Source organism: Solanum lycopersicum, chromosome 8, assembly GCF_036512215.1.
Source record: "Solanum lycopersicum chromosome 8, SLM_r2.1".
NCBI classification, from domain to species: Eukaryota; Viridiplantae; Streptophyta; class Magnoliopsida; order Solanales; family Solanaceae; genus Solanum; species Solanum lycopersicum.
Window position 1 is genome coordinate 58,923,466 of NC_090807.1, and position 72,089 is coordinate 58,995,554.

At 32.5% G+C, this 72,089-nt stretch overlaps 4 protein-coding genes and 1 pseudogene across 11 annotated transcripts in view; 3 read left to right on the forward strand and 2 right to left on the reverse strand.

Annotated features, from left to right (window-relative positions):
- Nucleotides 1-6,882: 6,882 nt before the first annotated feature.
- LOC101261255 (peroxisomal fatty acid beta-oxidation multifunctional protein AIM1-like) lies at nt 6,883-12,297 on the forward strand (annotated as a pseudogene).
- Nucleotides 12,298-12,686: 389 nt separating this feature from the next.
- Nucleotides 12,687-17,666, reverse strand: LOC101261541 (uncharacterized). The gene is made up of 13 exons (XM_004245223.4): nt 17,299-17,666; nt 16,385-16,461; nt 16,222-16,302; nt 15,914-16,042; nt 15,755-15,841; nt 15,332-15,385; nt 15,111-15,201; nt 14,939-15,009; nt 14,786-14,855; nt 14,579-14,631; nt 13,879-13,972; nt 13,654-13,751; nt 12,687-12,964 (listed from the first exon to the last, which is right to left on the reverse strand). The coding sequence occupies exons 1-13, from the start codon at nt 17,381-17,383 to the stop codon at nt 12,875-12,877; spliced, it is 1,080 nt and encodes a 359-aa protein (XP_004245271.1). The 5' UTR covers nt 17,384-17,666; the 3' UTR covers nt 12,687-12,874.
- Nucleotides 17,667-21,252: 3,586 nt separating this feature from the next.
- LOC104648859 (uncharacterized) lies at nt 21,253-30,672 on the forward strand. Its single transcript, XM_010326869.3, has 4 exons — nt 21,253-27,191; nt 28,131-28,243; nt 28,708-30,020; nt 30,103-30,672. The coding sequence occupies exons 2-4, from the start codon at nt 28,131-28,133 to the stop codon at nt 30,453-30,455; spliced, it is 1,779 nt and encodes a 592-aa protein (XP_010325171.2). The 5' UTR covers nt 21,253-27,191; the 3' UTR covers nt 30,456-30,672.
- A 27,943-nt stretch (nt 30,673-58,615) lies between these two features.
- On the reverse strand, nt 58,616-62,045 carry LOC101261840 (L-gulonolactone oxidase 3). The gene is made up of 3 exons (XM_004245224.5): nt 61,261-62,045; nt 60,131-60,386; nt 58,616-59,502 (listed from the first exon to the last, which is right to left on the reverse strand). The coding sequence occupies exons 1-3, from the start codon at nt 61,936-61,938 to the stop codon at nt 58,679-58,681; spliced, it is 1,758 nt and encodes a 585-aa protein (XP_004245272.1). The 5' UTR covers nt 61,939-62,045; the 3' UTR covers nt 58,616-58,678.
- Nucleotides 62,046-68,513: 6,468 nt separating this feature from the next.
- Nucleotides 68,514-72,089, forward strand: part of LOC101262137 (probable beta-1,4-xylosyltransferase IRX9H) — an 8,485-nt gene continuing 4,909 nt past the window's right edge. For 4 of the 8 annotated variants that reach the window (XR_011211233.1, XR_011211231.1, XR_011211234.1 and 1 more), the window contains exons 1-4: nt 68,895-70,292; nt 70,690-70,939; nt 71,185-71,391; nt 71,943-72,089. The exon at nt 71,943-72,089 is cut by the window's right edge. Coding sequence is in view for 2 of the 8 variants with exons in the window: in XM_010326870.4 (XP_010325172.1) it covers nt 69,388-70,292; nt 70,690-70,939; nt 71,185-71,352 (1,323 nt within the window). In the remaining 6 variants the exon portion in view is untranslated. Of the gene's footprint in view, nt 70,293-70,689; nt 70,940-71,184; nt 71,392-71,942 lie in introns of all 8 variants that reach the window. The other 4 variants (XR_742850.4, XR_742849.4, XM_010326870.4 and 1 more) reach the window with 3 other exon arrangements.

Sequence of the window (72,089 nt, forward strand, 5' to 3'; positions counted from 1 at the left end):
AGAGCCATACTCATTTGCTCTTGATTTTTTGAAAGTTGGATTCTCATATTATATATTGTTTGGACTCTAATTATTCAGATCTCTGAACACACGATCCGTGTTAAGATTTTACATCGATCGAAAGAATGAGTGACATGTCATTTATTTATACAGTCTTAGATAATCATGATCATATAATGAGTTGGATTTTGTGGTGTAGTTAAATTCGAGGCCCATTCTCTTAAACGGTACTGAAACAAACTAAAATTAATGATCGAAAAAGTTAGATATGTATTATTGTGAGTTTTTGGTCAAAATCATTTTTAAATTATATCCAAATTTAAACTACATTCTTAAAGCATCATTTTTTTTTTTGCAGAAAACATCCTTCAAGAATTTAAAAGTGAACAATTTTCATCCTTCTACTTAAATTTATTGAAAAGCTAACAGATCCCCCAAAAATTCAAGCTATCCCTTCGTAATTATTATTTTTAAATATGCCAAAAATACTATTGTGAACTTTTTTGGTGATTGAATTTAGCATTATGCGAAAATTTTCAATTTGACAGTTTTTTTTCTTCATGTAATTCAATATTAAAAATATTATTAGTTGAATTATACTTCTTTTCAATCGAATATGCTAGAAGCGGAAGTCTCCAACAATATTTTGATCACTTCAATATAAGATTGACTCAAAAATTATTGATCTAACTACAGTTTGGCTTTGAAAAAGATAAAGATAATTAAACTTCAATTTTTTTCGTTAATAAATGAGAAAAATAGCAAATCATATATTCTAACACCTTCCAAACTTTTTTGTTTCAGTAAGCAATGATGTCTAAGATTATTAATATTTTTTCCAGGAACTTATAGCAGATAATGAAATTATGCAGAAAAAATTCTGTTGGTAATCACGTGAACTGCACATGTTTTTGTAGGATCCCTCAGTTTTTAGAAGATATCTATGAGAATGATGGAAATTGTTTACTTTCAAATACTTAGAGGATGTTTTTGACAAAAAAGACATTGTAAGAATATAGTTTAATTTTGGGATATAGTTTAAAAATGTTTTTGACCAAACACTCTATTATAATCTCTCTTTTTTTTTACCAATCCCTAGCCCAGAGCTTCCACCTTTTTGCTCCCTTAATGACTCGAATGAGGAGTGCTTACCATTCGAGCAACTCCGTCCGATCTCACCTAAGCATATATTTCCAGTGTTTGACCCAAAGAAAAATAAATTAAAGTTCACACACAAGGGAGTGTTTTGAGACATAAATCTAATTAGTAAGAAGTAGTTAGAAGTGTATTGTTGTCTCAAAAAACGCTTAAATTTTAGATTATCATCATGGTTCACACCATACCCACCAACATCTCATTAATTAATTACCTTAATTATATTCTCTTATATATTATTTGTGTCCCAAGTGTGTGTTATAGAATAAGTTCCATTAATGGAATTTGTCTCAAAATATAAGGTCAAAAGACTATACGTGATGAGCAATACAACTGTTATTCATGTTATATTTTTTTTATAAAGAGCAATTTGAGAGGAGGGAATCAAGGTAGAACAATATTATATTATATTATATACAAATAAAAGGAAAAAAAATGAAAAGATACATCGATCTTTCCACGTATATCATATAATAAGATTACCAAGTATACAATTCGTAGTAAGTATACATTCATCTAAAAGGTAAAGTTCTAATTTGATCTTCGTTTTTTTTTTACAGAGAGAATAAAGAGAACCTAAATAGTTTTTAAAAATTTAATTAAAGAATGTGTTGTTTTTTATTTGTTCATAATGTGAAAATCATCGGAAAAAAGTACTAACAATATAATGTGAAAATCATTGAAATATTCATGATATATATGAACGATTTCTCGTTATTCAAGAACGAATTGAATAAAAGAAAAAATTGAAAAGCTTAATTGTTGACAAATAAAAGTATTTATAGTTGAATCAATAAAATATAATATATTTAGTCCTAATTATTAACTAAGTCAATTTGAACTATTACCTAAATAAAAAATTTAACTATTTGTTTTTTTAATAAACAAATTAAAAATAAGAATCTATATATGGTATCCAAAGGGTAGAATTATAACTCCGTCAATTTTCCTCTATACACCTGATACAGACAAGACTCACAATAGTTGGCAATTGGCACCAATAATTCATAAATTATAAAGAAGAGTCCCAAAAATAAAATAAAAAAGTCAAAAGGAGCATATTTTATTTTTTAATGAACTATATATAACTTTTTAAATTAAATTTTGCATAGAGAAAGTAGGACCAAGCTTATTAATCTGAAACTTCCTATTTGTTATTAGCTTGACTTTGCTATAATGATGGCAATATACTCTCTCTCATAATTTATTTGACATTATTATTATAATTAAAACAATAATTGTTATAAATATAAAATAATGAAATTATTTAGTGTCTAGTGGATACATTTTTTAGATGTTTTTTCTTCATCAAGTGACGCTTTGTTTATTGAACTGAAAATGAGGGATACGAGAATATACATTTGGTTTAAATTAGATATTAAACTGAGATATACCTTTTTATTTTAAATTAATTAAGTTTAACCTTTAACCTATTAAAGAACTTTGGAGGAGGACAAATGTATCATTTTGCTATTTGATCCTGGGATATCAATTTTGAAAATTTTATTCCGTATAAAATGATGGGATAAAAATAATATTACAATTATGATATAATTAGTTTCAAAATTGTTTATCTTAAAATAAGAAATTCTATCAAACGTTACATAAGTTAATTTTGAAGAACCAAAATTTCAGATTAAATATGGGCTGATTAAATATTCTTGAATTCATTTCCATTTAATTTCAATGTTGTAATCCCTTATTTCTCAAACCAAATAATACATAAAAAGTGACCTATTGATTGAAAGACTTTCATCGGTATATATGACAAAATCATAGTTGTTGTCAATGTTTTAAAAGACTTTAGACTCACCTTGGGGTGGAACTTTAGCAAAACATATCGAGACTTAAGTATGAAATTTAGTTTTGTAACTTACGCTCAAAACGCTTGATTCTACACCTAAACATGCTTGACGCCCAACGCTCGGGGCTTCTAATAAATCTTACATATTATGTGTTAAATTCTTTAGTTAACATCGTTGACCCTCATAATTTTTTTAATAAATGAATGATACTTAATAAATTTTAATCATCAATTGAAATAAGAATATTGAGAGTAACTCAAATAATAATACGTTTTGATATCACATATTTACTATTTGATAACATTATGAAGGTGATTTATATATTTTGTAACATTTCGTTTAAAAATACAGTGTAAGACTTTGCTTTTTCACTTATCATTGGGTCTTCGTATTTTTATCATATGCCTCAATATTTTCATATTGTACTAAACTATTTAAAAGTATTCTTATTTATGTTCATAATAAAATGATTTTTTTAATTAAATAATAATACATTTATAATTTTATTTTCTTTCGGGGGTAAATCTTATAATGTGAAAATAATAATAATAATATCTTTTTAGAAAGAATGATTCAATTTATTATTAAAAAGTTAAGATATTAGATTATTTCATATTTGTATGATAATATTAAAAGTTTTATTTTTTCTATGAATTTAATATAATACATCCAAAATTTAATTAAAATACTAATATATAAAAACTTAAATCATAAATCTAATGAATATAAAAAGGAAATAATAAGTTATAAACTAAAATCAGTACTACCTGTATCCTCTGAAAACATAGCAACACGTATTCATCTTTACCAATTTTTATTAATGATTGCCTTAATTCTTGACCAATAAAAATTAGTCCTCGTAAACCCAAAAATCACTAGTCCAATCTAATATAATATAAAAAAAAAAATCTAATATAATATAATGATAACAACTACCTTTACTTTCAAATCCAACATTATTATAACATCACTTTTATATAAAGTTTCTTAATTAAGACTAAATACGTATATTTAACGGTAATTAATATTTTTTATATATATTTTTAAAGTTTTTAGTAATATTAATTGTAATGGCACTTAATTAATGCTGATATAAATTTTATTGCTTTTTATTAATATTAATATTTAAAGCTGTTAAAATTTATTTTTATTGTGATAATGTATGTCACGAAAGAATTAGAGATTGGTCAAAATGTTTACCTGAAACCTTTCGTTTCTTTTCGTTCAACCCGCAAAAGGCAAGGTTAGATTCTTCCTTTACTTTATTTTATTTTTTAAATTAATTATATACGACAAATTCTATTAACTTATTTTTATTAAATATAAGTCAAATAATATAGAATATTAAATAAATTATGAGTTTGATTTATAAATTAATTACTAAAGTTAAATATTTAAAATTTACCCACTAATTAAATAGTCGTAACTGAAAGAGTAACTCAAAATTCTTATTAGCAATTTACGTAATACGAAAGAGAGGGAAGAGAACTAATTCTTAAAATAACCTAATGAATCATTATACCCTCGATTTATAAAACACCGACAATTGTTGCTATTATTATTTTTCATGTGGAGCAGCTCATAAGACAATTATATTAATTTTAAATATATGTGTATTTTACATTTAAAAATTAAGAAGCAAACTTTTAATATGCTTTAATAAAGTCTATGTCGAAAAAACGAGGATAAATATAACAATATATGTGGTAAAAATAATGGAAATAAAACGTGAAAATAATGATACAAAGAATTTTACATGAAAACTCAAGGGAAAAATTACGGATCAAGAGGAGCAACTGATATCACTATAGTAAGGAATTTTACACTGCGTAGTCACTAATACAATATTCAAAGTGACTACTTCACACTCTTTTGATTTCCACCTTACTAAAATATAGCTCACACTCTATTTTTCTTCACTGACTATTTTTCTTGCATAATATGTGAAATGATTTTTCTCTCTAACTTGTGTGTTTTACAAATGAACAATGATGCTCTATTTATAGAAGAAATTTATAACTAATGACGTCATCAATGACATCATGAAAATACTTAAATTTCAAACTTTGCAACTTAAATAGTTATTTTGGTAAGATTTAATTGATATATTGTTGTATCAAATTAAGACTTTGAAAAAGTTACGAGGCTAGAATCCCACAGTCTAGACTCTAGATAAATGAAGATGTCAAATTGTAGATGAGGGGCAGATATATACTTGTTTTAAAACTTGTATAAACCACATGCGTACATCTAGAGGAAGAAGTGTAATTAATTGAAAATTTTACATGAAAACAATTACTCTATTAATTTAATAAAGTAGTCGAATGAATCTTGTATTCCCCAACTACTTCTATCATAATGTATTAACTAATAATTAATACTCCTAACTATTTTGAAGTACGTCATTCATTCATTCATATTTTTGAACTTTTAGTGGTTAGGGACAAAAAGTTAACACAACATTATATGCATGTAATAGTTTTAATCAAACACTGTTAAATTATAACATAAGTGGTGCTGATGCAGTATATAAAAATCGTTTACTATTCTTCGCACACATGGGAAATTATTAAACAAATAGGAGAATATAGCCCTTTTAATATGTGTTCATTAGGTTTAAATTCTAGATCGGTGTGCTGGGCTTCACGGCATGTTAACTAATATTTTTTATAATCAAAATTTTAAAAGGGAAGTATTGAAAACATTTTCAATTTTGGTACAAATTATTAGTTTAATTCAGAACTATTGACACCTTTAAGAATAGACATAATACATGTATTGGACTCTAAATTTAATTTCAAATTTTAACTTTAACCTTCAACTTTCATAATGCACAAACAAGCACTTTAACTATCCAACTTTTAAATAAATAAATAATGAATCCTACTTGGAACAATACACGTAGGACACCATGTAGGACAAAAAACGACATGTAGGATGACATGTGGGTCTATTTGTTTAACTTTATACAAGTTTAAGAGCCTGTTTGGCTCAGCTTAAAAGCTGATCAAACTGACTTAAAAGCTGATCAAACTGACTTAAAAGCTGGTTTTTGATTTATTTAGTTGTTTGGCAATACTCAAAATAACTTATTTTAAGCTAAAAAAAACTTATTTTAAGCCAAAAGTTAAAAGCTGGAGTAGGAGTGCTTTTTTTTTTAGCTTATAACTGTTTTAAGTTGACCACATTTTTATCTTTTTGCCTTTAATATTTTTATACAATCTCCAAATTACCCACATAACCCTAACATCTCTTTCTTCCATTTTTCCCTTTTCACGTTTGGCATAACAACTTCAGCACTTTTATCCAAACGCATAACTGCTTATTTTAAAAATAAGTTTCAGCACTTTCAAAAGTACTTTTTTAAAGCTGCTTTTATTAAGCATAAGCCCATCCAAACGGGTCTATTTGTGCATATCCAAAGTTGAAGGGCATAAATGTAATTTAAAGCCAAGTTAAATGACAAATTTATGTATTATGCCTTAAAAATACTTCTCTATTTGACTAACTAAACTTAGATTATACCATCGATTTATCACATGACATAGCAAGTGGTTTCACACTTTGTAGGAGTATGAAACTCTTAAAAAAGGCCAAGAGAAGTGTTGAAAATTGCACTTCTAAATTTGACGAGAATTTAGGGGTGTATTCACTCATGTTGCACAATTGAGGGTGTATTTAAGTTCAACTAATCAAGTTATTTTTTCGAGACTATTAATATTCGACGATAAAACTAATTATTCACGCTGAGTTTTTAGGTGTTTTCAATATTTTTCTCAATTAATTTTATATATATAATATTTATTTTTAAAAATTTTTTATTCATTAATAAAATTTCTGATTCGGCTTCTCCGACGAGGCAAGTCAAGGCTGAGTCTATATTGGTAGCTCTGCAAATAGATTGATTTGGCTTCTTCTTCTTTTTTTTTTTTTTTCAATTTGAGTGGCCCTTTATTTTATTGTTTTGCATATAAATAGACCACTCACTCGACATAACAAACTCGTCCTTCATCAAATCACAGCTTCCACAAAAAATTAGAAGGCACAGGTCTACTTTCTATTCTTCATTCATTTCAAAAACACTTGTAATTTTGGTCTGCAAACTATATATAGCCTTGCTTAATTACTCTCTTTTTCTTCATTTTGTAAAAAGTAATAACATATGCTCTCGTAGTTCGTTTTTATTTGTTCAATTTTAAATTTTGCACATTCGGTAAGAAATAATAGTAAATGATATTCATATTAGTTGGTGCATATAGTCTTTTAATGGACTTGTGAAATAATTTGATATGAGTCCAAAGTACTGGACAAGTAAAAGCGAATGGAACGAGTAATTTGTATGTTGTAAAGCTTTTCTAATGAGATAAAGAGCTTACCAAATTTGTGTTTTTGAATTATATATAGGAAAAATTACTTTACTATATATAGAAGAAATGGCAAACAAGGGTTCTATCAATATGGAAATTGGGAATGATGGTGTGGCTGTTATCACTATGATTAATCCACCCGTTAATGCCTTGACTCTCTCAGGTTCTTTCTTTTTTCTTTCTTACTCTAAATAATAAACTCTGTTCAGATTGATTTTTGACTTATGACTTATAAATTAAAATTTACAAAGTTAAAAGTTTTAACTTTTAATTTTTGATTTATTTTCCTTATTTTAATTTTACTTATAAGCATTTTTCAAAAATATTTATTTATTCAAACGCTCTAAAATTGCTTAATAACTATTTTGACTTTAGAATATTTAAAATAAGATAATTCAAACACGATATTTATCTTTTATTTTTTTCAATCAGAAAAGTACATTATTTTTTATTTGTTTTTTTTTATCCTTGTGTTAATGTTATTAAGTGTGATTATGAATATATCATAGCAATTGAGGAGTTGAAGAGATGCTATCAAGAGGCTATTGATTGCGATAACGTGAAGGCCATTGTTCTTACTGGTAAGTTTTGCTCTCACAAAGAAATACACACTAGTGTATATTTTAGGTAAATTATACAATAATACACAAAAGAAATAAAAAATATGTTTGTTGGCTATTATTTTGTTGGACGGCTATATAGCGTAGTTTCCAAAAGAAAAGAAAAATAAGAAATGCCATGTTTGAGCTACGATAGAATAGAATAGCATTGACGCTTGCTTCAAAATACTCTTTCCATTTCAATTTATTTGACCTACTTTTTTTTAAGTCGTTTAAAAAAAGAATGACCCAGTTAACGACTTGTAAATTTTAACCTATGGAATGAAAATTACAATAGAGTAATCATATTTCCTAATAATCAATCAAATTTGTTCTATCATTGTTATGATATTTATGACCTGTTTATGTATTTGTGCTAGATTAATACTTCCATTTTAATTTGTTTGTCGTCTTCGATTCGTATATTTATAGGTGCTGATGGTAGATTTTGTGGAGGTTTGGATATCAGTGTTATGGAGAATGTTCATAAGCATGGTAAATTTTACCACACTTTGATCAACTAGTGTATTTACCACCTAGTGTTGGCTAACCAGTTTTTTTCCTTTTGAAATTCCAGGAGATATATCACTTTTACCCGACGCGTCGATTGGTCTAGTGGTCAATAAAATTGAAAGTACGTTCATAATCTAAAGTAGTTGGTAATTTAATGTATAGTAGTAATTTGATTGTGTAACTAAAACTTTGGTGATCATATGATATATGTATAGATGGGAAGAAGCCTTCTGTTGCTGCAATTCAAGGATTCGCTCTTGGTGGTGGTTTGGAGTTGGCTATGGTTTGTTCTATTTTTTTTTTCTTATTATAATTCAATGTTTCTCAACATTTTAATATAATTGTTTTCCTTGTTTATAAATTGTGTAGGGATGTAATGCTCGAATTTCCACGCCAAAATGTGATCTTGGTTTACCTGAGCTGAAGCTTGGAGTTATTCCAGGATGTGGAGGTACATTTATTTTATATATGTTAACGATTCGATGTACCTCTCTGTTTTAAGTTTGGAGAACTAATTGGACATGTGTTTTTAGGTACTCAAAGGCTTCCGAGGCTCGTTGGGACCTCAAAGGCTGTTGATATGTTGATGGTAAGTATAGCATACGCTATGTAATCAGTCGTTGTACGTAGTTTAGATGGTAATGTAAGGATTGCTGAAGCTGAAGCTTTGTGTAAATATGAACAGTCATCCAAGACTATAACTTCTGAAGAAGGGAAGGAGTTGGGTCTTATTGATGCCATTGTCTCTTCGGATGAGCTCTTGACAGTTGCTCGGTGTTGGGCACTTGACATTGTTGAAGGCCGCCAACCAAATTGTAATTCTCTTGAAAAGACGGACAAACTTGGACCTAAGGATGAGTCACTCCAGATACTGAAAAGTGCTAGACAAAGCTATGCAGTGTCTCGTTATAGAGACTGTCTTGATGTGATCGAAGAAGGCATTGTAGCTGGAGGATATTCTGGTCTTCTTAAGGTGAACAATCTTATGACACAAAAGTCCATTATGTATATATTTTTCTTCGATATATATATATATATATATATAGATTCCCCTGGTTAGAGATTGGTGATTTGTAGGATGTCTTCCCAAAAACTCCTCTGTTTGGTTTGTGCTTATTATAATCTATGTTGTTAACTTATTGCAGGAAGAAAAGGTATTTAAAGAGCTAGTGCTCTCAAATACTGCAAAAGGTCTTCTTCATGTATTTCTGGCTGAACGTGCATCGTCAAAGGTTAGCATGCTTGTGTATTATGGCATAGATTCTGCTTTTCATTGTCTAATTAAGAATGAACAAAAAAAATTGGAACTGTTTCTAGGTCCTTACAAAGTGGTAATACAATTTACAGGTACCAAGTGTTACTGATACTGGGCTTAAGCCTCGGAGAATAGAAAAAGTTGCAGTTGTTGGTTGCAGTTGTTGGTGGTGGAGTAATGGGATCTGGCATTGCTACAGCTCTCATTATCAGCAACATCAGTGTTGTAGTTAAAGAAATTAATCATGAATATTTATCGAAAGCTTTGAAATCAGTAGAAGGTTAGTATAACATGTTGAATATCTTCTTTGTGTATGTAATAATTATGTAATGTTCCATTAAGTCAAGTCTGAAATCATTGTTATGCTATTTGTGTTGCAGCAAATCTGCAAGGCTTTGTAACAAGAGGAAAGCTGAATCAGGATAAGATGAAAAGGACTTTGTCTCTTCTTAAAGGAACTTTAGACTATGAGGACTTAAAAGACGTCGACATGGTTATTGAGGTAATACATTTACCACCTCTTCCTCTTAGTTACCATGCTCAATCATTATTTTTATTTTCATACTGGATGTCTTTCGCGTATCCTTGTAGCTGATGCATATCAAACGTATTTCTGATGAAATATACGACTCTCTCTTTCAGGCTGTTAACGAGAATGTATCTCTGAAACAATCAATTTTTGAGGATATAGAGAAAGTTTGTACTTCAGAGTGCATTTTTGCATCAAACACATCTACAATTAGTCTTGATGTGATTGGGAAAAGAACAACTAGCCAAGATCGCATTTTGGGGATACATTTATTCAGGTGAGGTTCAAAGTTTATAGAGACTTTTTGCCTTCTGAGATTATATACTATTACTGACTTATTTCTGTTGCTTAATTCTTGTTCTCATTTTCATGGATGAAGTCCTGCACATTTGATGCCTCTGGTAGAAATCGTGAGGACGGAAAATACTTCTCCACAAGTAATTGTTGATGTGATAAAATTCACTAAGATTTTGAGGAAAGTCCCCATTGTAGTGAAAAATTGTACTGGTTTTGCTGTCAACCGAAGCTTCTTCCCTTATATGCAAGGACCAGACCTGTTGGCAAATTTAGGCGTTGATATCTTCAGAATTGACCGCGTTATCACTGAGTTTGGCATGAGACTTGGTCCTTTTCAGTAAGTTTTTCCCTAGACTGGAACGTGTTGATCTTGACATGAGCATACACAATATATCTGCACCTGTGTGTATTTATACCAAGTTTGTTCATATTAACATTTTAGTATATTATGTTATGCAGGCTTCAGGATCTTTCCGGCTATGGCATATTTTTGGCTGGTGTAGAAGAGTTTGTTGCTGCTTACCCAGACCGTGCTTTTCAGTCTCCGTTGGTTCAACTAATGGTAGAAAATGGACGGGAAGGTACTGACCGAACACATTTATGTTTTCCTCTCAACTCTTGGCTTGAAAGCATTTCTCAAATTCATATTTAAGGAAACAAAATTTTGAAGGAAATGGAAGTTTCAATTGCAGAAGTTAAATGACTCTAGTTTTCTAAATGTATATGTACTTATGTCGTAGGTAAGAAGAATGGTAAAGGATATTACACGTATAATAAAAGAAGCAAACCAGAAGCTGATCACTCTGTGCTACAAATTGTTGAAGAGTCTATGAGACTTACCAATATTGCTCCTGCTGGAAAGGTTTGTAACTTACAGTTGATTAAACATTCACGCGTAACAACAAACAATGCTATAATCTTCATGTTGGAGTGATATAAGGCTTAGCATGATTTTGTTGTGTGATTCTGCAGCCAATATCTGTGACAGATGAAGAAATTCTAGAAATGATATTCTTTCCAGTGGTGAATGAGGCTTGTCGAGTTATTGAGGAAGGAATAGTTGTCCGAGCATCTGATATTGACATTGCATCTGTCCATGGATTCAAATTTCCAACAGAAACGTAAGTAGAAAGCTGAAAATAGGCCATCTCTATGTAGATAATTCATCGTCTGTTCTGTTTGTACTAGCTATTGATCATATTGTAATGACTGTAAGACTATATTCTGTGCAGTGGAGGCGTCATGTTTTGGGCTGATACGATTGGATCTGAGTACATATACTCGAAACTAAAAGGTTGGTATGAGGCCTATGGTGATTTCTTTAAGCCATCAACATTCTTGGAACAGAAAGCTGCAAAAGGTCTACCTTTGGTAAGGATAGTCTAACCATTCTTGTACATCTTCATCTATATATCATAGCTTATTTGTTCAATCATTGATGTCCTTCGACCTTCATGGTGCATCGTAGGGGGGATCGTGTTGACCTAACTCCAGATACTATCATATAGAATCAAATGCAGAAGCAGAAGGAACGCGATCATGCTGAATTATTTGCTTGGAAATAAGGAGTGGAATTTAGTTTCACTGGGATTAGATAGGAGTTTCATTATGTAAAATCATTAGTCAATTAGGTTTGATTTCTTTAACTTTTTGAAATTCCTTTCCCTCAAGTTAGTTGATGGTAGATGTAAAAGAAGCCAAACTGTATGGTTCCAATGTTGGCTCTATAATGTAATCATATGAGAAAAGGTGAATGAAGCGAAGTATTCCCTTCTAATGTAGGCTGAACTTTTCCTAATGGACGAGTAGACGGACCAAAATTTTCACTAAGGGATTCAAAATTCGAAAGAAGCAAACACGAAAACTAGCCCAAGGGGTTCAACATTTGAGTAAAAATATAAAAAGTAATTTTAACCATGTAAATCAACTATTCATTCAACCAAAACTAGTACTCCCTGTGTCCTAATTTACATAGCACATTCTTTTTTAGTCGACTTCAAAGAGAATATTATCAATCTATAACTAGAAAAAATTTAACATTAATTTTTTCTTATTACCCTTAACAAGACAATTTATAACCACACAGACATTTGTTTTGGACCACAATTTTTTTTTTTAAAGAAGTGTTTCTTTCTTAAGCTTTGTAGCTAGTTAAACAGTGTCACGTAAATTAGAATGTTCGGACTAGACATCCATTTTCCTTAAATCCTCAAACTTCTCAGGAGAATTATTCTTCTGTCAAAAAATAAACACCTCGCCATAACATAAAAAGAAATGGAAGTCCAAATACAAGCAAATAATACAAATTGCAATCTTTAACAGCTATCCTTCATGATTTTGTAATACACTGGTGATTATACTTTAAGAAATCTGTCAAACCAGTCACTTGCTTCTTTTACCATCAATGGTGTCATTTGATGACCAATTCCAGGTTGCGCTATCAGCTGAAAATTATTAAAACAAGCCTTTCAGAACCTAAGAAGATTGATTACCCGAAAAAGAAGGTAGTAAATTAAAGGACTAGTTCTTTAGCAAAGCTAGTTTCAAGAAATAGATATATACTTGAAAGTTGCAACAGAGAAGTAAAATCCAAGAACTAAAAGACCAGTTGGTATTAGGAAAGCCATTATTCTGGAGATTTGTTTAACTAATTCGGTTAGATTTTTATAAAGTGACAGTGTGAAGAACATCTGAGTGGATTGAAGTAAAGAGTCTGAAAAGTCCGAAAGAACAAGTTGGAGACAAAGTTATCCCAAATGAAGTGAATGGAAAAGGGAAAACAATTAAAAGGTCCTCAAAAGTAATTGAAACAGGTCAACCACTAAGGCTTATAGTTTAATGATATCTGCACGAGTCTCCCCACACAACAGTTCGGCACTACTCCTTCGAGTCTTACCCTTCTTCGACTCCCTAGTATCATGGAAATAACTTAATTTTTTTTTTTAAACATGTTATTCATAGACTCAATTATTGAATTGCAGCAGTATCCACTTCATAATCAGTTATTTGTGAGTTCATACCATAATATGTTCATTTGATTCCTTTAAGGTCCTCAAAACTCATACTTAATGATAGCTAAGTAAGGAAAAAAGTTTATGTTTCTTTTCACAGAAAAGTAGGCTGGAGGAAGTACCTTGAAATTCTGAGTACAGTTAGCCTTTTCATAAGCTTCGAGAGTTCTTGATTCTGGAATTTCAAGGCCACCTAGTGGGCAACGAGGATCATCTGCCCCTACAATATTTGGAAAAGTAGATTTATCCTTTAGACAGCAAGAGAAGGAAAGGAGCACATGATGATTGATGGGTAATTAACTTGACGAATTCTTTTGTCATTATATAAGATATGTAGATTCTTATACCATTTAAAATCAGTAATGGCCGTGGTGCAATAGTTGGTACTGTGTATGGTGCATCAAATTGAGATGCCAAACCCGGGGCAATCCTATCCCAGACCTGGTGAGATATGCTATTAAGTAAACATCAGATAGATCCATTACTACAGATTTTAACAATGTATGAGATTCAACTTATAAAGAAAATCGTAAGAAGCATCACAGGTATGATATTTAAGACTATGAACTCAAATCTATTCCAACTCTAAGATCAATCAGTTCTCATAACTCCTAACACTCTAACGCGAACTTGTACTACCAAAATAGTCATGAATGTTTATAATGCTGTCAGACAGACAATACCTGGAGGAACGAACTTTTCTATTTCAGGTTTTTGACAGAGGTGATTAAAATTACAAGGCTGCAACCACTGCATATACCTCAGGTTCGCTCTAATAAAACTTCCTTTAGCCTACCTAGAAGGTAATAATATAAGGCCACATATTGCCACCCCTTCCCCCAAACTTAATGAGTTATGAGTAAGGTACATATCCCATCCTATACCTAATTTTGGTGTATTAATATATAGCTCGGAGTCTGCCGAATCTCACATCACATGAATGTCTCTCAAATATTTTTGAAAAGGATCGGGAAGACTACAGTATTTGAATTTCTCATAATGCATGAATGAAAAAAAGAAGTTAAACACGGAAGTCATCAGCCTGACCTTCTGAACTACTTCTTTATCAATAGCACTCTTGTCTAAATCAGCACTTGCTTCTGAAAACAAAACAAGTAAAACAGTTGAGTAAAGAACTGTATAAGCAGCACTTAAGTAGCTGGTAACAAACAAGTGAGTCAGATGTGATGGGAAACATCTAGACAACAGTAAAGTAGCTGATCCAACTAATAAGGTTCTTGGACTTGTGTTCACCTTCAAAGATAGCCTTGATACTGTTCACTCTTGCTTGCCACTTATCATGCTCAATTGCCCATCCAAAACCCTACAACATGTTTCAATATTCTCATCATAATATTCTATCAATTAAGATCTATCACTGATCCTATTATACTTAACACAAGGTACCTGAACACCAATTATGGGGACAACCACAGAATAGCGAGTGTCAACAAATGCGGCAAACCAAGCATGCATACCTACAAGGCAGAATGTATTTCAACTTGATGTTTAAAAATGGATTTGGACTTGATGTTCTTTGAGATACTGTTATGTAAATCAACTAATTCACTTGTCAAACCTCCAAGAGACTCGCCAGTGATTCCTATCTTTGACGGGTCAACATCTTCCCTCTCAGTAAGATAATCTACCAGTTTTATCAAGTCCCAAACCTTCAAAGCTCAGCAAAAGATATGCTCAGAGCTCCATATATCAATTATTAATCATGGCAGTTCAAGATAATAATAAAATTTCACCAAGCTTCTCAAATGGTAGAATCAGGTTAGTTTTTTTAATATTTACCGAATCAAATATGAACGGCATTGTATCTCCATTTTTCCATGATGACACTAGGGACTGTACTACAGAAAAGAAGAAGTTAGCAAGATCAAGTCAACCAGGTACAGTAGTATTCAAGCATAATTGGTTGGACTACCATTACTTATTCTCATTATAAGAACTACTCATAAGAGAGTATCCTCATTGTGAAGCCAATTGTGAGAGAGTATTTCCAGCATTTAGGTTACTCCCAATCATCTATATTTAGGCCTTTCATGGGCTAGTGTTCAAACAAGAAACTCCATCAAACAACCAAACGCTAACATGATTTACAACCACATAACACAAATTTTGGATAGCCCACTGTTGCATAAGCATCCAGAGAGAAAAACTCTTTTCTATATAAGCTAATTGAATATACACATAAGCAAAAATCAAAATAGTAACCTCTCGATAGGTTGTGATGCTGGTTGCACGTTCTCCGTGGTATCGAGAATCAATTGCAACAGCAATATATCCCCTTGAAGCATATCCCTAAAAGAAAAAGTTGTCCTTACTCCACTGTCGTGATAACTCAAGAATATTGAAGAAAACAACAGATGTCACCTCAAGCAATGGCCTCAACCACTCTTTGCATTTGTTTGTACTATGCAGGAAAACAATAGTGGGCCTCCTTTTCTTTTCACTTTCTTTCATGCTCAATACCAATACAGGCAAGATCCCTTGCCCTCCTTCCTGCAAACAGTAAGAGAATTACAGCTACCTAATTTAGTCACATCTCAAATAGATTATTACAAAAGTAACCACATCTCAGAAGTCAGAAGATCATCATCTAAATGCTTATTCGACTACTCAGGAGGTACATCGCTTAAAAAACAGAATCTGACAAATTTATACTTCTAAAATCATATCACCTCAGTAGTCAGGTAGAAATTTTCCTCTTGAAGCAGTTCATTAGAATTGGGTATATCTTCCTTCGGGCATGATGCCATTGCCTGTATTTTCAGATAAAAATGTTAAAATGAAGTCTCCGCAGTATAGAATTGGCAGTACAAAGAAATCATAATAGTTTTGTACCTCACTGAAGGTTGGCTTTGGAGATTCCTGAAAGAACGGATCCTTCACAGGTTTTCCAGGTATTACAGATAGTGGAACTGGAAAGTATTAGACCAAGCAAATACAAGCTTGTTAATTAACATGCAAAATATAAGTTGGCAACAGGGAGGAGCTAGACCAGACAATTTGTTAATTATCACCCAAGAGATAAAGTAAGTAAAAGACACAATTTTGACAGTAATTTATTGAATCTACCAAGAGATAGAACTAATGATCTAAAGAAAAAGGGCGATTACAGAACCGTTATTGTACTAGATTTCAGCTTCATTCATCCTGCTAAGTAAACTACTAATGTCATCCTCCCATCTCTTCTAATCCTTGACAGTCATTTCTACTTCCTCTATCCTCTCATTCCATGAAACAAGATTAGAACAAAACTCTCCACCACTCACAACTTCAGTCTCCAATGAACCCAACCTTAATTATCTTACAGAATTGCAACCATCTAATTAGATTTGGATCACTCATGCTGCTACGCTTTTCTTTTCCATTCTAGTCTTCACTTTCTAAATACTCCCTTCTATCAATTACTCAGTTCCAAAATCAGACCACACACACAAAAAAAAATTAAAACTGGAAGTTGCCACCCACCCCCAACCCAGAGAATGGGTGGAAATAGTTAATTTGTGCAGCAATTATACTAAGAATGAATAAAATGCGGGAATAATAAAAGGCAACTAATTTTGACGGGTTATTGCAGAAAAAGGTAAATACAAATGCTAGAATCGATTGACAATGACAGCACGAAATTGACTAAGAACTATGATTCGAAAAGTTAAAAGCTTGACATCCATTATATCAGTAAAGTTCAAATTCAATTTATTCCCCAAAACTTCAATCGATTTTCATTTAAAAAAAAAAGAAAAAGAGAAGACCTTCAGAAGGACGACGGCTCCGAAGGACTTGGAGGAACTGAGATCGGAGCTCAGAAGCAGCGTCGTTTGTCTCCACCGTCGCCATGGATTCCGATCAGTTGAGGTGAAAAACAAGTCAAGATTTTGGACTAATAAATAGAGTAATCACTTGCTTTTTTCTTTTTTTTTAATTTGCATTTATGTACTGCAAGTGAAGAACAAAATTGGAACTTTCCAACAAAATGCATCTCTCCGAATCTTACTACTATATCATTATTAAAATTATTATACTACGTACCATGTTGAAGCCATATGTCAAAACTGATTAGATTATTTTGGAAGAAACTATTTTTTTTAAACCCTAAATATTAAAAGATTTTTCTAAAAACACACATTGAAATGAATAGTTTGTTCATTTATGAGGAAATTATAATTATCATTATTTACATTATAATCCTCCTTTAACTCTAAACTCATCTAAAATAATATTACACTAATTTAAATTGCTCATAAATATAATTCTTTTTATTAGTTTGTCACGTGAATATATATAAAATTATGACTTCTATCATAATAAAAATATTAAAAACTTGAAAAAAAATTCATAAAATAAATTTTACTATTTACTTACTTAGATCACTTGTAAAAATTAAAAAACTACTGATGTCGACAAGGACAACAATTCCTCTTATGTCTGTTCAATAATAATAATGATTATTATATCTAGATCAATAAACATCACTACTAAGTACTAATTTAACTAAATAAATTACAATCGTGAGTTTCAATTGAGTCTTCTTATTTTTGAAAATTTTAAATTTATTTATATGAATTTTTCTTTATATCTAAGAGGATCTCTATATATAAAAAATAATAAAGATGTCATGTTTTTAAAAAAAATATAAATTAGGATTGTTCAATTGGGGATGAATTTATTTCTTTTTTTAAAAAAGGGAAAATGATATTTTAAGTCCCTGTGTTAAGATTATATTCTTATTTTAGTCCTCGTGTTATCTAACTTAGCATTATTAACCTTCAATTATATCAAGTAAGTGATTTTAGTCCTTCAACTTACATATTCAAAAAAAATTAACAGAGAGTTCACTGCTTAAAAGAATAGTTTGGGTATTTCCTTTTTCAATTCTCTTTCTTTGAAGAACAAGCTAAGTCTTCTTTATTCTATCTAGAAAAACAAGCCAATCGATTTGAGCTACAATTTCAAAAATCAACTTGATAGGCATTAACCCTCTCTCTCACACCGATGAATGATAAATTATGCAACGAATGATTTTTTTTAAAAAAGTTTTATGTTTTCTCAAGCAATTACTTTAAAATATCCAAATTACCCCATTTAGCAGCGAATTCTCTATTAATTTTTTTGGGTATGTTAGTTGAAGGATTAAAATTACTCACTTGATATAATTAAAGGTTAATAGTGCTAAGTTAAATAGCACAAAAATTAAAATAAGAAATTAGCTTTAACATAGGAACTAAAAGTGCCATTTACCCTAAAAAAATATATAAATTCATTAACTAAAACAGAGTTTTTTTAATAATTTTTTTTTTAGGATTCTTTCGTGTGGCGAATTCCGATTTTCTATTTATTCCAAGCAAACTCTAATATATTTTTTAAAAACAAAATTGAACCAACTAAGACAAGTTAGAACTTACGTTTCGATCTTATTTTTATGAAAAACATATAGAGTTCGTTCATAATTGGGCAAATTGTAAAAAAAAATTTAAAAAAAGATTTGTTGAACTTTTTTGTCTATGCTTTCAAATATGGATATTAACATTTTCAATTGTGTGATATTATTTTAGATGGATTTTGAGTTGAAGGGAATAACGTTACTAAAAGATAATAGTTATAGTTAACTCATAAATGAGCGAATTGTCCGTTTTGGTGTGTATATTTAGAGAGTGTCCCTTTTAATGTTTAGGATTAAAAAGTTTTTATTTTAATGTTGGACTCAAATGTGTTATATTGTGTAACCTCCTTATGGTAGCTTTTAATTTGAAATTTCATAATTGTTATAATGATATATTGTTATATACTTTTTTGTTCCATCTAACTTGATCTCTGCATTTAAAATAGAGATTTGATTTTAGTTGTTCATTTTAGAAAATAAAAGGTTATATATTGATATTTGACGTTTAAATCTCATTTAGTTTATTTTATATAGGCAACACTATAAAAAGAAGTTAGTTTAATAAATTTGTGTACCCAAAAAAAAAATATATATTGTTTAGAAAATAAAACATGCAGGAAGGTTAATGTTGGGAAAGACAAGGCACTAACAAAGAATGCGATAACACGGGAAGAATACCCAAGTCTATACTTTCCCTTCTCGATTTGAACCAAGTAATTCAACCAAATAAATATAACAAGACAATAATAAACCAATCACACAAGACACTAAGATTTACGTGGAAAACCCTTCGATGTGAAGTGTAAAAAATCACGGGATCAAAAGCTCCACTATAATCACCAAGAGTTACAATATTGTTCTCCAAAATTGGCCACAAAACAAGTGCCAAACAACGAGCAACAACAAAATAAGATTGCACCAAATCTAGAGAATTAAAGGAGCAAAATCACCAATTTCGCAGCTACTATTCACGACAGCAAAACTGAAGCTGCAGGCCACCAAATCTAACTCTGTCAGTTCCTAATCAAAGATTGAGATGAAGATAATATGTTGTCCAAAAATCAGCTCAATCGGACAAGAAACGAAGCAGAAATCGCAATTTAAAGTTGGCTGTTAGGTCTGAATTTTGACTGCGAAAAACTGCTCTTTTTCTCTCTTTTTGGCTGCTGAAAAAACTCTCTGTGTATATGAAAATAAGACCTAAATGGGCTTATATTTGCCTAATAAGAATGGGCCTATGGGCAAAAATAAATTGATCCAAATTGGGCTTTTATTTATCCACATAGGAAGAGAAAAAAGACCCATAACCGAACAGTTAAGTGGTGCTTGGAATTGTTGAATATCTCTTAACTAGATTAACAAAGATTTGATTCTTTCTGGGGTAACTTTTTTTCTGGTGAATACTAAGTCAGATGGGTTATGAATTTACTTAATTTAAATGTTTTTCACATCTAAGTTTTTATTATTATTTTATGTTGTTTGGGAAGATAAAATTGTTTCTGAGCATTTAAATTTAGATCCAAAATGTAGAAAAATAAACTAAAAATCAAAAGTTCAAATTTGGAGTGAATGAGTTATTTTGAAATGTCAAGGTTCGAATGTATGTTGTGAAATAAGAGCTTTCGGAAAGGTTTCTGAGTCTCTGATTTCATGCTAGCCGCTATATATAGAGGGAAACATATCGCTATAGCGGGACAATTTTGCAGGTGCTATAGCTAGTTGGACCAATATGACGACCCTATATCGGGATTAGTCAGAATTTAATGTAAAAAAGTCTAAATAACCTCTTATTTTCTAAAAATTTGTATGTGGATTCCATGAGAAGACCAATTATGTGCATTTGTGATCATGTATAATGGATTGTGACATTTGCTGCTGGTGTTACTCCTCCTGGCAGATGGAACTGTTAATGTCCCTTTTAGTGTTATCCCATTCAAAGAGAATGAACAATGATGAAAGTAATAGTGTCAAAATCACACAAAGTAATGTAGAATATTTCAACATTATTTATGTCATCAGCTGCAATATGGTCAATATTGCCACAAGAAAAAGGGGATCATTGGGTGCTAAATGAAGTAGGAGGAGGGTGCACTAATATGACTGTGTTTCTAAGTTTGAGGATTTTGTTAGTGAGAAAATGGAAAAAGGAAGAGTGAATGGCGAAAACAAAGAGATCGATCGAGGATTGAGTATCTCTGTTTACTATTGCTTATATTTTTCAAAATTTTCGGTGTTTGATATATTGTTTTATTTATTTGTTTAGTCTATGGATAAAAATAGATAGTCAGCTATGGAATAACTTAAAATAGTGTTGAGATAAGTTTTTTTTTTTATTGTATGAAATTACTTATCCTATCATTTAGTTGATATATACACATTGTGGGATAAGTTTTCGATAGCTAATCTGTAGATAACATGTTTCTAATCAATAACGACTTACTTCTTTATTTATCCTTTCTCTTTCATTTAAATCAAAATCTGGATGATTTTCGCAATGCGTGTTGTATATGTACAAAAAGGTTCAAACTTTGTTAGTGTGAGTTGTGTATTTCTTTATGCATGTTAGACTGTAATGTTTATTGTATGTGATTGGATCTTTTGTCTTGTGTAAATGTAATTGTGTCGTGTCCAGATTGCTGTGATCGATTTGTAGCCTTTGGACATCGATTGAGACTTAAGAGTATATGTGGTTGGGTTGGTTCGGATTTTTCAAATATCAAATCAAATTATTTGTGTAGGATCTTTTTTATAACTATAAATCGAACCAATAAAACTCAGGTTTTTCAACCTCAAGTTTTTTTGGATTTTTCCTCTAAAGTATTCATACAATCATTAATTTACTTGTACTTCAAATACTTCTTCAGTCCGATCAAAATACAATTATAACTACCTAAGGTGTTTCTTAAGAATATAACACAAACAATGATATGATTAATGACACTAAAATACCCAATATATATATATACAAGTCATAATGAAAATGATTATTAAATCATGCTAAAGTAAGTTAAATAAATATTAGTTACATGACTAAATATTAAAGAAAATTAAAATTAGATTACGTAGTTTAATTGTCGAAACCAATGTAAAAACAAAGAACAAATTAAGTATTCAATATTATTGTCATTTTTAGGATTAAATTGATTTTCTTTTTGCATTAGTATTAATTTAATTTTGATTTAAGTTTTATTATAGTTACCAACATTTGTGAAATATAATCTTTATGGAACCATTCAAAATTTCATGTTTCAAACTTGAAATAATATATTAAAAGATTAAAAACTATAAAAAGTAAAGAAATATTTAAAAATTATATCAAAATAAATATTTTTATATATAAAATAAAATATTAAATTATATATATAATGTCAGGTTAGTTTGGTCTCGAGTTGATTTTTTTGAGTTAAAACCAACCCAACCCAAATATAGTCAGATTTTTTTTTTCAACACCAAACCAACTACTAATCGGATTCTTTTTCTCAATTTGTGATTTGATTTGATTTTCTGTTCAGTTTTGTACGCCCCTAAATTGAGTAAGCCTCATTCGCTTATATTTGTGGTTACAGTAGATTAAAATTTGGATTGAGATTTGAGGGTTCAATGTCTTGGAACCTTTTTGTTTTTACTGGTTCTGGTGATTTTGGATAGTTTGTGCTTTTTTTGTGTGTTTAGTTAGTTTTCAAAGACCTAATGTCATTCGATGAAATTATTTAGACTTCGAAAGAAGTATCATAGATTCGCATCACTAATAAGATCTTTTATGAAAGAGACGAGAAATGTATGAGAAAAGAAGCATGGTCTTAAATTATACAAATATTTTCCAACAATCTCTAATTTCCACACATGAAATCAAAGTAAAAATGGGAGTAAATTATTTCTGTTTAGATAGACGGTTCGAGTGGTGATCCTGAAATTCTTCGATAGAGAGGAATTAAAACTTTTTTTCACACACATGATTAGGTGTTACTAGGTAGAACTTTGTTGATTTAAGCAAACTTCTAGGAAAAAAGAAGGGGATCTTACAATTAGAGCAATCATGGTATCATCGAGTACTTTTAATTTCTATCGAATATTTAGTAAAACATTTTTGGAAAATTGATGGTATAGTGGGCAGGGAGGGAAGATAAGTTTCTCATTACATGAGCCTAATGTTACGTAGGAAACTAGACACGGGCCAAAATCAATCTAGTATGGTAACTACAAAACAGTATAGGACATATGTAAGCGGTTGTTGAGACCTTAGTTGAGAGACACGTGAATTCGAATTCAAGAGTGAGATATTTTTTCCAGACTGTTATAGATTCCTTCTTATCTAGTTTTCCATCTTTTCGGACACAAATATTTAGATGTTAGACTTATGTTTTCTTAGTTGGGGTTGCATCCTCTGTATTTTAGATACTTAGAATTTGGGTATTGTGATTTTTTAGATTTAGGGGTCTAATTTCACATATATTTTGATAAATGATTTATTTTATGGGAATTGAATTCGTTTTTATTTTAAATTATTTATGTTTGACGGATATACTTTTGGGTTGGATAAGTGATGTGTTCTCCCACGGAAAGATGAGTGTAGGTGTCACTTACTACTAGTGAAGATTGTGACAAAGAACAAGCTAAAGTTTCGTAACAAGAACCAGTATAGCATTCGAGTTTGATTCGAGGTAGAAGTATTTCTAAATTTATATTAACGATTCTTTTAGTGATTCTTGTACAACACAGGGTTAGGGAATAAAAAAGGGACGAATGTGAAATAATATCTTATTGTCAATTTCATGAAATGAATTTATATTAATTGTTTATAGTCTTTAAAGTGTGGTTGTATTCATTTTTATTGTGATTATGTGATGTCTATGATTTTCGATTGACTCGAATATTACACTTGATATAGATTATCGATTAGTTTGAATACCATGCCTGATATGGAATATCTATTGATTGACTTGGGTACCTAATTGACCACAATTTTACAGTACTTATAATGCTTTACACTTACAATTTTGTAAGTTTCTTGAACATTTGTTAGTAGAGAAGATCGTATTTTTTCTTTGATTTGCATAAAATAGGTTTTGGCTGCTTAAGTAGAGAAGACAGTGTTAGCACATGTATTTTTATTTTCTACGAGTCTCCATGAAGGCAAATGATAGGCTATAGAAGCTTTTACAAATCGTAAATGAATGGCCATACATTAGAGTTAGAGTTGAAGATTCAGGGCTCAAACCACGATTGACCATGACGAACCGTACACTAATTTATGGATTGTAGGTCTCTTTCGAATAATAATAGGTTTGGCTGATTTTATTTTCTGCAAGCTATTGTCTAGACCACAAAACCGTAGAATGAGAACTATGAAAAGTGAAGTCTAGTCTGAGATCATAAAGGCAAATGACAGGCCATAGAAGCTTCTACAAACTGTAGATTAGAGATCGTACATAAAAGTTAGAGTTAAAGATTTAGGGATCAGACCAATTGACCAGGATGAACCATACACTGGTCTATGTATCGTAGAGTTGTGTATCGGTCAGTTCGGTTTGGTTTTGAAGTTTATTGGGTTGGCTTATTAGTTATCGGTTTGTAGAGATGCTAAATCGTTATAGAACCATTAAAATATTGATTAATCGATTTAACCGTTAAGATTTGACACAAAGGAAAAAACATTGAAAATCACTTAGAAACAAGGTGACTAACCAAATAAACCATGCACTTGAGTTCACAAGTTACATCTTGCTCAAAAACAAACACTTTTACATTGTAGAATAATCAAGTATTTGAGACAACCAAAAATAAAAATAAGAAATTAAACTCTAAGTCGAAAATTTTATATACAAAATGGTATAAATATTATTATTTAATTTACTATCGGGTTATCGGTTAACCCATTCAGAAAAAACTTTAAACCGATAACCCGATAACAAAGAAAATGAAAACCGTCATCAAAATCACTAAACCAATAATCCAATAATTTAAAACAATAACTTTTTTATCAGTTCGGCTTATCGGTTTCGATTCGATTTTGAACAGCCCTAATATACTGTAGGTCCCATCCGAATAAGAGCATCTGACGATTGATTGATTATTGTTTTCACAAACAGATTCCATGAACCGTATATGAAACTACGGTCCGTACATCATGAGTCGTAGAAAATGTTGAATACTACTTTTCCTAGATTTGCTTAGTTTAAGATTAGATGTCTATAAATACTCTACCTAGGTTATATTTATGTTATTATATTCATTTTGGAATTTGAGAATTATTAGTGAACTACTTTTGCAATAATTCTTGAATTTGTGATTTAAATTACATCTTTGATATTTGATTATTGCTTTGAAGCTCCATTCAATATTTTGAAATAAGTTCATGGCTTATTTTAACTCAATAATCATTATTTGTGTGATCAAATAACTATGAGTAGCTAATTTCACAATTAGATTGTGGGAAGTTATTTTGTTAGGATTTTTTTAAAATGTCAATAACTACGTGTTGAATTTGTCAATCGTCCAGGTAACTCTAATCCTGACAGACCTGGATGGTTCGGCTACCTGCCCTAAACGGACTGTTCAGGTTCTTTGAAGGGTCCATGCTCTATTTTAGGTTCATGGACTTGCCCCTTAGCCTTCTTTAGCCTTTTTCTAAGTCTGAGGTGTTACACGAAAGATTCAAATTTTAAGAGAATAATTATGAGGTGTTATAAATTAATTTCGATCTTAATTTTAAAAACTTTCGGAGTGTTACATCTTACTTGAAAATATTCCAATTAATTATTGTTCTACAACCCCCACCCCGCCGCACCCCACCCATGGAAATACTTGATTAAGAGCACAAGTAACAATTAACCTAAGTTTGAATCGTACTCCTCATGGGATCGATCCTAACTTTTGTTAGGTTCTTTATTTGGGCAACAATATAATCGCTTTATACTTCTTTTAAAGGTGTAATTTGAGTGTATTAAATATATAATTGATATTGATTGGTTCGTGTATCGCACCTAATTTATGTTGATTGAGAGTGATGAATTATTTGTTCATATTTCATATATTTGGAGTTGGTTTATGATCCTATTGATACTTTTTTTTAGACGATATTGCACTTATTTTTGTTAAGTACATGATATATTTTCGGTTATTATCGTGTGACCTCAATTGTGATTTTCATGTTTCCTGAACCTAAAGGTGATTTGCTTCTTTTGGACTGCCCATAGATTATATTTTTTTCTCAAATTCATTGTTCGGACTTGGATTTTTTCTATTTTGGGATTGCATCTCTATATTCTAGGCTACATTAGATGTTTTTCTAGAAAAATTATTTCTTCACATTTTCCATCAACACTTGTGAATATTGACTTTAATTAATGAGACTACTATTTTAATTGTTTGTTTGTTAACTATTTGCTGGAATAATTGATTCTCGTATTAAAATTTAGAGTGAGACCTCTCACGATCATTGAGATCGTAACAAGTATATATATGTTATAAACCCCTCTTATTTTATATAAAAAAAAAATGTACATAAATCTGGGGAAGATATTATTAGAAAAAAAATAAACAAGTTGCTATAATTATATAATATAATTTAAGGAGAAACCATAATTACACAAATATTGGATTCTTATTATCATAAATAATTTATCGTTATTATTATTATTGTTATTATTGTTTTGTTCTATATTTTAAAGAGTGCGCCACTTATATCTTCTACTATTCTTTTTATAAAATCAGTAATTATTTTTTTCCTTTTCTGTTTATTGATTTTCATTTACCTTCTCATTATTAAATATTAGGGTTATTTTTTCAGAATTATTATTTTTTTCTTTTTCATTTTGCTTACAACGGCCGCATATATTTAGGAGTTTTATTCCTTATTTTCTTATTAAAAAAAAAAACTTTTGCACGTGTCACATACCACTATACTATTTTTTGACTAGGGTTTTGGCAGTTAGTGAGTGACGTGGCTTCTCCTGATTGGATGAGGATTGTTTTGGTCAAATTCTTGAAATTTTTTGTAAAGAATTAAATGCAAGCAATTTTACATATAAAAAGGAATAAAATATTTAATGTCTTAACACTTCATTTTTTCTATATAAATATCTTCTTTGTGCCTTTTAATTTCATATTATATTTATCCTTAAAAGTATTTATCTCTCTCTCTCTCTAGAATTTGAGTTCTTCTTAAAATTAGGGTTTCTCTTTAATCTAATCTTAAATTCCGTTTGATTTAATCCAAGATCCATTTTTGGGTGTTCTAATCTCAGATTTTGATTTGGGTGAAAGGTATGATCCTTTTCTCTTCATCTCTGATTGTTTGTGTGTTTTTTTGTTTCATTTTACTGTGGTTTTAGTTAAAATATTTTTTAATTTTTTCAACTTGTGAAATTATTCTTTGAATTTATTAAAATCATCGGAGCCATGGAAAATCCCAATTCGACATTTGAATTTTTGTGGATGGATTTTTTAATTTTTTATATGAATTTAGTGGTGCGTGATTTAGTTATAATGTTTTTTTATGTGAATTTTAATTTATTTATTTTTTTGCAAAGCTTTTTCCATTTTTACCTATTCAAGTTAAGTTAATTTGCTTTTAAAAACACTTAATTAGCTTGAAAATAATTGTCACAAGTCATGTGGTTGGTTTATGAATTATTTTTTGTATACTTCCTTTTTTAGGTTTTGTTATACCTATGAAATTTAATTTAATTTTTGTTCAAGCTTTGATTTTATCGTCTATGGGGTTTATCATAAATAACTTTTGCTTAGATCCGATATGAATTTTTGTGCGATGATGATTTTTATGTGAATTTTGAAAAAAAAAATTATGATTTTTTTTTAACTTATCAATTTTAATGAATTTACTTAGAAAACTCTAAACTAGCTTGAAATTAACTGACATATGTTTATATTGTTCATTTTAAAGGTTCATTGATCTTGTTCAGGCATTTGTTTGGTTGTAACGCTTGTTGATTGAATGAGAATTAAGATTCATTAAAGACTTTCAAACTCAATTCACTAAAATGAAATGTGTACTAATCATATCATTACTATTGCATTAAATTTGTATCATATAATTTTTGAATTTAGAAAAGCTTAAAATGAAACACATGCTAATCTATATATATCATTAATGATATGTTTGAATTATGATACAAACATCATTTATTGTACATATTAAAGTATGATTATAATTGGATTTTATGCATTTGTTCTTTGAGTTAGATGGAGACATCAAGTGAAGGAGGTACTCATGATGCAAGTGATTCACCTATTGATCTTAATCTTCCATTGCCAGTAAGAATGAATGGTAGGGAAACTCAGCATCTTTCGATACGGTTAGTCTCTTTTGTTATTTTTTTATACTAAATTAGTTCTTTTACCCTTTCTATTCGCATAATTAAGTCATCGAAAATCTTTCTTGTGACATACTACTCTCTTCATGATACTAGTGAGCACATTATCATCTTCCTTTATCCCTACATTGATATTCATGTCTAGATAATAAATTGTGAAAAAAAAAATTAATTTTCTCTTCAGGGTTGATTTCTCATATAATTACTTCACTATACTAATAATTACTACTTCAGAATATCATTTTCCTTTTTCTTTTCAATAAAAAGTGACTTATTTTGGAGAAAAAACTAATGGTTGAGTGATTACTGGAGAAATTAACTCCTCTTTAGATTGGAAAGGAAATAAATCAATATATTTATTAGTTAATTTCTTTGCAATACTATCAATATGTTGCTGAGATGTAAAAGAAAGACATTACTATATATTCACCTTTTGGATTAAGCAGTAACCCCTCAAAGCAACTTCCTTCCCAAGATGGAGTCGATGGAAGTGCAGGAGCCAAAATTGGATCACCTTCTCTTAGATTGAGAAAGGGAATTGATCAAACATCAAAAGGAGGTGATGCAAATCTAAGAAAACACAGTAGGTGGGATTTGCAGGAAGATGTTGCAAATGTTGCAAAGTGTCATAAAACTCAAAAAGTGCGATTGATGACCGAATTGTTGAGTGGAAAATTCAATGAGGGAAGAAGTTCTATGAACGCTAAACTAATTTCAGTGAATAATATGCCCATGGAGCTAAATAGAGGTGCATCACCTATGGATAAGGGTAAGAGGATGGCGGTTTCTCCCTCAGAAAATGGATATCAAGACAAGTTACGTCAAACTCTAAGAAGCTTCACAAATGCTCAAAAACATGTTAATAATGACCCAACTCAAAGAAATAACATTCCATACTGGCCGACTATACTGAAGGACAATAAAAGTTGTGAGCCTCTCAAGGTCAATGGGGTTGGATCAAGTGGATCTTTACTGAAAGAAGTAATTTCGACTGGAAGACAATCAAATTTGGTTCAATTAGATCAATCCAGGAAAAATAGTTTCATCAACATCAACTCAATCATTGGCCTGAATTATAACTCAATACTACAAATAAATCAACAACCTTTAAAAGTTTCAGGAAAAAAAGCATCAACTTATATGTCACCACCAACTAATACGAGGATATTCAGTAATTGGCATAAAGTGAATTATCCCCAAACCCAAAATAGAGTATTTCCATGGGGAAATTTAGGATCAACCAATTTGAATACATCTTATGCTAGTGATGGATTGCTCAGAAGTAATACTTCAACCATACAAGTGAAGGATCAAACAACACAACTTTCAAATTCAGTGCAAGTTTCTTCTCCTGTTACCCCCAGATGGGGGTCACACAATGTTGAAATATCAAGTCCTATGAAATTTCCTATTGCGCAGGACACAACTTTTCAACCTTACCATCTAGCTGAAAATCATAAATTTGGAAAAGTTGTTATTAGCCCAGTTCAAAAAGGAAAGACTATAAGTGACCTTAAAAGTACGAATTCAATGAGAGATAAGGACAAGAGCATCAAAGGTTTGAGGTCTTCGAATATTTTCTCCAATGAGGGAATGTTAGCAACACAAAAAAGACCTTTTACCCCTTGCAACATCCACCCACCGTTTCTCTACGATGGATCATTCTTGCCTCATCATCGGTTGAAGGAATCCTCTGGTTTTCATACGAGTAATGTTCCTGAAATTCAAAGCTCTCGACAACATGTTTCTTGCTCTAAGGGTAAATTTGAATTCTTCACATTTTCATATAATTTGTGCATTTGCTATTGTCTCAGACAAATAAAAGATGGTTAATTTTACAGATCAAAGCATAACTCTTGGACCCCAACAGAAGAAAAGAAAGGCTCATGCACTTGAAAAACTTGACATAAAAGAATTACAACAGTCTACATCTTCAAGTGGCATTCTGCACACTACTAGAAGTTCTGGTTCAAAAATTAATATGATGCAGAATGATAATATTTCCAAAACATTAGACATGAGGAGCTCTTACACCCCTGCAACTATATTGCCTGTCATTAGAATTTCTAAAGAGAATCGTCCTTGTCTTTTTAATCAAAGTCCTGGTGATATTGCGGATGCTGATGATGAAAGGTATTTCAGAACTACTGAGGATCAAACAATTCGCAACAAGAGTGCTTTGCGAGAAAACTAGGATTGAAGTAAAGTCGGATGAATGAGAGAAGCAAAGAAGAAAGGATAGGCAGGGGAGAGTGCCAATTGGGAGGAGTGTCAGTTGTTCATTTGAAATATTAATTCTTCTAGAGATAATAGTTATCAATTCAACTATTGTCATCAAAACATATATATTTGCATATTTCGAATTTAACCTTATATAACGGTTTAATGAGACAAATCAACTTTAATGATTATCTTTTGTGTTTTTTTGGTTATGCATAATGCATTGATTCTTTTCTGTTAGAAATGTTTTAGGTGACTCTTTAAATTCTTTGGTTAGTGAAAAATACTTGTTGAATTTTGCTTGCAACTATTTTAGTTCAGGCTACTATTTTAGTGCAAAGTGTCATGTCTCACCACTTTGCTTCTCAAATTCGGCAACAAAATAGGGGAGAACAATCTAAAATTACAGAGAGACTTATGGAGAACTCTAGAACCCCTTAGATCTTTCAAAAAAACTTGGGAATTTCCTAGAATTGTAGAAAATTCTAGAATGTGAACTAAAGTGTAAATATTGTAGGTACTTGTAAAGTAATTGTTATTTACACTAATACCTTAGGAAATAGTATAAATAGAGAGCTTTCCATTTGCAAAATCATCCAAAAAAGTGTAAGTAATCTTCCACAAAGCAATACAAGAGAAATAGTTTTATCACATCTCACTATCACAAAGAAATAAATGACGTCTAAAGGTTACAGAAAAAAGTATTAACTTATATCTCATCAACATGTAATATTAGGATCAACTTATATTTCACTAACATGTAATATGAGAATCAACTTATATTTCACCAACATCTAATATGAGGATTAACTTATATTTCACCAACATGTAATATATATGAGGATGTTCAAAAATTGACATGAAAGGAATTATTCAAAATCCAATTTCATCAACATCAACCCAATCATAGCTCAATACTACAAAAAAATCAATGGCCTTTAAAGGTTACAGAAAAAATAGCATCAAATTATATGCCACCAACATGTAATATTAGGATGTTCACAAATTGGCATGAAAGAATTATTCTTAAACCCAAGGAGTATTTCCATCAAGAAATTCAGGATCAACCAATTTTAATCAATCTTATGTTAATTATGGATTGCTTAGAAGTAATATTGTAACAACACAAGTTAAGGACCGAACAACCAAACTTTAAAATTCACTGGAAGTGTCATTTCCTATCCCCACGAGATGGGGTCCTACAATGTTGAAATATCAAGTCATGATAAATTTTCTATTATGCAGAACACAAATTTTCAACATAAAAATCATAAAATTGAAAAAGTTGTTATCGGCTTAGTTCAAAAAGGAAATACTATAAGTGATCTTAAAAGTACGAAATCAATGGGAGTTGAGGATGAGACCATCAAAGGTATGAAGTCTTTCAATCTTTTTTATAATGAGGGCATGTTAGCAACACAATTGTCTAGATATCAAGAAAGACCTTTTAACCTTTACAACATCCACCAATCGCATGAAAATCTTTGTATCTACAATGGATCATTCTTGTTTCATCATCAATTGAAGGAATCCTCTGATATTTATATGAGAGGTTTTACTAAAATTTCAAAGCTCCGGACAACATATTTGTAAACTTGAATTCTCCGTATTTTCATAATATTTGTGCATTTACTTTTTCTTACATAAATAAAAGACGATTGATTTTACAAATCTAAGTGTATCTCTTGAACCCCAATAGAAGAATTGAAAATCTTGGTTGAAGAAAATTGCAGCACTCTACATTATCAAGTGGCATTCTACACACTACTAGAAATTCTGATATGATCCACGATGATAATATTTCCAAAACATTAGACATAGAGAACTATTATACCCCTGCAACTATATTGTCTGTCATCAGATTTTCTAAAGAAAATTCTTCTAGTCTTTTTAATCAAGATCCAGATGATGTTATGGATATTGATAATGAAATGTACTTCAGAACTATTAAGCATCAAATAATTAGGCATAAGAGTTCTTTGCGAGAAAACTGGAGTTGAAGTAAAGTCAGATGGATGGCAAAGGCAAAAGACAGAACAAATGTAAGAAGAATGCAGTTGTTCGTTATTCTTCTAGGGATATAATTGTTGTTAATTCAACTATTGTCACCAAAACATATATCTTTATTTGTTTCAAACTTAATCTTATACAAACGGTTTAATGAGATAAATCAACTTTGATGTTCATCTTTTGTTTTTCTGGTATGTGCATATCGTATTGATTCTTTTCTGTTAGAAATGTTTTAGGTAACTCTTTAAACTTCTTCGATTAGTGAAAAACACTTGTTGAATTTTGTCGGCTACTATTTTAGTGCAGGCTACTATTTTAGTGCAACGTGTCATGTTCAGCCACTTTGCTTTTCAAATTCGGCATCAAAATAGGGGAGAAAATCTAGAGTTACAAGAGGCTTATCGAAAATTCTAGAACCCCTTAGATATTTTAAGAGTGATACAAATCAAAAGCTCCATAGTAAATATTATATTTGTATATGTATATGTTCTCTATGTTAAGATAGAATGACGAGAGAGATTGTGTGTGTGTGTGTGAGAGAGAGAGAGAGAGAGAGAGGAGCCTCTTAGCGAGGCGAGCGAGAGGGGGAAGAGAGAGGAGATAGGTAAATTGTATATGTATATCGGTTAGATAATTATATAAATGTAATTACTATGTATATGTATCAATGATTGTGTTTGTATATCTGCATAAAATTTAAATTTGTATACAATTGAATCGAGTTAAAAAAAATTGTATTTGTATATCAAAATCTCTCTCTCGCTTTATACGGACACTAATTATACATTTTATTTCTATAATTTGTGTTTGTATAAAGTGAGAGAAAAGACAAATGAGAACTGGGCAAGAAAAAATTTATATTTGTATAATGTAAGTGTATAGGACGGAGAGATATGTATTTGTATATGTATATATAGTCTCTCTTGCTTATACAAACTCAAATACAATTTATACATTTGTGTTTGTATAAAGTGAGAGAAGTGAGGGAGAGAACTGAGTGTGGCGAGCGAGATTCAGAGGAGAGAGGCGAATGACAAAAAGTTTATTTTGAATTAGAGTTAAATGAAATTGTATTTAAAACATTTATTTGAATTGATAGTTTGTTATAATGGACAATTTCCCCCTTTTTATCATCATATCATATCATATCATATATATTATTATAAGTGGGAAGCTCCTAACCTCAAAGTTGAATTACCATTTTACCCTTCACTTAAATATTTTTTCTATTTTTTAAAATGTAAAAGTACTTTTAATAAATAATTAGATAGTAAACTTTAATGTAATAAAGATATAATGAAAGATAAATAGTCATTCAAACAAATGAAGTTCAAACATTTCAAAACATCTCTTATTTAATTTTAAGTCAAAGAATTTGAAAAGTTCCATTGATCAAATTATATACATGATTTTTCCAACAAAAAATATTATTTTGATGTCTTCTCATGACAATAGCATGTGAATTGATTTATCTCACAAAATTCTTCTTTAAATTTTTCATGTTTCTTTTGATCAATAAATTTTAGACATATATGTATATAGATAGAACTAATATTACATGTTTTGTTTCATTCTTCTCATCGAAAACTTATGTTTTTAACGCAACAGGTGATAAATAATTCTAGAGAGTTTTTCATTTGGACAAAAAGTCTGCTCAACATTCATGAGGTAAGACAAACCTACTTGTGTGAGAAAGAATATGTATGTTGTTTCGTTAATTTATTGACGGTAAATTTTTGGAGAATATAGTATCTGTATTAGAATTTAATCATTTCAGTGTATTCGATGCATTCTTCAAGAAGGTTAAAGGCGTCATGGACATTTATTTGTTGTTTGGTAAGTATTATTTTTCATTTCAATGTTGCATATTTTTACTTAATTCATTGTTTGTTACATTCAATTTTTTTGTTGAAGGAAGGTAAATTGACTACTTTTTCTTGAATAATGGCAATGAAAAAGAAAATAAAAAATTTCATTTACATGTCTGATGTACAAATCTTCTTTTAAAGATTATGTTTGTTATAACAAGTTGATTATCATGTAGTGAACACTCTAGGTTATTGAATTAGAGGATTGAATAATTCATGTGATTAGTTTTTTCTCATAATTAAATCTACAAATATTAGCATGTATTATTTTTAATGTGTTTTTTTAGAATTTATAAATGATTTACTACTTGTATGAAAATAAAATCATAGTGTGATTTCATATTTGTAAATAAATACCCCTAATAACGAAAGAAGAGGAAGCGTTGAAGAAGAAAAACGATATTGCTAAATAATTTTATATTCTGCAACTTTATGTTTTTATTGATTAAAGGGATAATGTCCAAGTACCCCCTCAACCTATGCCCGAAATCTCAGAGACACACTTATACTATACTAAGGTCCTATTACCCCCCTAAACTTATTTTATTAATAATTTTTTACCCCTTTTTAGCTTATGTGGAACTGTCATGTGGGCCCAACGATGGTTGACTTTTTTTTTTCGAACTAGTGCCACGTAGGCTAAAAAGGGGTAGAAAAATACATATAAAATAAGTTCAGGGTGGTAATAGGACCTTAATATAGCATAAGTGTGTCTTTGGGATTTCGGGTATAGGTTGAGGGGGTACTTGGGTATTTTCCCTTGATTAAATTTAGAACTTATTATTTTATTTATTCTATCTAGAAAAAATATATTTGGATAAAAAATCTCATAGATTCTTTATACTCATTTTAAGGAGTATATACTCCTTTTAATTTTTAAACATAAAATAGTATTATTAATAATCTTTATACCTTTTTTGAAAAAAATGTGTATCGAATATCTTAACTTTAAAATAGGATTATGATTCTACCCTTTTACTAATTTAAATATTATTAAAGAAATATTAATAAAACATTACTTAAATAATACTTATATAATATTAATCCATTATGTTTCTAGGTAGGATTAATTAGAGAAATGTTTAATTTATTTTTTATCCTAAAATAGAGTTCGGTAGATGAAATGTTTCGTAACAACAAAAGACAGTAAATTATATCCAAAATATCCTTTAACATTAAAGAACAAAAATGTCCTTTGAATTACCATACATCTTAATATGACACATATTTTTAGATTTTAGTAAGAAACTTTACATATTCACAACTTTAAACAATCTATTTCTCATAGACGTTATGTATATTATCAATTTTTAAATGTATTTTACAATTCCAAACTTGTAACTATAAATACCAAAAAATTATCTTCAAAATCACTTTATATTAATGCATACACTTAGTTATTCCGATGTATAATTGTTGATGAATGATTATTGGTGGATGTAATTACACTGACACGTTGTTCAACACAATTACTTTTTATTGATGCATACGTTTTGTTATTCTAATGTATAATTATTGATGGATAATTGTTGATGAATATATTGTTTATCACATATGCAATAAAAAAGAGATAGATCTGTTTATGCTTTTGTTAGTTATTGAGGAAGTTCCTCTATTCTTATAAACTAGAACTATTTCTCTTTAATTTTTATTTTTTAAAAGTCTTAGAATTCATTAGCTATTTTATTATTTTTAGTCTACTCTATTTCATTTTATTTTCGAATTCATTAGCTAATTTAGTGTTACACTCTTTCTCTTTTGATTACTTAATTTTATGAATAACTATTTATACATATTGTAACTGTATTTAAATAATTTACGAGTATTTATACTAAGTAGCCTGCAATACAAATATATTTTCTATTCTGAAATTCAATTTTTTAAGTATGCATGTCAAATCTCTTAAAAGTTAGAGTGAATTATCATTAATCAATCATTACCTAGAGGCTAGCAATATAATTTTTGAAAAAAATAAAATAATATGTATGTGGTTAATAGAAAAGAAAATACATAGGGTGTATTTGGTATGGAGGATTTATTTTTTTTTGACAATATTTTTCAGTTTTTTCATGTTTGGCTGAGTAAAATGTTTTGGAAATATTTTTCAAATTAATTCATTTTTCTCAAATTTAAGGTAAATGACTTTCCTTCAAAAAATAAGAAAAACATTTTTCAAAACTCTCCTCCAACTTCATATTACAATTTTTTTGTTGATAAGTAATTTAAAGTTAAATGTAAATGGTATATATGCTCTACTTTTAGACGATAGAGGCACCAATTTCTGAAAAGTATGGCGGTGTCACGACTCAAATTGGGCCGCGACTGGCACCCACACTTACCCTCCTATGTGAGCGAACCAATCAATCTAAACCTTAACGTTTCAATATAATATCAACAGAAAGTAATGCGGAAGACTTAAACTCATTAATAAAAACCACTTCAATAACTTCTAAAAGCTAAACGACTATTATTATCCCCAAAATCTGGAAGTCATCATCACAAGAACATCTACTTCAAATTACTAAATCTAAGAGTATCTAAGAAACTAAAATACATAAACAGCTAGTCCATGCCGGAACTTCAAGGCATCAAGACATGAAGAGGAGGATCCAGTCCAAGCTAGAAGCATTAGCTCACCCTGATATCCGGAGTAATGAAGACTGGCTAGAGTTGCGGTTGAGTTGAAGACGACGGTACGTTTGCTGCACTCCACAATTTACAAAGAAAACAAATACAAGTAGGGGTCAGTACAAACACAAGTACTGAGTAGGTATCATCGGCCAACTCAAAATAGAAAACAGTATATATCAGATAACATCATAAAATCAACTAATATCCTTAGCATGCAGCATTTACAATTACCATAACCCTTGGTTACAACACCAAGCACATCGATGAGGACTCACGCCTCCTCATCATACTCATTTTAGGATTAGGTTCATTAGATTGAGTATATTAACATCTTTCAAGATTCATTATCTTTATTCCTCTCGTGTCGGTACATGACACTCCGCTCCTCATATACTATCCTGGTGTCGGAACGTGACACTCTGATCCTCATTCTTTTCTGGTGTCGGAACGTGACACCCGATCCATATTCTATCCTGGTACCGGAACGTGGCACCATCATTAACAAAGTAGATTAGGGTTTCTCAAGATTTAGGATTCAATAGCTTCATCATGATTATTTTATCACAATTACATAATCACATTCATGCAAGCATACGATTAAGCATATAGAAGGGTTTACAATACTACCCATACATATCATTCGCTATTAAGAGCTTACTACGAATAGTATAAAAAACCATAACCTACCTCCACCGAAGATTCGTGATCAAGCAAGCAATTTCCCAAGCCTTTTCGTTTTCCCATTCGTTCCTTTCTCTCCATCGATTCTCTTTCTCTCTCTTTCTGTTCTTTTCTTTTTCTTATTCAAACCCTCTTTATTTTACCCTAATTAGCATATAATTAAGTATAAAAGATAATGAATTAACCCATTAATTAATTCAAGGTTATCTCTTTTAATCCTCAAGTAATTATAACATTAACCCACTAAATTTATAATTATAGCAGGAATAGTCCAAAACGCCCCTTAAAACATTTAAAGAAATCCGACTCCGCCTGGGATTAAGCAGCCTGTGACGGCCCGTCGTGCCTGTGACGTCCCGTCGTGCCTGCGACGGTTCGTCCTGTTGCTCCATCACAGAGTTCAGAGACTCAATTCCCTTAAAGAGTCTGTGACGGTCCGTCACGCCTGTGACGGTCCGTCCTGCCATTCCGTTACGAAGTTCAGAGAGTCGATTTCAGTATCCATTTTTCAGAATTTCTAAGTGTTTTGAAACGAGACCCCCTCGACGGTCCGTCGTGCCCATGACGGTCCGTCGTGCCCATGACGGTCCGTCGTGGGATCCGTCGTCTCAGCAAGTTTTCCAGAAATAACATCTGTTGCTCAAAACGACTAAACAGGTCGTTACAATATATACCAATTTACCCATCGTTCGTCCTCGAACGATCATAAGAAGAAAAACAAGGGCGAAAAGAAGTACCTGAATCTGTAAACAGATGTGGGTATCTTACTTGCATATCAACCTCTTTCTCCCAAGTGGCTTTTCAACGGGTCGATTCTTCCATTGAACTTTGATGGATGCAATCTCCCTTGACCTCAGCTTGCGAACTTCTCTATCTAAAATGGCAACAGGCTCCTCCTCATAAGACAAATTTTCATCAAGCAGAACTGAATCCCAACGAATGATGTAGTTTCTATCCCCATGGTATCTTTTCAACATAGACACGTGAAATACCGGATGCACTCCGGACAGCCCTTGAGGCAAGGCTAACTCATAAGCCACCTCCCCTACTCGCTTAAGTACTTCAAAGGGACCAATATACCTTGGGCTTAATTTACCCCTTTTACCAAAACGCATCACCCCTTTCATGGGTGAAACCTTCAGCAAGACTTGTTCACCCTCCATGAACTCCAAGTCTCTAACCTTTCGATCTGCATATTCCTTTTGCCTACTTTGCGCCGCTAACAGCTTTTCTTGAATAGATTTCACTTTATCTAACGATTCTCTCAGAAGGTCAGTACCCCAAGATCTAACCTCAAATGCATCAAACCACCCAATGGGAGACCTACATCTTCTCCCATATAGTGCCTCAAATGGGGCCATATCAATGCTTGAGGGATAGCTATTGTTGTAGGAGAACTCTGCTAAGAGTAAGAAGCTATCCCAATGACCACCAAATTCTATCACACATGCACGAAGCATATCCTCGAACACTTGAATCGTTCGCTCAGACTGACCATCGGTCTGAGGATGGAACGCAGTACTAAGGTCCAACCTAGTACCCAATTCCGCATGCAATGTTTTCCAAAACTTAGAAGTAAACTGCATACCTCTATCTGATATGATGAAGAGTGGAACCCCATGCAACCGAACAATTTCTGAGACATAGATTTTGGCTAACTTCTCTGCATTGTAAATCACCTTGACCGGAATGAAATGAGCAGACTTAGTTAACCTATCAACAATCACCCAAATAGAGTCATACTTACCCATTGTCTTTGGAAGACCAACCACAAAATCCATGAATCCTTTCCCACTTCCATTCAGGAATGGGCATTCTCTGAAGTATTCCTCCGGACCTCTGGTGTTCATACTTTACTTGCTGACAATTTGGACATTTGACAACAAAATCAACAATGTCGCGCTTCATTGTACTCCACAAAAAGTGTTGCTTTAGTTCATGGTACATCTTGGTTGTACCAGGATGTATAGAATATCCGGAACTACGAGCCTCTGTAAGAATAGTGTGGATCAAATCATCAACACGGGGCACACATACCCTTCCCTTAATTCTCAAAACACCTTCCTCATCCATTATTGCTTCTTTAGCCTCTCCTCGCAACACCATATCCTGAATTTAGCTTAGTTTCTCATCATCAAACTGTTTTCCCTTGATCTTGTCAAGAAAAGAAGATCTCGCCTCCACACTGGCCAAAAATCCTCCCTTCTCATTTACTTCTAACCTCATAAAGTCGTTAGCCAGAGTCTGAACCTCTCTAGCCAATGGACGTTTAGAAACTTGTAAGTGGGCTAAATTACCCATGCTCCCTGCTTTTCTACTTAAGGCGTCTGCCACAACATTAGCCTTTCCTTGGTGATACAAGATGGTAACATCATAATCCTTCAATAGTTCCATCCATCTCCTCTGTCTCAAGTTTAATTCTTTCTTAGTAAAGACATACTGTAGAGTACGATGATCTGTATAGACTTCACACTTGACCCCATATAGATAATGTCTCCATTGCTTTAATGCAAACACAATTGCGGCCAATTTCAAATCGTGGGTCGGATAGTTACATTCATGCACCTTTAATTGCCTCGAAGCATAAGCAATTACGTTCTTCTCTTGTATTAGCACTGCACCCAAACCCGAATAGGATGCATCACAATAGACAATGAAATTCTTACCTTCCACTGGCAAGGTAAGGATTGGTGCGGTAGTCAACAAAGTCTTGAGCTTCTGAAAGCTTTCTTCACACTCGTCCAACCATACAAATGGAACATTCTGCTTAGTCAAGTTCGTCAATTGGGAAGCAATGGAAGAGAATCCCTTGACAAATCGATGGTAATAGCTAGCTAAACCAACAAAGCTCCTTATTTCTGACACATTAGTAGGTCTTACCCAATTCTTCACTGTCTCAATCTTAGAAGGATCCACCATCACGCCCTCCTTAGACACCACGTGCCCCAAGAAGGACACTGAATCTAGCCAAACTCACGCTTGGAGAAATTGGCATAGAGTTTCTTCTCCCTCAACATTTCCAATACAATTCTCAAGTGCTCCTCATGTTCCTTCTTGCTCTTTGAATATACCAATATATCATCAATAAATACGATCATAAACAGATCCAAATATGGCTTAAAAATCCCATTCATCAAGCTCATGAAAGCAGCAGGTGCATTCGTAAGCCCAAAAGACATCACTACAAATTCGTAATGCCCATACCTGGTCTGAAAAGCAGTCTTTGGCACATCCGTTGCTCGTATTTTCAATTGATGATTACCGGATCTCAAGTCAATCTTAGAGAAGACACAAGCACCTTGTAACTGATCGAACAAGTCATCAATGCGGGGAATGGGATATTTGTTCTTAATAGTTACCTTGTTCAACTGTCGGTAGTCTATGCACATTCGAAAAATCTCATCCTTCTTCTTCACAAATAACACCGGAGCACCCCAAGGAGATGCACTTGGTCTAATGAAGCCTTTGCTTAGCAACTCTTGAAGTTGGGCCTTTAATTCTCTTAACTCCACGGTAGCCATTCTATAAGGGGGTATAGAAATGGGGCGAGTACCTGGTTCAAGATCAATGCAGAAGTCAATATCTCTATCCGGTGGCATACCAGGAAGGTCTGCAGGTAACACATCTAGAAACTCACAGATTACCGAAACCGACTCAATTGAAGGTACTTGGGTAGTGTCATCCCTGAGGTGTGCCAAGAAAGCTAAACACCCTTTACTAACCATTCTCTTAGCACGAAGAAAGGAGATGATGCGAACCGGATTGGAAGTGTAGTCACCCTCCCACACTAACGGATCTGTCCCAGGCTTGGCTAACGTCACTGTTTTAGCATTACAATCCAAGATTGTAAAATTTGGAGAAAGCCAAGTCATACCCAGAATTACATCAAAATAAACCATTTCTAAGATAACCAAGTCTACATAAGTATTGTTTCCCACAAAATTCACCAAACAAGACCTATATATCCTTTCAACTATTACAGACTCACCCACCGGAGTAGACACACGAATAGGTATGTCAAGCAATTCACAATGTAAATTAAGACCATTAGCAAATGTGGAAGATACATATGAAAAGGTAGAGCCAAGGTCAAATAATACAGAAGCCATACAATCACAAACCAAAAGATTATCTGTGATAACAGCATCTGATGTCTTCGCTTCCGACCGCCCAGGGAAAGCGTAACAATGGGCCCTATCACCAGTCTGTCCGTTGCCTCTAACATGTTGCGCTACAGTATTTCCCATTTGTCTGTCACCCCGGCCGTTTTGATGATCACCATTACCTCGACCACCACGTCCTCCAGAATGACGGCCTCTTCTATGACCACCTCTACCTCTGACTATTTGAGGTCTGTAACTCTGTTTTGGACAATACCTCTTAATGTGTCAAGTCTCCCCACATCCATAACACTCTCTGGATTCAAGCATAGGTCTCTGTAAAAATGACAAAGTTTGGGGATAACCTCCAAACTCAGAGAAGTGTTGACCAGTCTGCGGTGGACCCCCAACTACAGTTTGTAGTGAAGACTGAATTGGTCGGACTGAGTAACCTCCTGAACCCTGTCCTCTAGAGTAAGAACCATTAAACTCACCTCCCTTTCGAAACCTCTTTGATGTCGTTGCCATAGTGAAGTCATCTGGCTTCACTCCCCACAAAAGTCAACCATTTCTAAGATAACCAAGTCTACATAAGTATTGCTCCCCACAAAAGTCACCAAGCAAGCCCTATATACTTTTTCAACTATCACAGACTCACCCACCGGAGTAGAAACACGAATAGGCATGTCAAGCAATTCACAATGTAAATTAAGACCATTAGCAAATGCGGAAGATACATATGAAAATGTAGAGCCAGGGTCAAACAATACAAAAGTCATGCAATCACAAACAGAAAGATTACCTGTGATGACAGCATCTGATGTCTCCACTTCTGACCGCCCAGGGAAAGCGTAACAATGGGCCCTCTCACCTGTCTGTCTGTTGCCCCTACCATGTTGTGATGTAGTGGCTCTAGTTTGCCCATCACCCCAGCCGTTTTGGTGACCACTATTACCTCGACCACCGCGTCCTCCAGAATGACAGCCTCTTTCATAACCACCTCTACCTCTGACTATTTGAGGTCTGTAACTCTGTTTTGGACAATTCCTCTTAATGTGTCCAGTCTCCCCACATCCATTACACTCTCTGGATTCAAGCATAGGTCTCTGTGAAAATGACAAAGTCTGGGGATAATCTCCAAACTCAGAGAAGTGTTGACCAGTCTGCGGTGGACCCCCAACTACAGTCTGTAGTGAAGACTGAATTGGTCGGACTGAGTAACCTCCTGAACCCTGTCCTCTAGAGTAAGAACCATTAAACTCACCACCCTTTCGAAACCTCTTTGATGTCGTTGCCATAGTGAAGTCATCTGGCTTCACTCCCTCTACCTCTATCACGAAGTTTACCACTTCTTGAAAAGATTTTGCCGTAGTCGCTACCTGCAAAGCTGAAATCCGCAATTCTGATCTCAACCCCTTCACAAAGCGGCGAATTCGCTCTTGTGGACTGAAACAAAGTTGGGTGGCATACCTGGATAATGCACGAAACTTAGCCTCATATGCAGTAACCGACATCCTACCTTGCTCTAGGCTCAAGAACTCATCTCTTTTCCTATCCCTCAAAGTCCGGGGGATATACTTCTCCATAAACAGGCTAGAGAATGATGCCCAAGTCATAGGTGGTGCCTCTGTTGGTTGACACTCAACATGTGACCGCCACCACATTTTGGCGTTCCCTTGAAACTGATAAGTCACAAACTCAACACCAAACCGTTCTACTATACCCATCTTGTGTAGTAGCTCATGACAGTCAACCAGAAAATCATAAGCATCCTCAGATTCAGCACCCTTGAAGACTGGAGGTTTCAATTTCAAGAACTTACTGAAAAGTTCATGCTGATCATTTGTCATTATCGGTCCTGTAGTCAGACGAGGAAACATGCCTATTTCCAATGAGGCATCCATGCGGGGAGCCATGGTAGCCGCATGTTGTACCTTCGGAGCCTGAGGTGCTGGTGCAGAAAACACTGGAGGTGTCTGGACTTGATCAAATAACCCGCTAAGGTAAGTAAGAACCTGATTGATCATTTCTGGGGTAGGTTGGGGTGGCAATTCCTCATTCTGCACTTGTTCATTCTCCCCATCCTCCCCTCCTCTTACTACTTCCTCAGTCGGTAGAGGAGTCACTACCCTATTATCAAATGGGTCAGGTGCTCGTCCTCTTCTCCTAGAGGACGTCCTCCCATGACCTCTACCACGGCCTCTTACCGCTACTCTTCCTCGAGCTACAGCCCCAGTGGCTGGCTCAGACGCTTCTTGTCTTGCCGATGTTGGTGTTGGCGCAGTCGTTGCTCTAGTTCTAACGATCTGTGAAATAGAGTGAAGATGGTCAGATACCAATTTGTATCACCTAGATACCAATTGGACCTAAGTAATAGCACAAAAGAAGAAAGAAAGAATGGAAATTTCCTAAAGTCTTATAGCCTCTCAAAGAAAAGTAAAGGCGTCCTCCTACCGTTCCTTAAAACTCTACTAGACTCGTTCTTGTGTGATGAGACCAACGAACCTAATGCTCTGATACCAAGTTTGTCACGACCCAAATCGGGCCGCGACTGGCACCCACACTTACCCTCCTATGTGAGCGAACCAACCAATCTAAACCTTAACGTTTCAATATAATATCAACAAAAAGTAATGCGGAAGACTTAAACTCATTAATAAAAACCACTTCAATAACTTCTAAAAACTCAACAACTATTATTATCCCCAAAATCTGGAAGTCATCATCACAAGAACACCTACTTCAAATTACTAAATCTAAGAGTATCTAAGAAACTAAAATACATAAACAGTTAGTCCATGCCGGAACTTCAAGGCATCAAGACATGAAGAGGAGGATCCAGTCCAAGCTAGAAGCATTAGCTCACCCTGATATCCGGAGTAATGAAGACTGGCTAGAGTTGCGGTTGAGTTGAAGACGACGGTACGTTTGCTGCACTCCACAATTTACAAAGAAAACAAATACAAGTAGGGGTCAGTACAAACACAAGTACTGAGTAGGTATCATCGGCCAACTCAAAATAGAAAACAGTATATATCAGATAACATCATAAAATCAACTAATATCCTTAGCATGCAGCATTTACAATTACCATAACCCTTGGTTACAACACCAAGCACATCGATGAGGACTCACTCCTCCTCATCATACTCATTTTAGGATTAGGTTCATTAGATTGAGTATATTAACATCTTTCAAGATTCATTATCTTTATTCCTCTCGTGTCGGTACATGACACTCCGCTCCTCATATACTATCCTGGTGTCGGAACGTGACACTCTGATCCTCATTCTATCCTGTTGTCGGAACGTGACACCCGATCCATATTCTATCCTGGTACCGGAACGTGACACCCGATCCATATACTATCCTGGTGTCGGAACGTGACACTCCGATCCTCATATACTATCCTGGTACCGGAACATGGCACCCGATCCCCTAATCTCACTACTTTCGTTCATCAAGCCTTCTTTTACACTAAGGCATCATCATTAACAAAGTAGATTAGGGTTTCTCAAGATTTAGGATTCAATAGCTTCATCATGCTTATTTTATCACAATTACATAATCACATTCATGCAAGCATACGATTAAACATATAGAAGGGTTTACAATACTACCCATACATATCATTCGCTATTAAGAGTTTACTACGAATAGTATAAAAAAACCATAACCTACCTCCACCGAAGATTCGTGATCAAGCAAGCAATTTCCCAAGCCTTTTCATTTTCCCCTCCGTTCCTTTCTCTCGATCGATTCTCTTTCTCTCTCTTTCTGTTCTTTTCTTTTTCTTATTCAAACCCTCTTTATTTTACCCTAATTAGCATATAATTAAGTATAAAAGATGGTGAATTAACTCATTAATTAATTCAAGGTTATCTCTTTTAACCCTCAAGTAGTTAAATTATTAACATTAACCCACTAAATTTATAATTATAGCAGGAATAGTCCAAAACGCCCCTTAAAACATTTAAAGAAATCCGACCCCGCCTGGGATTACGTAGCCTGTGACGGCCCGTTGTGCCTGCGACGGTCCGTCTTGCTGCTCCGTCACAGAGTTCAGAGACTCAATTCCCTTAAAGAGTCTGTGACGGTCCGTCACGTCTGTGACGGTCCGTCACGCCTATGACGGTCCGTCCTGCCATTCCGTTATGAAGTTCAGAGAGTCGATTTCAGTACCAATTTTTCAGAATTTCTAAGTGTTTTGAAACGAGACCCCCTCGACGGTCCGTCGTGGGATCCGTCGTCTCAGCTAGTTTTCCAGAAATAACATCTGTTGCTCAAAACGACTAAACAGATCGTTACAAGCGGTGTGTAATTGCATACCATTTACGATATAGTTCGGGGATATATTTATCTTTTTTCCCATCAAAGAAACTCAAGGATGTGGTGACGTACATTGTCCAAGAATATAGTTAACTTCGTTAATTTAAAGAAAGACTTACAGACAAAATTATTAGGTCCAACATGAAGAAGGTAATCAAGACCAAGAATGCAGTTATGCATTTAGGTTGAGACAAAATAACAGGTTCAACAATAAAAAAAGCATGGCCTGAAATAATATATTCAAAAATAATCTAAAGATAAGTCAATAAAAGTAATTGTGCTAGAAACCATAGGACTCAAAAGATGTCTAATATCTTACTCTCGATCAACATAATTCCTTACCTGAATTTTTAATTCGCATATCAGATAAAAAGTCATTTCCTTTTAATTAGAGATTAAAAAGAAAAGGTAACTTGGAACATTATAATTGAATTTCAAGTGGACACTCCAACGAATAAATAAAAATAATCTCTATTTAATACAATCGCTATTATTGAAACAACCCTTCAATGCGGTTGAAAAAGGGTGTGACAAATAATAATGTAGAAGCAAATGAAAAAAAATAACTTCCAAGAATATAAAAGAAAGAGAAGAAATGGCATTTCAATCACTATATAATTGTGATGTGAGAGCGATAGATATCATGTGAAAATGTTGATACCATTATAATTTGGATTTAAATTATATGTAGGTTCAATTCAAAGTAAAAATTTAATCGCTCAAGTATTAGCAACACATTTGCCCAAAAAACACAGAATTTTAAGGGAATCATATATACCTTTTTATATTTCTCTTGATTGCTATGAAAATTCTAGTGCTTAAGACACAAATGATGATAAAGTGTTAATAGTGAATTAGTATTTGTTGTATTAGAGGGGTACAATTAGGGTGGTCAAAAATGAGTTCAGCTATTGATAATTTCGTCAAGAGTTTTATGGGTTGAGCTCAAAATAATTTGAATGAATTCAATCTCAACTAATTTAAGTCCTAACTCATTTTAAGATAAATTTCAATTAAGCCTAATATTTCTTCAATTTCAATCTGTTTTAAGACTCCTTATTTGCAGTGATGTAACGTATGTTATATATTTAAATAAAGATAAGACCATATGCACATTAAAGACTATATATATCGGATTATAAATATACTTTAAAAAATTCGTACTTATAGCAGATAATTTTTAAGTTATAGCATATCAATTACAATTAAATGTAATTAAAAATCAATTATCATCTAATTTAAATACTAATTAATCTGTTTAAATTTTTTATTTTTATTATTACAGTTACCTTTTTAAATTTATAGTTTATTACTAATTATATATTTTTACAGTTACTTTTTTAAAACTAAATATTCCGTTTACATATTTTTAGGGATTCAAATTTATCATGTTCCTTGTTTACCGTTATCCAATCATCCATACACCCATACCCCAATCACAGTCCATCCCCATCACAAGTCGATCAAAGGTTATACACAACAAATGCTGATGCTTGAAAAGCTGCAACAGAAAAAGAACAAGCTTGATAAGAGGCTTATGTCCAAAATTGCAAGAGTACATACACAGTTCGTAATTATTCATCACTGCTCATTTTCTTTAAATTTTTTATTTAATTTTTCAAAATTGTATTGACGAGTACTTTAATTTAATGGGCAGCTAACTATATGCTACTTTTGAGTTCAATTTTTCTTTAAACACATCAATAATGTTAATTTGATTTGTCTTTATTATCTAAATGAATTTATTTAGGCCAAATACATAAATAAATTTCTAAACTTGTTGGGTTTTTTCTCTCAGGCACCTTAACTACGTCATCTCTCTATTGATCATTGAATCACACATAATTTGTTCCTTTAAAACACTGTTGGTTGATTTTAATCGGCTTTTCTATTGTAAATGTCTTCAGTTGTGTTTGAATTATAATAATTTTAATTAAATGAATGAAGATAAACTGTGTTAGTCTCATTTATTTTCTAATGAGTTCAAATGACTAAAGTAAAACACAATTATTCTCGAACATTTTCACTATCAATTGGACTAATGAGTTGTGGAACAACATATGTATCCTCTATCAATACCCCTCACGAATTTGGTTCTAAATCAGACAACGGTGTTTGTTTAAACGGAACAAATTATGGGGGTTCAATAATTTAATAGGAAAATGACGTAGTTAAGGTACCTGAGAGAAAAACCCAATAAATTTAGGTATCTGCCTATGTATTTGACCATTTATTTATATGTTATTTTTACAAAGCCGTGGATTATGCTTGCAAGAAATAGAAATAAAGAAGGGCCGCAACACAAGGATCTATTGTGATTTGTACTATTCAGTATTTCTACAAAATCTTGTTTCCACAACTATTCTAAATTTATATTTTTCCAAATATAAAATTTTGGGTGCTAAATTATTGCATTACACAAAATTTTGCGTGCCATGATATACTAATCAGTGACAACGATGCATGTGTCCTATTTCAGTTACTTATTCACAATGATGTTACTTGAGAAAAAAATTACTATTGGTCAATTTGATTCCATTTTCATATGAATTACAGATTAATTTATATAATTTATAGATACTATTAATATACATAAATCATATCATTTGCATTCAATATTTTAAAGTAGGACTTTCACTTTAAAATGCATCATTTAATGGATGAAATATGTATCAAATATGATTAAAATATGTATGAATATTTCTTTAGTTATTAATTATTTTAATTTCATGATACTATATGGGTTGCCAATGTACCCTTATTTGTATGAAATATATATGAAGTTTGATTACTATTTGTATGAATATGACATCACATTTTAGATTTATTATCTTTTTAGTATGAAAAATATCATACATTCAATTTATACTTTTTTGAAAATACATGTATTAATATATTTTCAATACTTTCAATATACATAGTTCATACCATGTAGATTCACTATTTAAACATATTTTAACTAGCTATTCATTGTACTATTGATATGTTAAAAATAGTGGATCCATATGTATGAACTATGTATGATTTTTCTATGAATTATGGATGGATTTTGATTAATACTTGTATGAAAATGATTGACATAAAATAAAGTTAGTATTAGAATAAAATTGATATAAAGTGTGTTTCAATGTTATTTACAGTTGGACAATATTCATAAACCACAATTACTCAAATATTAATGATACCAAATGTACTTCATAAAACAAAACATTTGTCTAACAGACAAAACAACATAAAATTCGTGTAACAAAAAGTAAAAAACAGAAATCATTTTTTTTACAGGATAATTTGAACATGTCTTCCTGTTGTGTTCAACTTGACGACATCTACTGCAAATAATCTTTGACCTTTTGAATTTCACATCAGCAAAGCCCTTTCAACGTTTAAGTTGAAGTCTTTCCACTGATCTCTTTGTATGTCTTTCTTCAATTATTGATTATGTATGATGTTTGATTACTATATGGATGAAATATGTACGAAGTGTGATTACTACTAGTATGAACATGACATTACATTTTTTATTTACTATCGCTTTAGTATGACAAATATTATACATTTTTTTTATCCATATGTATGAATTTTGTACGAAGTATATATGATCTATGTATGAACTAGTTTTACAAGAGTTTCATTGTACAATTACATCTTTAAAAAGTTCTTCCATATATATAATTTTTGTATGAAACGTACAAAGCATGTATGAACTATTTTAACAAGAGTTTCATTGTACAATTATATGTTTAAAAAGTTCTTCTATATATATAATTTTTGTATGAACTCCATATGAATTATGTATGATTCTTGTATAACTGGTATAAATGTGTTTCAATATTATTCATAGTTGGACAATATTAAGAAATCACAACTACTCAAATATTAACGATGCCAAATTGTCACGACCCAAATCAGGTCGCGACTGGCACCCATATTTATCCTGTTATGTGAGCGAACCAACCAATCTAACCCCATCATTTCAAACATAATGAACTAAAACATTGCGGAAGACTTAAAAACTCATTAACAATATAAATCAAATAATTTCTAAAACTCAAACATTTATTATTATCCCCAAAATCTGGAAGTCATCATCACAAGAACATCTATCCTCAAATTACTAATCTAAGAGTATCTAAGAAGCTAAAATACATAAAAAGCTAGTCCATGCCGGAACTTCAAGGCATCGAGACATGAAGAGGAAGATCCAGTCCAAGCTAGAAGCATTAGCTCACCCTGAAATCCGGTGCAATGAAGACTGGCTAGAGTTGCGGTTGAGTTCAAGTCGACGGCACGTTTGCTGCACTCCACAAATAAAAAGGAAAAAAACATACAAGTAGGGGTCAGTACAAAACACGGGTACTGAGTAGATATCATCGGCCAACTCAAAATAGAAACAATATGCATCAAATAATATCATAAATCAACTACAATACTCAATCTGTAGCAACAACATGTACAAGAATCTTTGATAAATAAAGTCAAGTGCACTCATGAGGACTCAAGCCTCCATATCATACTCATTTGGGAATTAGGTTCATTAGATTGAGTATATTAACATCTTTCAAGATTCATCACCTTTATTCTTGTGTCGGTACGTGACACTTCGCTCCCCTACTACTATGTGTCGAAACGTGACACTGTGATCCCCTAATTCTACGTGTCGGTTCGTGACACCCGATCCCCTAATTCTACGTGTCGGCTCGTGACACCCGATCCCCTAATTCTACGTGTCGGTTTGTGACACCCGATCCCCTAATTCTACGTGTCGGTTCGTGACACCCGATACCCTAATTCTACGTGTCGGTTCGTGACACCTGAAACTATAAGCCTCTGTAAGGATGGTATGGATCAAATCATCAACACGGGGCACACATACCCTTCCCTTAATTCTCAAAACACCTTCCTCATCCATTATTGCTTCTTTAGCCTCTCCTCGCAACACTTTATCTCGGATCCGGATCAATTTCTAATCATTAAACTGCTTTCCCTTAATCTTGTCAAGAAAAGAAGATCTTGCCTCCACACAAGCCAACAATCCTCCCTTCTCATTTACTTCTAACCTCATAAGGTCGTTAGCCAGAGTCTGAACCTCTCTAGCCAATGGATGTCTAGAAACTTGCAAGTGAGCTAGACTTCCCATGCTCCCTGCCTTTCTACTTAAGGCGTCTGCCACAACATTAGCCTTTCCCGGATGATACAAGATCGTGATATCGTAGTCCTTCAGTAGTTCCATCCATCTCCTCTGTCTCAAATTCAAATCTTTTTGAGTAAAGACATACTGTAGGCTACGATGATCCGTGTATACTTCACACTTAACCCTATATAGATAGTGTCTCCATTGCTTTAAGGCAAACACTACCGCAGCCAACTCCAAATCATGGGTCGGATAGTTATGTTCATACACCTTTAGTTGCCTCGAAGCGTAAGTAATTACATTCTTCTCTTGCATTAGCACTGCACCCAACCCCGAATAGGATGCATCACAATAGACAATGAAATTCTTACCTTCCACTGGCAAGGTAAGGATTGGTGCGGTAGTCAACAAAGTCTTGAGCTTCTGAAAGCTTTCTTCACACTCGTCCAACCATACAAATGGAACATTCTGCTTAGTCAAGTTCGTCAATTGGGAAGCAATGGAAGAGAATCCCTTGACAAATCGGCGGTAATAGCTAGCTAAACCAACAAAACTCCTTATTTCTGACACATTAGTAGGTCTTACCCAATTCTTCACTGTCTCAATCTTAGAAGGATCTACCATCACCCCATCCTTCGAAACCACATGTCCCAAGAAGGACACTGCATCTAGCCAAAACTCACACTTGGAGAATTTGGCATAAAGCTTTTTCTCCCTCAACATTTCCAATACCATTCTCAAATGCTCTTCATGTTCCTTCTTGCCCTTTGAGTATACCAATATATCATCAATGAATACGATCACAAAGAGATCTAGATATGGCTTAAAAATCCCGTTCATCAAGCTCATGAAAGCAGCAGGGGCATTCGTAAGACCAAAAGACATTACTATAAATTCGTAATGCCCATACCTAGTTCGAAAAGCAGTCTTTGGCACATTCGTTGCCCGTATCTTCAATTGGTGATAACCGGATCTCAAGTCAATCTTAGAGAAGACACAAGCACCTTGTAACTGATCGAACAAGTCATCAATGCGAGGAATGGGATACTTGTTCTTAATAGTTACCTTGTTCAACTGCCTGTAGTCTATGCACATCCTAAAACTCCCATCCTTTTTCTTCACAAATAATACTGGAGCACCCCATGGAGATGCACTTGGTCTAATAAAGTCTTTGCTTAGCAACTCTTGAAGTTGGGCCTTTAACTCTCTTAACTCCGCGGGAGCCATTCTATAAGGGGGTATAGATATAGGGCGAGTACCTGGTTCAAGATTAATGCAGAAGTCGATATCCCTATCTGGTGGCATACCAGGAAGATCTGCAGGGAACACATCCAAAAACTCGCGGACTATCGAAACCGACTCAATTGGAGGTACTTGGGTAGTATCATCCCTGAGATATGCCAAGAACGCCAAACAACCCTTACTAACCATTTTCTTAGCACGAAGGAAGGAGATGATACGAACCGGATTGGAAGTGTAGTCACCCTCCCACAATAACGGATCTGTCTCAGGCTTGGCTAACGTCACCGTTTTAGCATTACAATCCAAGATTGCAAAATTCGGAGAAAGCCAAGTCATACCCAGAATTACATCAAAATCAACCATTTCTAAGATAACCAAGTCTACATAAGTATTGCTCCCCACAAAAGTCACCAAACAAGCCCTATATAGTTTTTCAACTATCACAGACTCACCCACTGGAGTAGAAACACGAATTGGCATGTCAAGCAATTCACAATGTAAATTAAGACCATTAGCAAATGCGGAAGATACATATGAAAATGTAGAGTCAGGGTCAAACAATACAAAAGCCATGCAATCACAAACCGAAAGATTACCTGTGATGACAGCATCTGATGTCTCCACTTCTGACCGCCCAGGGAAAGCGTAACAATGGGCCCTCTCACCTGTCTGTCTGTTGCCCCTACCATGTTGTGATGTAGTGGCTCTAGTTTGCCCATCACCCCAGCCGTTTTGGTGACCACTATTACCTCGACCACCGCGTCCTCCAAAATGACGGCCTCTTTCATAACCACCTCTACCTCTAGCTATTGGGGGTCTATAACTCTGTTTTGGACAATTCCTCCTAATGTGTCCAGTCTCCCCACACTCATAACACTCTCTGGAGTCAAGCATGGGTCTCTCAGAGAAGTGTTGACCGGTCTGAGGTGGTCCCCCAACTACAGTCTGTAGTGAAGACTGAATTGGTCGGACTGAGTAACCTTCTGAACCCTATCCTCTAGAGTAAGAACCATTAAAGTCACCTCCCTTTCGAAACCTTTTTGATGTAGTTGTCATGGTGAAGTCATCTGGATTCACTCCCTCTACCTCTATCACGAAGTCTACCACTTCTTGAAAAGATTTCGCTGTAGCCGCTACCTGTAAGGCTGAAATCCGCAACTCTGATCTCAACCCCTTCACAAAACGGCGAATCCGCTCTTGTGGACTGAAACATAGTTAGGTGGCATACCGGGATAATGCACGAAACTTAGCCTCATATGCAGTAATCGACATCCTACCTTGCTCTAGGCTTAAAAATTCATCTCTTTTCCTATCCCTCAAAGTTCGGGGGATATACTTCTCCATAAACAAGCTAGAGAATGATGCCCAAGTCATAGGTGGTGCCTCTGTTGGTTGACACTCAACATGTGACCGCCACCACATTTTGGCGTTCCCTTGAAACTGATAAGTCACAAACTCAACATCAAACCGTTCTACTATACCCATCTTGTGTAGTAGCTCATGACAGTCAACCAGAAAATTGTAAGCATCCTCCGATTCAGCACCCTTGAAGACTGGAGGTTTCAATTTCAAGAACTTACTGAAAAGTTCATGCTGATCATTTGTCATTACAGGCCCTGCAGTCAGACGAGGAAATGTGCCTATTTCCAATGAGGCATCCATGCGGGGAGCCACAGTAGCCGCATGTTGTACCTCCGGAGCCTGAGGTGCTGGTGCAGAAAACACTGGAGGTGTTTGATCTTGATCAGATAACCCACTAAGATAAGCAAGCACCTGATTTATCATCTCTGGGGTAGGCTAGGGGGCAATCCCTCATTCTGCACTTGTTCATTTTCCCCATCCTCCCCTCCTCTTATTACTTCCTCAGTCGGTGGAGGATTCACTACCCTATTATCAAATGGGTCAGGTGCTCGTCCTCTTCCCCTAGAGGACGTCCTCCCATGACCTCTACCACGGCCTCTTGCCGCTGCTCTTCCTCGAGCTACAGCCCCAGTGGCTGGCTCAGACGCACCCTGTCCCGTCGGTGCTGGTGTTGGTGCGGTTGTTGCTCTAGTTCTAACCATCTGCGAAATAGAGTGAAGATGGTCAGATACCAATTTGTATCACCTAGATACCAATTGGACCCAAGTAATTGCACGAAAGAAAGAAAGAATAGAATTTTCCTAAAGTCGTATAGCCTCTCAAAGAAAAGTAAAGGCGTCCCCCTACCGTTCCTTAATACTCTACTAGACTCGTTCTTGTGTGATGAGACCAACGAACCTAATGCTCTGATACCAAGTTTGTCACGACCCAAATTGGGTCGCGACTGGCATCCACATTTATCCTCCTATGTGAGCGAACCAACCAATCTAACCTCATCATTTCAAACATAATGAACTAAAACATTGCGGAAGACTTAAAAACTCATTAACAATATAAATCAAATAATGTCTAAAACTCAAACATTTATTATTATCCCCAAAATCTGGAAGTCATCATCACAAGAACATCTATCCTCAAATTACTAATCTAAGAGTATCTAAGAAGCTAAAATACATAAAAAGCTAGTCCATGCCGGAACTTCAAGGCATCGAGACATGAAGAGGAAGATCCAGTCCAAGCTAGAAGCATAAGCTCACCCTGAAATCCGGTGTAATGAAGACTGGCTAGAGTTACAATTGAGTTGAAGTCGATGGCACGTTTGCTGCACTCCACAAATAACAAGGAAAGAAACACACAAGTAGGGGTCAGTACAAAACACGGGTACTTAGTAGATATCATCGGCCAACTCAAAATAGAAACCATATGCATCAAATAATATCATAAATCAACTACAATACTCAATCTGTAGCAATAACATGTGCAAGAATCTTTGATAAATAACGTCAAGTGCACTCATGAGGACTCAAGCCTCCATATCATACTCATTTGGGAATTAGGTTCATTAGATTGAGTATATTAACATCTTTCAAGATTCATCACCTTTATTCTTGTGTCGGTACGTGACACTTCGCTCCCCTACTACTATGTGTCGAAATGTGACACTGTGATCCCCTAATTCTATGTGTCGGTTCGTGACACCCGATCCCCTAATTCTACGTGTCAGTTCGTGACACCCGATCCCCTAATTCTACGTGTCAGTTCGTGACATCCGATCCCCTAATTCTACGTGTCGGTTCGTGACACCCGATACCCTAATTCTACGTGTCGGTTCGTGACACCCGATCCCCTAATTCTACGTGTCGGTTCATGGCACCCGATCCACTAATCTCATTCTATTAATTCATCAAGCCTTCTTTTATACCAATGCATCATCAATCTCATTACTTTAGTTCATCAAGCCTTCTTTTATACCAAGGCATCATCAATCTCAATACTTTAGTTCATCAAGCCTTCTTTTATCCCAAGGCATCATCATTAACAAGGGGTTTTCAAGATTTGGGATTCAATGGCTTCATCATGCTTATTTCATCACAATTATATAATCACATTCATGCAAGCATACAATTAAACATATAGAAGACTTTACAATACAACCCAACACATATCATTCGCTATTAAGAGTTAACTACGAATAGTATAAAACCATAACCTACCTCCACCGAAGATTAGAAATCAAGCAAGCAATTTCCCCAAGCTTTGTTCTTTGTTTTCTCTCTTCCTCGTTCGATCCTCTCTCTCTCTTTGTTCTTTCTACTTTTCTTATTCAAACCCTCTTTCTTTTACCCTAATTAGCATATAATTAAGAATAAAATGTGGCAATAATAACCCACTAATTAACTTAAGGTTACCTCTTTTAACCCCTAAGTAATTAGACTTATTAACATTAACCCACTAACTTTATAATTAAAGCAGGAATAGTCAGAAACGTCCCTTAAAACATTTAAAGAAATCCGACCTTGCCTGGGATTACGCAGCCTGTGACGGCCCGTCGCGCCTGCGATGGTCCATCCTATCGCTCCGTCACATAGTTCAGAGACTCAATTTCTATGAAGAGTCTGTGACGGTCCATCCTGCCATTCCGTTACGAAGTTCAGAGAGTCGATTTCAGTGCCCATTTTTCAGAATTCTAAGTATTTTAGAACGAGACCCCCTCGACGGTCCGTCGTGGGGTCCGTTGTTTCTGCCAGTTTTTCCAGAATCAAAGTCTGCTGCTCAAAACGACTAAACAGGTCGTTACACAAATCCATTCCATAAAATAAAACATGTTGTGTAACAAAAAGTAAAAATCAAAAAATTATTTTTTTAACACGATAATTTGAACATGTCTTCCTGTTATGTTAAACTTGACAACACCTACTGCAAGTGTCCTTTGACCTTTTAAACTTCACATCAACAAATTCATTCCAGGCTTCCAGCGTTCAACATGCGGTCTTCCAACTGATCTACTTTCACAGTTATGCACAATGGATACTTCGTAGAGAAATCTAAATTAGCTTTCTTTTGATCTAACAAAAGTCTAACACCAACATCATTGTGAATAGTGACAGGTGGACACCTATCACTAACTATATTTTATCTGAATATCATTTATATTAACATCTATCTTAAGTTGCGATGTTATCACACTAACTAGACCACTATAAAGACTGGACGCATCGTATATGATCCCCTCCATCTGAAAATCGACATGTTCCCTGTTTAATTATAATAAAATAAAAATTATTATAACTATTACAAAACAATTAATACAAATCAGAATTTCATACAATCCAAATCAGAAATCATACATACATAATAATATTACATATTTCATACACAATTCATACAATAAATGCCAAAAAAAATACAAACATTGCATTACAAATCAGAAACTGCCAAACAAACTAACATTTCATATTTCATACAATTTTAATATGCAATTCAGACAATTAACATCAGTTTTACCAATTTTATACGATTTTCTCACCAACAATTCTATTAATATTACACATATCCACAAATAACAAAATATAAATTACCAAACAAAAGAATAAATATCATAAATTCTTACAATACTTTTAATACAATGTTTTTGAAATATAAAATAACACACTGTAATATCAATTTGTTTTATATTTTCTAGAAAATAACTTTTACTAATATTTTTTAATTTTAATAAACGTATATAATGTAATATGTTGAAGCAAATATGGTACCTACCAAAATGTGATATGAAACAAAACATCAAAAACTATATTATTAATAGAGATTACTAAAAACAAATCGGAAAACTATATTATAAATATCAACCTGACGGATCCCATCTTCCACCATGTTTAATTAATATTGATAAGTTATTGTCCATCACAACAAATCACGATTTTTTTCAAAAAAAATACTTCAATCAGTCAAAAAAAGGGATTACGTTCTGTAAAAAAAATGGAGAGTGAGAAACGCGATAGAAGAAAAAAAAAGAAGGAAAAAATCATATTTTAATTTGATTACAACTAATTCGAGCTTTTTTAAGGAAACTGAATAATTTTAATCTTTTTTGAATCCCTTAATAAGTGCTAATTTGTTAATTACCCATTAAATCCCACAAATCGTGCTACTTACCAATTAATACATAAACATTTTTTTATTCTTTATTTTATTTTTATAAAAAATTCAATTATTTTAATATGCTATAACTTTGAGATATTAAATGCCATATATTGAAACTCAAAATGTAATGCTATAGCTTGAAAATATTACTATAAAAAATGTTATATAAAAAATTTACACGTCAAATTGTGATCATAAAAAACTTAAATAACTATATATTAAAAAAATTATTAAGATTCATCCTGTCAAATTGGAAGAGTTAAGACCTAACCCGTTTAAGCTCATCCGCATCCAAAGTAAACTTAAATGGTTGAAGATTCCTAATTGTTATTTCAATCCATTTTAATTCGTCTCGTGAGGGATAAATTTGGTGAAATTAGGAACGAAAGGGGTAAAATTAACTTCATTTTAACGGCGAGAGTAAATTCAAATAATAAATCAAAGTTGAAGGATATTTTTAACCCTTTTTCCAAAATAATATTTTAATGATAAAAAATACATACATTTAAGATGCAGGTAACAAAACAGTTGTAAGTGATAAAATTGTATCCATATTTAGTGCTACTATTACACTTAGAAGATCGAGAAAATTCATGGACGTATTTTCAAGAGTCATTTACATAAATAAAGTAACCAATCACTCAAAATATGTCTTTTTCATTTTATTTAGACATCAATTTTCACTACATAAAATGTTTATTCAACTTGTTGAAATTGATGAAAACCTACACACACGTGCTTCTTGATAAACAAGTCCTGGCTTACAAAAATAGCCTTTTGATGGACTACAATGCCTATCTTCTGAACAAATACACATCCCTTCTAAGGCACATCCATCACTTTTTAAACCTTGTTGTTTTCCAAACAATATTTCATCTGACCATTCACTAGAAAACATATTTTTAGGATCCAATTGTGCCTTAGCACCAACAAACTTGTTAAACTTTGGATACTTTTTTTGCACATCAACAAAAGCTACATTCCTATTTTTAGCCCAATGTGGCTTAGCCCCATACTTAACAAATGCCATTTGTTCAATTTCCTCCCAAATGTCTTGATTAAATCGCGGGGTCAAGGCATCACTAGCGCGATAATAGTTAAAATCAACAACCACTGAATCTTCCCCTTGCCCTAAATATGCATCCGAGGCCTTGATAAAACGAAATAGAAATCCATTATATATGTCAACCCCACACATGCTCTCTGGCTTGACTAAATCGCGTAATTTTTTAACATCACGTATGAAATTTCCGAATTTAGAAGATGGGAATATGGCTGTGGATTCATAGAAGAAGAGTCCATTGATTCTTGGATCCCATGAACATGTGCTAGTGATGTCTATAGAGGATGAGTATAAACAAGAACCTGAAGATTGCATTTTGCCTTGATGACCTACTACTGGGTAACCAGTGAAGATTGATTTGTTGTTTTTAAATCCATTTGCTATCAATTTTTTGTATGCCACGAAAGAACTTGCCATCATGCATTTTCCACCAACGTTTCTTGTATTTTCAAACCCCTTTTCTGCAAATAAAAAAATATATTATTATGCGAATTATTTTTAATTTTTTCACTGTACAACCAAATTAAATTGAAACAAAACTTGAACCTTTCATTATGTAGAGGGATTTTAATTTTTTGATTTTGAAAATAGAGGATGGTATGACCTGGTGGTCAATGGTCAATGAGGTAGTCAGAATCATGAGATCTCAAGTGCATAGACATAAATATTTTAGATGATTTTTTCCCATCTATCCTAGTCTTGGTGGATAAATCGCACTAGTTTAGAAGTTAATTACTTCGGTACACTCTAATTTGCAATTTTACTTATCATACTAGATTTTAGTTTGCCCAGATACACCTAGATACATGTATGAGATAGATGAGGGCAAAATTATGTGTAATTTATTCTAAATACATTTTCCATCTTGCTCGTCCTCCACCCTATTTTAATTTACCTGGTAGCAAAAATACATGTATGCAAGTGTATCCTCCACAATGTATGAAAAGAAACTCTTAATTTGTGGTAAGATACATAATATTTTGAAAGTATAAGTAATAATAGTATTATAAGATAGTAAAGTATGTCTAATTATGTAAATTTTTTTCTAAAAAAATAAAAATATTAAGATGATGTATAGTAAAGTTATACCTGTGCCTCGAACAGATTTGGAGAGCAAAATAGGATTGGATTGAAATCCAAGAAAATCATTAAGACCATCACCAGGTGTGTTTAAGGGGACCCTATTATCATATCTATACACAGCAATTTGTCTAGAAGGGTACCATTGAATATCACCAAATTCATTTTTCCTTGCATGTTCCATAAATTCATCTTCAATACCACTATCATTTGTGTAATTTAATCTTATACTTCTCTTGAATGCTGCCTCCAATTGAAATGTCACCTACACATTTACAAAGAAGAATACTTTAGTGTGAAGTTCAAAATTAGTTATTTTATGTAAAAGGAAATGGTACGCTTGATTGAAGTTAAATTAGGGGAAAAATTTATTCGGATCGGATATTTATATTAAATTAACGCAAATTTTGTTATTACGTGATTTAATGAAGTAAAATACATGTTAATAATTAATTAAGGTTAAGTAAAATGAGTTATAAATTTAAACACATGGCATGCATATATTGGATTGGTGTATACAATCTATCCCTTAAAATTTTATAATTACTGAAATTCCTCAAACAAATACATCAATGGAGGGTCTAAATACACTAATGGCTAAAGATTAAAGCGCTAGTTAATTAAAAAGAGAGTCGGATACATGTGATGATACATTAAAAAGAGGATCGAATACATGCGCTGATACATTAAAAGGAGAGTCAGATACATTAATGGAGGGTCGGATACATTAACGGCCAACAAATTAAAGCACTAATAAATTAAAAAGAGGGTGGAATACATCAATAAAGGGTTGGATACACTAATGACAATTTTACCTTAAGAAAAAAAATGAAGGATTTTGAAGATTTGTGAAACTTACAGGGAATAATGATAATAAGTAACATAAAAGGTGAAATCTTTTTAACTATTCTTTCATTCACATAGATGACAAACAATCAATTCCCATCAATTGTGTCATTGAACGTTACTAGACAAGGTGGGGATTCCAATCATTATTAATTTGTAAAATAAGACAGATTATCGGTACAACAATATTACAACATTACAAAAGCATCTCTTATTTTGATTTTTTAAAATAAAGAAGATCTTCGTAATATTATAAACCAGAATTAATAAGATAGAAAAAAATCATTTCTTACCTTAGAAATGATGCCAAGCAATCCAAGAGACACTTTAGCAGCATTGAAAAGTGGATCTTGTGGTGTTAATTTAATTATTTTAGCATAACCTTCATTTTCATTAGCCGGTACAATAAGATTAAGACCAATAACATGATCATGAATTGCTCCTCCTTTGCCCCACCACGAACTACCGTGAGCCCCCGTGCTAATTACTCCGGCAACCGTCGCGCCTTCCCAATACGTAGACGCTACCAAACTCAATCCCGCTTTTTCTATCGTATCAATAAGTTTACGTAGCCCAACTCCACCATCAGTAGTGACAGTAAGTCTTTCCATGTTAATATCGATGGTAGAGTCATATTTTTCGGTACTTACGAAGAGGGAATTTTTCGAATTACTAGGACATGCTAGTTTAGGGATTGTGTGAGAAAATTTTGTGACGATTTTGACCTTAAGGTTGTTTTTGTTTGCATTGGCTAATTCTTGACGAAGTTGTTCTTCTGTTGTTGGATAGACGATGTTTGGGGCGTGACATGTTTGCCTATCGCCCCAAACACCGTAGGAGTTGAAGAGTTGGCAATTTGAGTTAATGTCATTGCATCTGATCGGATTTGGTGGTGGCATAGCAAAGGAGATTGTAAAAAGTGTGGTTGTTGAAATCCATAGGACAAGGCAAAGCCACAAAAGATTGGTCATTTTTTTTAATTTGAAATCTTGGGTTGTAATTAGTGATGGATGGGTGTTTATAAAGATGAATATTGCTTCAAAGGAAAGTACAGACTGGAGGTGGGTGGGGATTTATTGTCATTTAGTATATTTTTTAAAGAGGAAAATATCTTTAAAATTTAATTAATATAATATGGAATGAAGGGAGTATTTTACTACGCATAGTTTCCTCTCTCTATAATCTTTAGATTCTTAGTTTAATACTAGAATATATATATATAATTTTTGAGAATTATTTATATATTTTGAGACAAAAATATTTTCTGTAAAATATTCCATATTAACTACTTTGAATGGCATCCTTTTAACTTTTTAAGTTGCTACAATAGATTTATTATAATATTAGTTGTTGGTAACTTTAATGTAGTGGAATTAATTAATAATGAGTTTTACCCTGACTAAAGTTAAACATATAAATAAATAAATCCTGTGCAAGTTGTATGCATCCAGTAATGAAGGATAGGAATCAAATGAGATTAAGGATTAATCAAATCTTCTTTGATGAAAAATTAATTATATATTAATATTAAATTTCTCTAATATTTTCATGTGCGTTTATTTTCTCAATAATAATTTTATTTTACTATTAGGATAGGTTTATGACAGGGTTTGAATTTATTCAGTATTCAATTTTGTGGCTATATAGGGTATGTGTATCGCAAATGGAAGAGTTAGGCTAAATTTGGGCGGGTGAAAAATAGATTAATATAAAATGAGTAATAATTCAATCTGTTCATATTTGATATGGGTAAAAATTGATTTGGTAACAAATATTTGGATAAAATACTAATTTGCCCTTATTTTATTCATATTTTCATGAGTAAATAGTACTTTACTTAAGAATTCAACGTAGAGAAAATATTTTATCTTTTTTTAGATGAAAAATATTGTAAATGTTTCATTCAGCTTTATTGTATCATAAAAGTAAAAAAAAAAGAACCTATAACTTTTCAATATAAAATAAATTTATGTAATAACAAGAGGAACATATTTTTAATTTCAAAATAAATGAATATTCAAATTTTAGGACTAAAACATGTTTAGTTCACTTTAAGCAATGCCAATACTAATACATGATTTGCTTAATTTACACTATTGTTTGTCATCCAATATAAAATTAAAGAATAAAAAAATATAATTATAATTAACAAAAGAAATGTACATTTAAAATATATATTTTTGAAGGCCCAAAGACTTTACCTTTTCAATTATAGAGAAAAATAATTAGTTTTATAAAAGAACATAAGAAGGAAGAGAAGTTAAAATATTTTTGGTGATACATAAATTTTGAGTGAATAAAAGTTAAAAGTTTAATCAATTAGCTAATTCATTTTTTACCTATATTTTTATAAATTGAATATAAATATCAACTCATATATTACCTATATAAAAAGCATTTACTCAGCTAATTAAATATAAATGAATTGAGCACTTATCAAAATATGAAATTATTTTATTAACACTATTGATATCACTCCTATCTCGATTATACATAGTGCCTACCTTTTAAAAAAAATAAAATATGAATTCATTCTATCGACCTCCTAACTGATTATACGTAGTGCCTACCTTTCAAAAAAATAAAAAAAGATATGATAAGATAATAATATCCTTTTGAATCGACCAAAAGCTTGACAAAATTGTACTTAAATTAGTTTAAATATTTTTTAAATATAGTATGATAAGATATTAATAACCTTTTGAATTTAGGTTTTGCGTGAATTTTTTTTAAAAAAATACTTTATACTATATTAAAAATATTCATATGCTCTATATTAGTTAAATTGGACCTTTTATTAAATTTTTCTAAAGATTGTGCATGATTTTATCCTGACAAATAAAAGTGAGCAGAGATAGTTTATTTCTTAATTTTCTAATCTTTTGTTGGACAAAACACTAGTTAAGAATACTTTAGCTCACATTTTTAAAAATTAAATGACCAATTGGGAAATATTTTTTAAGATTATTAATTTAAGAAATAAAATTAAAAATCAACTTGAAATAGAATTAGTGTGCGCCGAAACTTGTCAACAAATTTCCTACAATAATTGAGCATCAACATAAGTGGCCCATACAAGCCCTCGCAATAAGTAGCTCATTTACCTTAATTTAAATTTTATTTTTTTTAGAATTATGTAAATAAACAAATATATATACTAGTTAATTAACTAATATAGTTATAATTTGAATTAATTATAGCTTGCAATTTAATTTTAGCTATATTTTCGTCGCTTCTCTCCTCTCTTCCCCTCTCTTGCCTCTCTCTCCTCTTTTTTACATATATACATGTAAATTATCAAATACAAATTATACATATAAGTAAACAATTATATGAAAAAAATACAAATATAATTAACCTCTCTTCACTCTCTGTCATCTCTCGTTCGGCTCTCTCCTATCTCTTCCCATCTAGCTCGCATCTCTCCCCTCTCTCAATATCGCTCGCCAGATATACAAATATATATATATACTAATTACATATATACAATAATTTTGACATATATACATAGTCAATTCAACAAATATACATATATAATTCGTCTCTCTGCCCTCTCTTGCTCGCCTCTCTGGCTCTTGCTTGCCTCCCTCCTCTCTCTAAGTAGCTATAAATCATAATTAATAAAGTATGATTATAAAACATAAAGAAACTATTTTTGTGTGACTACAGTCTAGGTATGAAAATTCCTTTTTTCCCTACAAACTTCTCATTGCGTTTGCTGACTTTGTTTTGAACTTGGGTCACTTTTAAGCCCAAGCATGTTGGTACCCTTTTTAGTCGATAAATGGGCTCTGCTCATATTTAATTCTTTTTTAAAAAAAAAAAAGAAAAAAAAAGAAGACTTTACTTTTGCATTTGTTTTTTTTTAAATTATTATTAAAAGTAATTATTTTATTTCAAGAAAACCAATTTATTTTTTCTTTTCTAACTAGAAAAAAATATGAACGCTGCAGTAAGACTTTATTTTAAGCTCGAGAGACGTATGAAGCGAATTTAAGAAATATTTATAATAATTGATGTACAGATATTTACACCAATTTATTTTAATTAATTAATTTTATAAAATAAAATATATAATCATGATTAAATGATAAAAATTTGTGTATTTCAACATATGTCAAATAGTATTGAATTGTTCATCAAAATCAAAAAGTCTCAGTGGTTACGTTATTGCTTCAATAAATAAAGGTCCCCTTTGCTATTTCTTCTCCTTTTCCTCTTCTTTTTTTTTTTTCCGTTTACTGTTCTTTTTGTCTTTTGATTTTTGAAGTGGAAGTTAATTTAAATTAATTTTTAAAAATTCCAGTTCTTGAATCTTTCGTTTTATTTTTCTTATTCATAATTTTTGTATAAATACATTATTGGCGTTTTTCACCAAAATTTTGGATACACGTGCTCAACTTTTTCTCACCACTATCATTTGAAGGAGTATAAATTAATTGTTAGAAAAAATCTTCAAAAAATAAGATTATGGCTGGCTGGCTAGTTTTTTTTTTTTTTTCAGATAAAAATAAGTTTATGAAATTTGCTAAATCAGATAACATACTGCCTACTAATTCGTACTTGCACAAATAAACTTGATACCTATAAACACATGCTCTATATGCAATATGGGTAGGAAATAAATGATAGGCCATATATTATTGTGTTTTTCACCAATTACCTAAATTAATATAAGTCTCTTTCGAAAAAGAAAAAAAAAAGAAAAGAGAAAGGTAGCTACAAAAATCCAAGTGGCTCTATAAAAGTGGTTACAAAAAGTCATACCATGGTGCCAATATAAAAATCCCAAGTGACTTAATTTATATAGTCGGAGTAATAAATAACGAAAAATTATCTAAATACATATTTTATTTTATTATTATTTTAAAATTATCTAACATTGAAGAAAATTTCAAAAATTTCTCTTTGATACATCACTTTTCTCTCGTTGATACATTCTTATCTCTCTCTCAGATACACCTTTCTCCTTTCTGATATATCCCTTATTTCTCAAATTCATTCCTCATCTATGTATCTAGATGTTTATTGATGTACCGGAAGATTAGTAGTGTATTCGGATGTTCTATCCCCTCTCGTACATCCCTCACCTATACATCTGAAAGTTCAGTGATCGATGTATCCATAAGTCTATTGATGCATTCGAAAGTTTAGTGATGTATCAAAACTAAATGTCTTATCTCATCTCATAAATCACTCACCTACGTATCTGAAAGTTAGTGATGTATCCAAAGGTCTAGTAATGTATTCGAGATGCATATATTTTAAAGAATTTTGTAATTTAGAAAAGAATAGGGAAATAATGTAATAAGCTCTTATAATTAACTATGAGATTTATGTAAGTTATACAAATATAAGTTAATTTTGGGCCTGTTTAGTCATGTGAGATAAAAACAACGATTCAAAATTATGATAAAAAATAGTATAAGATTAAGTTAAAGTTTTATTTGGCATGCAATTTGAATTTTTTGCTCATAAACATAAAAACTCATAAGTTGTAAAAACTATTAAAATTGTCTTAATTTTTTATACAATCATATCAATATGCAAAAGTTCATAATAAAAGTATATTACACTATCACAAAACTATTTTTAAACACATCACTAGATCGAACTTTAGTTCAATGAAAAATAAGACTAAATATGAGTTGTATTTTACCACTCTTTAACCTCCCCATATATATATATATATGGATTATAAACAACCTCTTTTCATTGAGCATGCACTTATCGATATAAATAATTCAAGTATTGATAAAAGTAATAATATCAGCTATAGATTTGATTGGTGAGAATAATAATTGTATTCAAAATATATGGCTCGAAAGTTGATAAGAGTAATAGTTTATAATTACATATGAAAATAAACGGTTCACAAATGTAAAATGGTTTTTTTACGATATATAAACTTATAAGTAAATTTTTATATTTTAAAAAAATATAAAATCATGATATAAAATTCTCAAATAATGTTTTTGGTGAATTTGACATTTCAAATCATAAGATAAGAAATGAAAACGCTCTTATGATTTTAAATCATGAGATGAATCGCATGTCCAAATGTCTACTTAGTTATTCCATATTTTATCCTGCATAAGATAATACACAATTTTCTCATAACTTATATGTGTAATATGCGTGTTTCTAGTTGCCAATCAAACATCGTATTAATTTTATATACAAATAACTTGATCTACCCACAATTGTATAACCTGTGCAAATATTAATATACATGAATAAGTTGTCTTTTTAATGACTATCAAACGATCCCTTGAAATTTATTAAAAGTTGAATGAATTAAGTTATGATCTGATTTTTAATTCATATCAACCAAAATTGCATTAGCTCAAATAACTTTTGAATGAATAAATAACTCGTCCGTCTATTAACTCTAACTCATTTTAACATGTCCAAATTCAACTCAACTAACCAACCAATTTACACCCATACAATCTAATACATTCTTGTAACAATCTCAGGTATTCAATGTTCCAGAACTTTGGCATTACAATATTAAAACAGATTCTGAAGTATTTGATCATTGCCAAATTAAATTAAGCATATAAAAATGGTTATAGTTCACTAGTCTATGTTTTAATCAGAATAGTTTTACCCCTAACAGAAATCCATAATGTAGGGAAATTAATTGAATAACATGGTGAATGTATGTATATAACAACAGAAAAGATAACACTTTTAATCTGCCTCCTAATTATTAGAGTATCATTTATTAGTTAATCATTATTGTACTGACTGTTGGCTCTCTTTTTTAACCTTTTATAGGTGGACACATTTTATCTTGTATGGTCCTTTATGGTATTCTTTTTAATTAGTATAGCAGAAACACTATTTTTGGGGAAAATAGTACAATACATTAGGCTCATTTTGCCACATTATTTGATTGCGTACTGAGTTTAATGTATTAATTTTACTTTTACTTCTATTCTATAAGCACTAATTGAAGAAAATTAATGTACTCGTATTAATGATTTGCCTTAATTTTTTTCAATATGTGTTTGAGAGGCTAGGTAAGGTGTGCCTACGGCTAGGACTAGTTTTTATTAATAAAGAAAAAAAAAGATTTTAAAGAGAAAAGTACGAGCAAGTTTCTATGTCTTATTTTACTAATTCTAATGAGGTAACAAATATCTATTTAATATATATATATAAAGAAAATATGAGCTAGAAAAAAATTTAAATATTTTATAATTTTTGCTGAGTGAATTCGTAATATACCCTATAATAATATTATAAATAAAAATATTTTATAATTTTCGCTGAGTGTCAACTTATATATATATATATATTTTTTTTACAATTGATCTTCAAAAAAATCATTTTAATTTTGATAAAGTACTTTATAAATATATATAATTTATCTTATATCAATATTTAAAATATATGTTACTATTTTTTTTATATTTTATATCAAATCAAATTATATTTACGCAATAACATTATAAACTAAAAAGTTTATCAGTGTGATCCCAAAAAAAAAAGAAAAAAACATGTATATAAAGTGAGTAGTAATTAAACAAGATAGAGTGTTCGTAAATGCCCTTTATCTTCTTGCTTTTTGACTGTGGCAATTGTAGTGGTTCTTTTGCTCAAGATTCAAAACATTGAACACTTTCAGCTCATTCAATATGTTTGATTAGTTGCCCCAAAAAGAAAGGTTATTAAAGTTTCTATTTTCATTTCTTCCTTAGCTAAATTGTCTCAAAAAAGAGGATTTTTTGTTGTTGCATAACCTCGTGGAACTGTGTGATTGCTTCTTGTTGTTTGTCTTCTTATTAAGTTGAATACCAAAAGATCGATGACCCTTTTCTTATTGCAAGCAAATGGGGTAACCCTTCTTATTTGAGCCCAAGATTTGCTCATCTGAAGTTCAAATCTGGCGTTTTCTTCAGGTCAGAATTGACTTTTTTTTCTTTAATAATGGGTATTGGCTTTTTGTTAACTTCATTCAAGATTTGGTTGGTGTTGTTGTGCTATTCTGTAAGAAAGTTTTGATTTTTTTTGTATGTTACTTATATATAGATGGTGTTTCATTGTATGAGCATAGATCAATACTTACTTAGAGAAGTTTTGAATGTTGAGGAATGGACAGTGTATTGTGATTGACTCTTGTGCTGACAAAAGAGTCAAATGGTTAGTTGAGCTTGTGCTGAATTTGCTATTATTGAGGATATTTTCACTGTACTTGATGTACTAAGATGGAGTAACTGTCTGTTCTGGTTCTTATAAGCTTTCCCTCATTTTTAGCTGTCTATAGTTATAAGAATTTTTCACCATATTGATTGAGTTGGATAAGGCCTGTAAGGTAGTAGTATTGTAGCGTGCTGAATTCAGTGAACGTTGTATTGGTTACTTTTAGCTAGAGTCTCTTTGAGATGCTTTAGAGTTGCCTGGTTACTATTATGGCTTCGATTAGAAGAACGTTGTCACCAGTGCCTCGTCCTGGAAGCGCTATGAATGGAGAAGTATGTTCTGTAGCCTCTCCACTGTCCAAGTCTTCATCATGTACCAATAGTAATACACCAACTGGTGCATCACTTTCGTCTTTTGGTTCATTGGATTATGCCATCTACAAGGTTCAGACATTTCTAGTTGGTCTTTTGTCACGACGATCTTCTAGGCCCTTAGAAAGGTCAAAGTTGAAGGGGCTCATTTGGAGGAGAGCTATTCTGCAATTCTTTTTCTGTTTTGTTCTTGGAGTATTTATTGGCCTTACTCCATTACTAAATTTGTCAACAAATTTTATCTCTAAACATCAAGCTTTATCCTTTGAGGTCCTCCAGCCAGAAGAAAATGCTCGATCATATGATGTATCTAGAAATGTGACTTCAACCACTGAGGACTTGACTATCATGGATAATTCGACATCAGAGCCTAATTTAGTACATGTTGAACTGAAAGAAGACATTACCTACAATGCCTCCTTTAATCAATTACTTGACCAAGATCCGATAGTGTCCCGTAAACTTTTGATTATTGTGACTCCTACAGAAACCCGTCCATTTCAAGCATACTATCTAAATCGTCTGGCGTATGCATTAGAGTTGGTGCCTTCTCCTTTATTATGGATAGTTGTTGAGATGGACTCCCAATCTGTTGAAACTGCTGATATATTGAGAAGAACCGGAGTAATGTACAGACATCTTGTGTGCAGCAAGAACTTAACTGATGTGAAAGAGAAAAATGTGCATCTAAGGAATGTGGCACTCTCTCACATTGAAACACACCACCTTGATGGCATCGTCTATTTTGCTGATGAGTACAACATATACTCCGCTGATGTCTTCGAGCAGATGAGACAGATCAGGTACTTTAATTGTTAAATTTTCTTACTTTTGTGGTGTTAGCAACCTTGTTTACTTTTGTGATATAGAGCAAGGTGGAAGCAGTTTCTTTAGTCTATATCCTTATGGAACATTACCGATGTTCAAATTAGTTGATATTTGCATTTTCACTTTTTCTTTGTTTCTTGCTTAAGTTATTATTTTTCTTATAGATCTTTAAATCCTAATCAGGTGTCTTTCGTACTCCTATGGCTTCTTGATCACTCTGATCTTGGGTGCCTCTCACTGTATCTTTTTTATTTTTTTGGTAATAACCGTTTGGTCTATGACTCTAAAAGCAATGAATCATACCTCTAGGTAGTGTGCTGAGTCTATGATTCCATGTATCAACGTTCTTGATAGAAAAATTGTTGTATGCAGCCGGATCGGGACATGGATTGTGGCAAGACTAGCTGAAAATAATAGGAAAGTTATCTTGCAGGGTCCAATCTGTAACGGCTCTCAGGTTATAGGTTGGCATACTGAAGGTAGAACAAAAAGATTCCAGAGATTCTATGCAGAAATATCGGGATTTGCATTCAATAGTACGATACTTTGGGATACAAAGAGGTGGCACCGACCAACACTAGAACCTATAAGGCAGTCTAACACAGCCAAAGCTAGTTCCCAAGTGAGTTTTGCCTCTGTCCTGGATCTCTGATGATTGTTACTTTAAATAAGATATTCTGTTAGTGGATAGTTCCACATTCACCACAGCTAATGTGATGGTGTACCTTCAAGAACATGACTAGTGAAACTGAACTTGAAGTTGGAGCACCGTGCCCAATCACCCTTGAGAGAAAGGGGAAGGGCTATTACAGCTATTATCTGCATTACCATATATGAAAATGTCAATCCTAATGATTTTATTTACAGGTGAGCACATTTATCGAACAAATGGTGGAAGATGAAAGCCAAATGGAAGGCTTACCAATTAACTGTTCAAGAATCATGGTTTGGCAATTCAACACGGAGATATTGTACCCATATCCTCATGAATGGCTGGTGAAAAATTACTCAATAACCAGTACTTCAGCTGGATGACAATTTTGACATGCAGATAGATTCTTGAGCATTGATAAGGTGAGTGAATAATGTCTATGTTTTCTCGTGGAGTTCCTTGTTCTTTTACTGTCATCTTTCTGTTTCCAGCTTCTATTAAAAAACAATATGGACATTTCCAGTTGTTATTCATCTGTATTATATTTTTTCTTTTATGAGGTGTGTGCTTGTCGTGCTTGGATAAATAATTCCTTTCTTCCACTTTCCCCTCTCCCACGGTCTGTTCAAGTTGCTTCCATTTCTTTTTGATTGTTAAAAGATTATGTTATAGAGAATCCAGCAACTAGAAGATGCTGTCGAATATTTACATAGGAAACATCCCGCTGAATATTAAGAGTTCAAAAAGTCTATCATGGCCTCTGTATCACATGTAATAGCCATGTTACCCCCCATCCCCTCCAAAAAAAAAAAGTAACGAGATAATCTGTTTTTAATGCTTACTACAGATTCAGTTTGTTTTAAAAAATTCTTACATTCCTTTCCTTCTTATTGGTCCACCAAACAGCTGAACATATTGAGTTCCAAATTTTCAATTTGTCCTTTTCCATCCCTTTAATGTACCAATGTTGCAGGCTTGCAGCTGCTCCTTTGTTGTCCTAGGCATAGTCCAATCGTTTCCACAATGTTCTGGATGAAGTCCCAGATTACTTGGTGAATGAGCAGTGGAGGAAGAGGTGATATATGTCCTCATTTTGTCTTCCAAACAATATGCATCTGCG

Coding starts and splice junctions, on each gene's coding strand:
- LOC101261541 (XM_004245223.4), bottom strand. CDS start 17,383: ATGGCGACGGTGGAGACAAACGACGCTGCTTCTGAGCTCCGATCTCAG. Junction 16,303..16,384: donor CAAAGCCAACCTTCAGTGAG/GTACAAAACTAT, acceptor CTGAAAATACAG/GCAATGGCATCATGCCCGAA. Junction 15,202..15,331: donor TGCCGTTCATATTTGATTCG/GTAAATATTAAA, acceptor TGAGCTTTGAAG/GTTTGGGACTTGATAAAACT.
- LOC104648859 (XM_010326869.3), top strand. CDS start 28,131: ATGGAGACATCAAGTGAAGGAGGTACTCATGATGCAAGTGATTCACCT. Junction 28,244..28,707: donor ACTCAGCATCTTTCGATACG/GTTAGTCTCTTT, acceptor TGGATTAAGCAG/TAACCCCTCAAAGCAACTTC. Junction 30,021..30,102: donor ACATGTTTCTTGCTCTAAGG/GTAAATTTGAAT, acceptor TTAATTTTACAG/ATCAAAGCATAACTCTTGGA.
- LOC101261840 (XM_004245224.5), bottom strand. CDS start 61,938: ATGACCAATCTTTTGTGGCTTTGCCTTGTCCTATGGATTTCAACAACC. Junction 60,387..61,260: donor TGCTTGGCATCATTTCTAAG/GTAAGAAATGAT, acceptor GTAAATGTGTAG/GTGACATTTCAATTGGAGGC. Junction 59,503..60,130: donor CAAATCTGTTCGAGGCACAG/GTATAACTTTAC, acceptor TTTTATTTGCAG/AAAAGGGGTTTGAAAATACA.